At 37.0% G+C, this 72,089-nt stretch overlaps 1 non-coding gene and 1 pseudogene across 1 annotated transcript; one reads left to right on the top strand and one right to left on the bottom strand.

Moving 5' to 3' along the window:
• Positions 1 to 26,278: 26,278 nt before the first annotated feature.
• On the bottom strand, positions 26,279 to 26,385 carry LOC145071578 (small nucleolar RNA R71). Its single transcript, XR_013690584.1, has one exon. It is a non-coding gene; the product is annotated as a small nucleolar RNA R71 (small nucleolar RNA).
• Positions 26,386 to 42,489: 16,104 nt separating this feature from the next.
• LOC145067788 (mitogen-activated protein kinase kinase 9 pseudogene) lies at positions 42,490 to 43,440 on the top strand (annotated as a pseudogene).
• The last annotated feature ends 28,649 nt before the right edge of the window (positions 43,441 to 72,089 follow it).

Genomic DNA, 72,089 nt, shown 5'->3' on the forward strand with positions numbered 1-72,089 from the left:
AACAGACGTTAGATAATGAAATTATGAATTTCTAACGAAATTTTCTTACCGCGACCTTTTAAAAATAAATAATAAAAATAATTTCAAAATTTGCCGACGGAATCTAAACGAAAGTTGTAGAGCGTAGTCTCACCTACGCATGGATATAAAGAACATCGAAAACGGAGTTCGTATGAAGAAGATATGAATTTTTGAAGTTTATTAAATAATTAAAATATAAATTTTATTATTTAACCTTGGTATTATCCGAAGGAGGACTCACCAGGTCGATCAGAGTTACACCCAGCGTACGCTCGTATGCCCAGTGTACTCGAGGACTAGGCCTCGGATCGTCCACATCGCCCCTATGCGAGGCTATGCCCCGTCCCATCCGAAGGTCCGAGGCAGTCGAGGAAGCGGTCACGCACGACGCATGCGTATGCCCAGCGTACTCGCATACGCCCAGCATACCGAGGCAGTTCCCACCCCCTATAAAAGGGATGCGAGGGTTCTGAAGAAAAGCGCCAATTCCTCTCATCTTTCTTGCGTTTTTGCCTTGTTTTCCGTGCACGTACTATCCCGAAGCCCCGGTTTCCTTACTCTAGCCCCAAAGCTCGTTTGTGCTCCCGAGATTCCCGAGATTTCCGAGAATCCCGAGAAAATCTGCTTTGTCGAGTCGAAATTCTACTCGATTTTCATCTCGCCTTTTCCAATCTTTCAAGTGAGTTCATACCCTTATAATCCACACTTTTAATAGTTTTATAAATTCTTTTATATGCTTTTAAGGGGGGGAATACAAGTAAAACACACGATTATTATCGTGTGTTATATAAAGTTTCATTATACACTTTTTATCAACGGAATCACATGTGATTTATAACTATTATAGGGAGACTTTCATATGCAAAATATATCACGATAACATCATATCTTTTGAAATGAAAAATGTAGTTATAAGTATAAATTAAACACTCTGCTTATATTGTATGTATATGTGTCCATCTTAGACATTATAAAAGTTATACGTTTCATAACAAGTGAGCATTTTACTAGGGATTACTATACAAACGAGACACACTTAAAGAAAACTATAATAGGTATAGTTTTACGAGAACATTACGAACTTTTACATACTAGAAACACTATTTTCAAGAAGTCACTTTCACATACAAGAACAAACGAACATTTTTACCCGTAAATCCGTTTTTATACTAAGTTTTGTGAGACATTAACTTCACGTACGTTCGAGTACACATTTCAAGTCCTGTATTATATACCAGAAATCCTTGGAGGGGGAGCATGGTGTTTGTGTATAGATCTATACGGGTTTGACAACCCCGCGCCCTGACTGTTAGCTACAGTACACCATTTGGGGTGACAAACGTCAGAACATTCCAACGCCTGAAGAACGTTGCGTATAGGCATTTCTAGTCAATAGCATGGTTATAAAACTCACATGGGGTATTAAAAATACATTGATTTACGGGGTTTTTCATACGTACTGGAAATTTTATACGTACATACATTATTAGAAACAAACATTGGTCTTGATACAAGGCTACATTTATGCTAGTAGAAAATATGGGATTTTCTAGGAACAAACAAACAAAAACAAAACATTTCATTTCATACAAACGTTGTCATTTAATACTTATGAAACTCACCAGCTTAAATGTTGATCTACTCTTTCAAAACTACTTGTATGTCCCAGGGATTCAGTAATTACAGGTAACAAACAGCTTTTGAAGAAGGGACGTTGCGGCGCCAGTTTAAATTCATATTTTGGCATCATATTGTAATTGGTTTTGAACATGTACCTTTTAACAATGTAAACTTTCAATTATATATATGATGGTTGTATTGCTTTCTTTACTATGTATTCATTTGTTACGCTACCACATGAAGTCATCGGCCCCCAAACGTTTTTCGCCGTTCCGGTTTGGGGGTGTGACAGATTGGTATCAGAGCAATGTTTATAGTGAAGTAAGTATATCGAACCACATAAGATATACAAACTATAAATGCTTAAGGGACTAATACTCTCTGACAAAACATTTTTTTTTGTTTTACGCCTAAGCCGCGTTTCATTTAACTTAAATTGTTAGTTCATTTAAGTACGAATACATGCATACAACAACTTATTTTCATGATTATAACTATACAAGAAGTATTTAGACAAGTTGGACACTACGATTAAGACTCGATATATGTAATCAGATTTTGGACAAATATAGCATGATTAACTATATTTGTCCGAGATCGGACCAATGTATATCGAGGAATGCTCGTACTGAGCAACAAGTCAAAACTTACCAGAACATCATGAGAATCAAACACTCGAATTTAAATACTATAGGAGTATTTATTACATAGAATAGCTTAACATACATGTTTAGTCTTACATGTTCCAAACATTATTCGATTCTTATAACCCTATTCTCGTACAGTCAAATGGCTGGATTTCACCACCCCAGCGACCCCTACTATCCCAACCAAGGCAACGAGGGATGGATCGAAGAGGATCCCGAGGAGAACAAAGAACCCATAGAATTGGATGAAAAGGATGACTCTGGTACCGACTCCGAGCCGGAAGTGATCAACCCACCACCCGCACAACCTCCCGTCTTCGTGAGAAACTTTCAAGGACCGACTCCCGTCTGGGGAAGTGACCTCCACCATTGGAGCCAACAACAAAGTCTACGCCCTCCCTACGGCATGTGTCGAGACTTCTACGATGTCCGCGGCGGAGGTTCAGCCGATCGGGCACTCCCAGTCATGGTGGGCAAACTAGCCAACCAATCCTACCAATCCGGAGTTCAAGCTAGCCGGATTCCGGAAGTCAACGTGGAAGTACAGGTTCACACTTCCGACATCTATAGGCTGGACAGAGCTCAGGACAATGCCCAACTCCAAACCGAGGCATTCCAAGCGCAAATGATTGCAGCCCTCTCCGAATTGAGGGAACAACAAGCCGCCTTCGACAGGCGTCTTATGGAATCAAAGCAATCAGATTCGGAGTCAAGCTCCAAGCGCAACCTACGACGCAAGTAGTGCTTACCAAAATCCCAAATTTTGTTATAAATTAGGACCTCGGCTAAAAGTTTTATTTTCTTTAACTTTGTAACCGGAGACCCTTATAGGGGTCAAATTTTCATGATCGTTGTATCAACTATTATATTAATATAATTGGCACACTATTACTACTACATTGAGTATTTAGTTCAATCCTTAAAATGTTACGGAGAAACCATATGCTTGTTTCATATATTCGGTCTTACGAATAACTTTCATTCTTCTATCTTTGAGACTCATACTATCATCTGTTGTTGAACTGTAACGATTTAGTTCATGAGACACATTCATTTTCTATGCTATGGAATTCTTATCTTTATCTTTTCAACCTATAGTTGAAGGATGCCTCCGCGTAAAAACCCGAGACGAAACAACGGTGGGGAAGCACCTCTACCACCACCACCTCCACCTCCTCAATTTGATGCTGCCATGTTCCAAGCAACAGTCACTGTAGCTGTAGCGGCTGCCATGTCACAGATCAATACCCCTGTTACTACTGGCTCGAGAACTGACACACTTCCTTCCAACCATGGCGAGAGTCATGGGCAACCCCGAGAATGCACCTATAAGGACTTTACGAACGCCAAACCCCAGATGTTTAATGGAACTGATGGTGTGATGATTCTGAGGCTGTGGATCGAAACGAAAGAATCAGTCTTTGAAATCTGCTCCTGTCCCGAGCACACCAAAGTCAAGTTTGCAACCTACACGCTTACCGATAGAGCTTTAACTTGGTGGAATGGCCACGTTAAGGTACTTACTCTGATAGTGGCGAATTCAATAAGCTGAGAGAGCTTCAAAAACTCGAGCACGAACTCTGGACTCTTGAAATGATTGGTACCGACATAGCAACGTATACCAACAGATTCTGTGATCTGGCAATCCTTTGCCCAGATATGATTGCTCCTGAGAGCAAGAAAATAGAGAGATACATTTGGGGACTGTCGCCCCAAATTCAATCGAGCGTGTTAGCTTCAAAACCTGACACTTTTGAAAGTGCCAAAGAGCTGGCACAATCTCTTATTGATCACTAAAGTCATCAGAACTCGACAATTTCTACACCAGAACCACAAAAGGGAAACAACAACAACAATAATAGGAAGAAAGGATGGAATAATGGGAAGGGTGGGTCTTCCCAAGAATCCTCGAAGAAACAACAACTAGTTACAGTGAATGCTGTTATTGTACCTACTACCGTTCCTACAAATCCATACCCAACAAATCCTTATGTGGGTAACCTTCCAAAGTGCACCAAATGCACTTACCACCACAATGGACCTTGTCGGGAAATGCAGTGCTCCAACTGCAACAGAAAGGGACACATTGTCCGTTTCTGCAGAGCCCCCGTAAAGCCGATCACTCAAGTTCCCAACGCTGGTGTAGGCCAAGCTTGCTATAGTTGTGGCGAGGTGGGCCACTACAAGAGAAACTTCCTAAGGCAGCGAATACTGGAGGGGTGGGACGAGTGTTGGCTATGGCCACGAAGAAGCCATAGCTGATCCTACAGTAGTTGCTGGTACGTTTCTTCTCGATAATTCATATGCATGCATACTGTTCGATAGTGGAGCGGAGAGAAGCTTCGTGAGTCAAAACTTTATTCACTTACTTAAACATAAACCTACCATGTTAGAAAAATCATTCACTATAGAAATGGAAAACGAAAAAATGGAAAACACTAACTGCATTTACATGGGTTGTACATTAACTTTAGAAGGTCATTCATTCCCAATCGACCTCATGCCGGTCCAAATTAAAAGTTTTGACGTCATAGTCGGCATGGATTGGTTAAGTCTTCTTCGCACCAACATCTTGTGCTTTGAAAAAGCAGTTCGTCTTAATCTCCCTAACAACGAAACGTTAGTGATTTATGGCGACAAATCCAGTACAAACCTTCGCATCATTTCGTGCATCCAAGCTCGAAAGTGTTTGCGAAAGGATTATCATGCATTTCTTGCACACATCGTCAATACGAGTCAGGAAGTAAAGGACATTAAGAGCATTCCAGAAGTATGCGACTTTCCGAATATCTTTCCAGAAGAACTACCGGGATTACCACCGCAACGTCAAGTCGAGTTTAGAATCGACTTAGTTCCAGGGGCTACCCCAGTAGCAAAATTGCCTTATCGCCTGGCACCAGCAGAGATGCAAGAACTTTCCAATCAGCTTAATGAACTCCACCAAAAGGGATTTATTAGACCAAGCTTCTCACCTTGGGGAGCACCGGTCTTGTTTGTAAAGAAGAAAGACGGATCGTTCCGTATGTGCATTGACTACCGGGAACTGAACAAACTTACTGTAAAAAATCGTTACCCTCTGCCCCGCATTGACGACCTATTTGATCAATTTCAAGGAGCAAACTACTTCTCAAAGATAGGTCTATGATCCAGATATCACCAATTACGCGTACTAGAAGAGGATATTCCCAAGACAGCCTTCCAAACCCGTTATGGACACTACGAATTTGTGGTGATGCCATTCGGATTAACTAATGCACCAGCATTATTCACGGACCTAATGAATAGGGTGTGCCGTCCTTACTTGGATCAGTTTGTCATCGTCTTCATCGATGATATACTTATCTACTCCCGAAGTAAGGAAGAGCATAATCAGCACCTACGAAAAGTCTTAGAAACATTACGATCGGAGAAGCTCTATGCGAAGTTCTCTAAATGCGAATTTTGGATTCAAAGAGTTGAATTTTTGGGCCACGTTGTTAGCGAGAAGGGGATACACGTGAACCCCTCCAAAATTAAGGCCATTGAGAACTGGTCGGCACCAAAGATGCCTACAGAGATTCGTCAGTTTCTAGGTCTCGCTGGCTACTATCATAGATTCATAAAGAACTTCTCTAGCATTGCGAAACCTCTTACTACACTAACCCAGAAAGGCGTGGCCTTTGACTGGGAAGCGAAACAAGAGAAGGCATTCCAAACACTGAAACAGCCCTTGTGCACCGCACCGATACTATCCCTCCCCGAAGGTATAGAAGATTTTGTAGTGTATTGTGATGCATCCAATCAAGGACTTGGTTGTGTTCTTATGCAAAGAGGGAAGGTTATTGCCTATGCCTCCCGTCAGCTTAAGATACATGAAGTAAAATATACAACACACGATCTTGAGTTAGGAGCAGTGGTTTTTGCTCTGAAGATCTGGAGACACTACCTGTACGGAACAAAGAGTACTATCTTCACCGACCACAAGAGCCTTCAACACATTTTTTATCAGAAGGAGCTCAACATACGACAACGACGATGGGTCGAACTACTCAATGACTACGAATGTGAAATTCGTTATCATCCTGGAAAGGCTAATGTGGTAGCTGACGCCCTCAGTTGAAAAGAATACACTGGTCGGAGAGTCAAATCTCTAACTATGACTATAAATTCCCACTTATCCACACAAATTAAGGAGGCTCAACTGGAAGCTTTGCAACCTGAAAATGTGGCGGGTGAATCCCTGAGAGGAATGGAAAAGAATCTAGAAATCAAGGGTGGCGGAGCATATTATCTCATGGACTGTATCTGGACACCGAAACATGGTGGTTTTAGAGACGTAGTCATGGCTGAAGCACACAACACGAGGTATTCCGTTCACCCAGGTTCAGATAAAATGTATCTGGATCTTAAGAAACTGTACTGGTGGCCTAACATGAAAGCGGAAATTGCTACCTTCATAAGTAAATGCCTTACTTGCGCAAAGGTTAAGGTCGAGTATCAGAAACCTTCAGGATTACTACAACAACCGGAGATACCGTAATGGAAATGGGAACGGATTACTATGGACTTCATTACCAAGTTGCCCAAGACAACGGGTGGACTCGATACCATATGGGTCATCGTCGACAGATTGACCAAATCCGCGCATTTTCTACCAATCAAGGAGACTGACAAGATAGAAAGACTTAGAAGAACTTACAGAAGGGAAATAGTGCGACTGCATGGTGTTTCCAGTATCCATTATCTCTGATAGAGATAGTAGATTCACTTCAAGGTTCTGGCAGTCACTACAAAGTTCCCTGGGGACTAGGCTAGACGTGAGTACATCCTACCATCCACAAATAGATGGGCAAAGTGAGAGAACGATACAAACTTTGGAAGATATGCTGAAAGCCTGTGTGATTGACTTTGGAAAGGCATGGGATATCCATTTACCCCTTGTCGAATTTTCATACAACAATAGTTATCATACGAGCATAAGGGCTGCTCCATTTGAAGCCCTCTATGGTCGTAAGTGCAGGTCCCCTCTGTGTTGGGCTGAAGTTGGCGACACACAGGTAGCTAAAGGACGAGTTCCTGAAAGCACTCTCACCAGTCCGGAAATAATACGAGAAACGACTGAGAAGATAGTTCAGATTCGTGAACGATTGAAAACCTCTAGAGACCGACAGAAAAGCTACGTTGACCAAAGGAGGAAACCTTTGAAATTCCAGGTAGGAGACCGTGTTCTATTCAAGGTCTCACCAGGGAAAGGCTTAATACGCTTTGGAAAGCGTGGAAAGCTAAATCCAAGATACGTAGGGCCTTTCGAGATTCTCTCCAGAATCGGCCCAGTAGCTTACAAGCTTAATCTACCACATGAACTTAGTAACATACATCCAACCTTTCACGTCTCGAACTTGAAAAAGTGTCTGTCCGATGAGACTCTTGTTATTCCACTCGACGAGATCGAGATCAACGAGAGCCTCAACTTTGTGGAAGAACCGGTAGAAATCATGAACCGAGAGGTCAAACAAATGAAACAAAGTCGCATACCCATCATGAAGGTTCACTGGAACGCCAAGTGAGGACCTGAATTTACATAGGAACGCGAAGATCAGATGAAACAAAAGTACCCTCATCTTTTTCTTTGATTCACAAGTATCTTTCTTACGTTAAATTTCAGGACGAAATTCCCTCTAACGGGGGGATGATGTGACAACCCGATATTTCAACTCTATGTAATGACCTAAAAAGTCAAGTATTGTAACCACTTTTGATATAGGGAAATAAACTTCGAAAATAAAATGTCCAAAAATCTCAAATTAATTACCTACTATGTTAGATGACATTAAACCGTGATCGTACGTAAAAAGAACGCTCAAATCTGACTTCGTATAAAGAAGTTATGATTTTTCCAAGTTCGGCTTAGCGACAGACAGCAAAAAAAAAAAAAAAAAAAAAAAAAAAAAAAAAAAAAAAAAAAAAACTCAGAACGGAGATCGAGCGACTTTTGGCCGGAATGACCCAAATGAGAATCGAAGGTCTCGACAATGGTTTTGCAACGGTAAAGAGTCTGGCAAAAACAGACGTCAGATAATGAAGTTATGAATTTCTAACGAAATTTTCTTACCGCAACATTTTAAAAATAAATAATAAAAATAATTTCAAAATTTGCCGACGGAATCTAAACGAAAGTTGTAGATGATGAGATTTGTAATCGAGTTTAAAGATGAATTTATGTAAGAATTAAGAAAGAAGAATCACGATGAACAAGAGAGTAAATATAATCTTTGATCAGCTCATATTATGCTTTCTGATTTACAGAGTATAACAAAATTCTCTCTAAAGTGTGTGAAAAGTCCTTTTCTCACATCGTACAGACTCCTATTTATAGGCGTACAAAAGCATAATAAAATACTAAGGACTAGACATTAAAGCTTCGTTAAAATGCCTTAGTAAATATAACGTTACATTCGAAGACACAACTTACGAAGACTAACAACCCTTCGTAACAAAAACAATACTTTGACATATTACAATACAAACCCTAACAATCTCCCCCTTTGGAATAAAGGTCGAAGTCTTCATGAAGTAAGTAGTTGTACAGCATACATCAGCATTCTTCGAATTTCCATGTACCAAGAGATAACTTTCTTTATCTCCTTCTTGTCTCCTTCTGAATTCTTCTTGCAATGATTCATATGAACAATTAAGTTCGTATATTGTGAGTTTGTATATCTTTCCACTTCAGAGGTTTGAAACAAGAATCTCTTGGCCCTTCCAGCTTTGTCTTTTCCAGCAAAGACTATCCCCAATGGCTTTAAACAGATTTCTCCGTCTTCGTATTTCTTCAATTCCACCTGCTTCTTCGTAGGAGCCATTGGAGCAGTGATGTCGATGCCTTTGACAGTAGCAAGCTTGATATCAGTTTAAGCTAGGCATTCGAAATAATTTTCCAAGAAAACTTTTATATGCCTACACCCAAGACTGAAGACATCAGGTTCTGTTTCTTGGAGGTAAGAAAAGGACTTGTCTTTGAGAATCAGTGCAACATTGAGGAGATCGTAAGTGTTTATCAACGGAAAGTCAGCTATAGTGAACTCTTGTATCTTCCCACTTGCCCTTATCACAACATACTTCAAGTTTTGAAACTTTCCTTCGAAAATGACATCCCTTTTTATGGATATCACCTTCTTAATCTTCTCCAAGTACCATACTTCTTCTTGAGCTTTAGATAACACATCATGAAATCGAATTTTCATCTTCTTTCCTTCTTTGACATCCATATTCTTTGACTCTGCTTTAAACTGTGGCATGACAAACATCATTTCATTGATTGGAAAGTCGAGTTGCCCATAATCAGTGTTTGTCACCACATAACTCTTCTTAGGAATCTTCTCAAAAGAGTACATATGGTCAAACATCACCCTTGATTCGATAGTTTCATAGTTGAAAACTTTCGAAGGATCTCCCTTATCGACATTCGAACCTTCAAGAGCTCTTTATCGCATAATGCTCTCCACATGCCTCATTCGTTCCACTTCAGCTGCCACCTCAGCTTTCTTTTCTTTATTTGTCTTCTCAATCAAGACTCCTTTTCCTTTGTCTTTCACATTCGAAGGAGCTGCACCCTTTGATGAAGAAACATTCGAAGAAACAAAATTCCCAATTACAATACCTTTTGTACTAGGTCTTGGAATCGGAACCGTTGTAGTCACAGTCGAAATGACTGGAGCAGCTGAAACAATTGTTGGTTTGACTGGAGTTTTCGAAGGATTAACAACTGTTGGTTTGACTGGAGCCTTCGAATCTTCTGGTTTCATCTCATGCTCCCCAACCTTTGCTTGAACACTCTTTTCTCCCCCTTGCACCCCTGTGACAGCAGGTGGGGCATCTGATACACTTGGCAAAAGGCTTGAGATTCGAAGTAGCGGAGTAAGATGCTTTTGAAGAATGGCTTCGAAATGAAGAAATTTCTGAGATAGAAATTCTTGAGAGATAATCGAAGAAGAGGATTTTGACGAGATTTCTTTGAGTTCCTTCAGTAGATTCACCAACTCTCCGAAATGTTGAACTTCAGTTGCTGAAAGAGAAATCATCTGTGGGTTGAGCTGTTCAAACATCTTGACACACTGAACAACTGCATCACAAATGATGTCAATCTTCTGATGTGCAGAATCATACCCCTGGTGAATAGTTTGAACTTCCTTCGTCATTTCTTCACGAAGTTCTCTAATCTGCATATCCACATCCTCTTTAACCTTCTTCACCTCCTGTACGAAGAGCACATGACGCTCCTTCGTAACCATCTTCAAATCTTTCACTTCCTTCAGGAAATCATTTCTAAGAGAATTGATTCTATTCTCAGTAGAATTATCAGACTGATCAGTCTTCTCTAAAATCCGGCTTTCTGAATCACGAATGAGCCCTGAAGTCTTCGATAGCAGCCTGTTTTCCATCTCTTTCATCAATGAATCAACTTCCAAAAGATTGATTCCAGCACTTCCGACATCTGCTTGAGATTGCAAGATTGAATTCAATTTTGAATTCAAAATCTTGAACTGCTTCATCGTCATTAGCATATGATCCGGAAAATCCTCTTCTGTTTTATCAAAAGAAAGGTCTTCGAAAGTTCCTCCAAACCCTTCGTTGTCGGTTTCTTCATCAATTGCCATTGTTTCAGAAATAGGTGAGGAGGGATTTGGTGGTTCAGTGGATTGTGTTGAGAAGATGGTGGTGAAGGGTTGATCCATGATAGATTGGAATGTAGGAGAATCGGTGGTAGAAGTAACCTGTGGTAGAGTTGTTGATTCTAGAATCTTGACGTCAGCAGGTTTCGAAATCTCAGTAGATTGAAAGATTTCGACTTCTTTTGGAATATCATCTTCAGGGGTTTCAGGCACACGTTCTTCATCTTCGACACGTTTGGTTTTCTTCAAGAACTTAGCCATTTCTTCAGCCCTTCTCTTTTTCGAAGATGGAGACACAGGAGCTGGAACTTCACGAACTGTAACCCCTTGGTGAGTAACCTGTGTTTTCTTCACCAACTGAGACTTTCGCTTGATCTTGATTCTTTGAAAAACCCCCGTCTTTGAAGGAATCGTTTCCTTTGATGGAGAGGCTTCAATTACCGGTGTATCAGCAACTGATGTCAAGACCGGAGACACCTCTTCGACAGTTGTAGAAGTAACAATGAGTGCCTGATTCTGTTCGTCTTTCACCCCTTTTTCTGAAGAGTCCCCTTCCGTCTTCTTGGACTTCTTCGACTTTTTCTTGACTTCATGTTGTAACATCCTAGTCACAACTGTTGTATCAATTGATTGTAAGTATGACACCAACACGTTGTTCGTAGGATCCACCTTCTTTAACATTGCATCTGGAATTCTGGCTATTTAGGTAAAAATTACCGGATCATCATGTACTTCCTTCGGACTCCCGTACATATGGAATACTGCTTTTTCTTCGTAATCCGGTACCTCGATCTTTTCCTTCTGATATACATATTGGACAATCAAACTCCAATATCTGGCACAAGAAATTCCTTGTTTGGCACTCGTCTTCGAAATGCTTGTAATAAACTCTGTCCACAACTGCTCAGAGTAATCCACCTGTAAGTCATAGTATAGCCCTGCAACCATTGCGTATACCTCCATTCTTCCTTTGTCTAACCCCACCGTTCTTCTAGTAAGACATCTGAGGAAGATGCCAAATAAAAAATTCCAAATGGTTGGTAGACCTGACTTCTTGAAATCACTTATACGTGTCAATGGAGGTTGGTGACCCATCTCATTGAACATGTATACTACTTGTGAAGACGTGAGTTCATCGTATGGATCAGAATTTGGAATTCCCAAAATCTTGCAAAACAATCTTTTGGAAACCCTAATTCGCGTATCAGTAACCATGGTGAATTCCACGCACCCGGTTTCTTTGTTGTAGGAAGCTGTAGAACCGGCCTTCGATAACCATGACATTGGTGCAGCAAATGATTGGAACATGGCTTTAGATAGAACAGAGTTCTGTAAAGCAACTACCAGCATCTGTAGTTCTTCCGGATATTTCGACAAATCCGATTCTACTTGATAGTTTGAACCCTGGATCTTCAAGATTGGAACACTGATGACCTCGTCTGTTGTTGATGATGAAGTAGCTGCCATTGTAGATGAGTAGAAGAAAAGAACTTTGTGAAGAAGATGAATTGCTCAGAGAGTTTTTTTTTTCTGAAAGTTTGATCGCGTAAAGGATTATGAAGTTGTAACTTGCCCTTTTATATGTAACCCTAGAATTTTTGAATTTGAAGCGGGATGCATTAAATGCTTGCTGACATGGCACCTTGAAACCCGGAATGCACTCATCAAAAAGTAACAATCGTAACTGTCAATACGCCTTACACGCTTATCCTACATCATGCGTCATCAAGAGATAGGACCGTTTGGTGTTCCCCAAAAGAATTGTAACCGTCGGATGCCTTCGGAATTGAGGTCAGGCACCTTCACTTTGGGGTTTAAAAAGCGAAGTCATTTGCCAGATTTTCGAAATCATCAGTTTAAGTTGGTGTTACTCAAACCTCAAGGATTTCGTGTGTGCTGTGTGGCAAAAGAAATTAGATGAGAAGCAAGAAAAAAAACTTTTGAAAACTTGTGATGTCAACAATTTCTTTGACATAAAAACAATTTTATCCCAGGCAAAGATATCTTCGAAAATTATCAAGAGAGATAATTAACAGCTTGTGTGGTTTCCCGTGAAATACAATCGATAACTTGTAAATAAGTTTCGAAGGGTTTCTTTTATTGGACACATTGGGTGGCTTCGAAAATTTTGTTACATATCAACCTTAAAATAAGGTGAGTAATTGTAAACAAAATTAGTTGTTTGACCAGTGTAGTCAGTGACAACTTGGTTGCGAATGATATTCAAAGTAACAAAGATTTTGAAAATATACTCACACGGAAATCATATTCAAAAAAAAATTTATGCTGAATCTATTTGGGAACAAACATCGTAGTTTTCGAATGTTTGATTAAGATCACTCAAAAGAAATGAATATGATTTGGAGTATAAAAGGTACTGAAGCAAAAGCTTCGTAAGATCTGGAACATTGTTCCCCGTCAATTCCTTAAGGTTTATGAAATTTTGGGTTTCACTTCTATCACGGACTCATGATATTAGATCATAAACACAGAGTTGTGATTTGTCTAGGTTTTGATTGGTTTGATTAAAAACCTCAAGGACAAATCTTTGAGTATTTGGAATGTAAGAATTGTTTGGTTTAAAAAGATTGGTTAAGAATCGAAGTGTACCTCTGTTATATTTGGACAAAACAGAAAACTCTTAACTCATTTGAGAAGAGTAAGGTAGCTTGTTTTGACTTATGCGAATATAAGCCTTTTTGGGATGAAATTTTCTTGAGAGAATTTCATTAAGGCTTTCTTGTCACACATAGAGTCATGTTGAGGCTTTTGGTCTACATACAGCAGCATGCTTCTAGGGACATCCTAACTAGTTTGTAAAAAAAAATTAATACCTTCCCACAGAAACACAAATGTATGACCTCTTCGCATTGTTGCCCTGTATTAAATTCTCAACACTCACAGTTTAAAGAATAAAGAAAACAAAAATATTTTTGTGATTTTTGAATTTTTCAAAATGAAAGAACAAAAAAAATAAAATCTTTTTGTAGTTTTGATTTTTCAAAATAAAATCTTTTTGGATTTTTGATTTTTCAATAAAAGAAAATATTTTTGATTTTTCAGGTTTTTCAAAAAAAATTTAACCTTAGTTGGAATGTGTTAAAAATGTTTCGAATACGAAGCGTTCGAAGCGTTGACCTGAACAGTAACCTCTGATGATTTGTTAAAAACTTTCGAATGTGAAGCGTTCGAAGCGTTGACCATGAACAGTAACCTCTGAACACTTAATCATTCTTTCCACCCATTCACCAAATGATTCAGACTATCACTCTTCGTTTTTAGCGGTCTGAAGAGAATTTCCATCAATCATTCCCAATCCATCTAATATCCGAAGAAACACTTTTCCATCCAAAGCCTTTGTAAAAATATTTGCCAATTGATTCGTTGTTTTCACAAAATGAACTTCAATATTTCCTTCTTCAACATGATCTTTGATGAAATGATATCGAAGAGCAATGTGCTTTGTCTTTGAATGCTGCACAGGATTATGACAAATTCTTATTGCACTTTGTGAGTCACAATATAAAGGAATCTTTTTCATATTAATTGCATAATCTCTTAATTGACTTTGAATCCAAATTATTTGTGATGTACACGCAGCTGCAGCAACATATTCAGCTTCAGCGGTTGATATTGATACACATGTTTGTTTCTTCGATTGCCAGCTGACCAGCTTTCCATCTAGCAATTGACACCCACCAGTTGTGCTTTTACAATCAAGACTACATCCTCCAAGATCCGCATCTGAATAAGCTTGTACAAAGAACCCTGTTTTCGAAGGATACCACAATCCTAACGAAGTGGTGCCTTTCAAGTATCTGAAAATATTCTTTACTGCTGTGAGATGTGGTTCTCGTGGATTTGATTGATACCTAGCACAATTACAAACCGAGTACATAATATCAGGTCTACTTGCAGTTAAATACAATAAAGACCCAATCATGCTTCGATATAAAGTAAGATCAACAGCAGATTTATCTAACGAAGGAGTTAGCTTTATTCCTGTTGCCATTGGCATTCGTAACCTTGTGCTATTTGTCATTCCAAACTTTTCCAACAACTTCTTCGTATATTTCTCTTGATTGATGAATATACCTTCCCTGTTTTGTCTAATATTTAGACCCAAAAAGTTGTTTATTTTGCCCATCATACTCATTTCAAATTTGTTTTTCATCAAATCTTCGAATTCTTTAGATAAAGCAGGGTCAGTTGAGCCAAAAATTATATCATCAACATAAATTTGAACAAGCATCAGATGATTTCCAATTTTCTTTCGAAATAAAGTGGGATCAACTGAACCTTGTTTAAATTTAGATTGTTTCAAAAATGATGTAAGAGTTGCATACCATGCTCTTGGTGCTTGTTTTAACCCATATACAGCTTTATCTAAAATATAAACATGATCAGGATGCTCTGAGTTTACAAAACCTGGAGGTTGTTCAACATATACCATTTCTTCAAGTTCTCCATTTAAGAATGCACATTTGACATCCATTTGATATACATCAAAATCTTTATGAGCTGCAAAAGCCAGAAAAATACGAACAGCCTCGAGTCTTGCGACAGGGGCAAATGTTTCTTCGTAATCAATTCCTTCTTGTTGAGAATATCCTTTTACAACAAGTCTGGCCTTATTTCGAATAATGTTTCCATCTTTGTCAGTTTTTTTTTATAAATCCATTTAAGTCCAACAATTGACACATCATCAGGCTTTGGAATTAATCTCCAAACCTTGTTTCTTTCGAATTCAGACAATTCAGCTTGCATAGCAACAACCCAATCAGAGTGTTCCATTGCAATCTTAACTATCTTTGGTTCAATTTTGAAAATAAAAACATTAAACATGCAATACTCTTGATGATTGTTTAGTACCTCATTTCGTGCATGAAGTTGTGCTCTCGTCATGATTCCTGCTTGTGGATCACCAAGAATCTGATCCTTTGGATGATTTCTTGTCCATTTATCCAATGGTGGATAATTAGGATCAAACTCCAAAAGTGCATCTTCGAACATTACATCTGTTTCTGATCCATTTATAGAAACAGAATCATCAGCATCATCAAAATGTTCTTCTTCAAAAATTGGATCATTCTCTAGTATATGCTCCCCCTCGATGATTGACTCCGTTTCGATATTTTTCTCAGGTTCATTGATCGGTTCTTCTTCAATAATTTGCTCCTCTTCGACACTAACATTTGTTGACATGTTATCTCTTTCACTATAATGCTCCCCCTCAACAAAAGTATTTGATTCCAAGTGCTCCCCCTCCACTGGATCATCAGTTTGTTCATTTGGGTGTTGATTCAAATGGAAAGTTGAATCATTGTTATACTTCGAATTGTCTGATATTTGATTATCAGTTGCATTTCTTTCTGCATCAATTGCTTGATTTGAAATACCAAAAATCGAATCATAATCAACATCATTCATTTCAATTGAATCATTTATATTTGAAGAATTTTGCAAAATAGGATAATTCACAAATTTATGATTTGACTTTTTAATATAATGATCATCAAATGTCAAATTAAAAGTTTCTTCCACTTTGCGAGTTCGCTTATTTAATACTCTATAAGCAACTGAATTGTGTGAATATCACAAGAAAATTCCTTCATCCGCTTTTGTTTGAAACTTCGAAAGATTATCCTTGAGATTCATTATGAAACACCTGCATCCAAAAACATGAAAAAATTTGACATTAGGTTTTCGATTATTGATGATTTCATAAGGAGTAACATTAAACCGTCGATGAATGAATGATCGATTTTGAGTAAAACATGTTGTTGAAACAGCTTCAGCCCAAAGATATTGAGGTAGATTCGAAAAAGCCAACATTGTTCTTGCAGCTTCACATAATGATCGATTTCTTCTTTCAACTACACCATTTTGTTGTGGTGTATAAGGAGATGAAAAATTATACGAAATTCCTTTTTCCATCAGAAATGTATCGAAGACATGATTTTTGAATTCAGTTCCATGATCACTTTTAATTTTTCGAACTGTCTTTCTCAATGAAACTTCCATCTTTTTGATAAAATCAATCATCACTTGTGGAACTTCGGATTTTAACTTGAGAAAATAAACCCACGTGAATCTTGAAAAATCATCTACTATTACCAAAATGTACCTTTTCTTGTTAAGAGTAGCAACTGTTGAAGGACCACATAAATCTATATGTAGGAGTTCAAGGGGTTCAACAATCTTCGAATCTATTGTGATTGGATGACCTTGTTTATGTTGTTTTCCTACTTCGCAAGCTGCACACAAACTGTCATTATCATATTTAAGAATGGGTAATCCTCTTACCAGATCTTGTATGACAAGTTTGTTGAATATTTCGAAAATTGAGATGTGATAATCTCCTGTGCCATAACCAGCTAACATCAGCAGCAACCTTCGAAAGTAGACACACAGCAGGTTTGCCTACAAAAGGAACAATATCCAATGTAAACATGTCACCTTTTCTTTTTGACTTCAGTAACACTTCTTTAGTCTTGATATTCGAAATAACACTTCCTTCTTCATTAAAAAGAACTTGATTGCCAGTACCCACAACAAGTTGTGAAACACTTATCAAGTTGTGTTGCAAACCTTCAACAAATGCAACTCTGTTTATAGTAAAATTTCCATTCGTTATTTTCCCATAACCCTTGACTTTGCACTTGTGATTATTACCAAACTTAACCACTCCTCCATTTTCTAGGCTTCGAAAATCACGTAAGTTTTCCTTCTTCCCAGTCATGTGACGTCAGCAACCGCTATCAATGTACCACTTGTTATCATATTGCTCGTCACAAAGTACCTGCAATCATTGGAAAAATTTAGGTACCCATGCTTTGTTGGGTCCATTCATATTAGGTTTATTATTCAGTTGTAGGTTACAACCATTAACCCAATCATATACTTTGTTTTTGAAACTGTCAATAAATCTAACATTTTCATTCGAAGGGTCAGATATATGAGTTTTTATTATTTTCAAATTTTCACTAACTTCACCCTTCGCATCTTGAGTTTGTGATTCTTTTCTTTTTGCTTTTGTGACTGGCTGCCAAACTTTAACTGATATATTTGACTCTTTGGATGATGAACTTCCATTTGTTGAAGGATTGGCATATTTCTCATATGCTTCTTTTATCTGTTCTTTCGAATATTTGCTTGATTGATACATTTTTCCTTTTCCTTCCAACCAATGATCAATATTTCTCTTTGTTGTTATACCCTTTGCATATGAAACTTTGTCAGCTTGTTTCTTCAGAGGATTATAACATTTTGCTGAATTTGGAACATAATCAACTTTTGGTTTTGAAAGATATGATTCATGACAAGATGTATTGCTTTGAACCTTTGAAATTTTATTTCCAACCTTTTTCTGAAAAAAATTTCTTGGTAATGTAGATTTTATTTCTTTTGAAACTTTTGAATTTTTATTTGAAAATGAAGCACTTTTCTCTTCAAAAATTTGAGATTTTTCTTTAAAAACTTTTCTTCTTTTTGAAAAATTTGTTGATCTCATTTTTTATGGTTCAACAGTTTGCTAAAAAATTGTTTTTCTTGCTTGACGTTTTGAAATATTATTCTCTTTTGAAAAAATTTCAACTTGAGCTTTAAATTCTTTTGAATTTAGTTTTATTTCTTTGTTAATTGTTTTATCATCATTTTTAACATTTTCTTGTTTTGAAAACATATTTGCATTTGAAACAATTTCCTTCTTTTCCACTTTTGATTTTTCAATCCAAACTCTTTTTGGTTTATGATGTTGAAATTTATATGAATTCTTTGTAAGATTATTCTCAACTGTACTTTGATTTGAAAAGAATCCTTCATTTGACGTTTGCTTATTATCTTCTTCCACCATCTTTTTGAATTCAGGTTTTACATTTTCAACATTCCCTGTTGTTACGAAGACTTGATTTGGAAACACAACATCATCAGTGCATTTGAAGATTGGATAAACAACAGTGTTCGATTCAAGAAAATGAGCACCTTTTTCACTAAGAATTTTCTCAAATTCTTGTGTATCCAAATAGACTTGATCAACAACCACTCGAGGAATTTCAATTTCTTTCGTCTTTTGAATTGGCTTCGCATTTGAATTTTCCTCCTCATTGTCACTATCATCCGTTTGACTCTCATGTATTTCCACAAACTCCATATCACAAACTTTCGAAGTTGAGGGTTTATTAGTTTCAATTTTCATTAATAAATCTTCACAATTTTCTTTCCCTTTAAATGAATTTGCAACATTTATGACAGACAACTCTGAACAATCTACATCTTCTAAATCACTAATTTCACTAATATTATCAGAATTATCTTCAATATCAGCAATATTAGTTTCACTATTAGATGTAGAATTCTCAGTCTTTTTCAAAATTCGAAGTTGTTCTGATTTAGTTAAGGTTTCATTTACAATTTTTACTAAATCAGCAGAATCAAGATAATCTTCGACTTTTGCAATTCCATATCTAAATCTATCATCTGGGATTTTGTTAAAATCAGAAATTTCTTTTTCACAATCATATGAAATACTATCAACCTTAGCTCTATCATAAGCTAAAAAAGGTAGTAATTTTCTATGTTGTTCCTTACTAATTTCACATGAATGATGTAACTCAGTTAATTTTCCATAAAGTCTTTTTGCTGAATTACAAAAGATATTTCTCTAGGCTAACAACAAATTTATTTCTTTTCCTAATTTTTCTCTATCCTCCATGATATTTGAAACTTGCAATTCTAAGTAATCAATTCTAGTGACTTTCGAATCCAGCATTTTTCTTGTCTCTAGTAATTGATCACTTAACTTTTTGGCTTCATTGCTAGCAGACACAACGATTGAATCAAAGTAAATAACAGTTTCATCAAAAGATACTAACTCAGAATTATATGCAGAAACTGGAATATTAAAAGATTCAAGAATGTTACGTACCTTAGTAGTCATAGGTGACTTGTCAGTAGACTTCGAAACGAAGCATCGCCCACACACTTCGTCAGTCTGTTCATCATCTGAATCCTCTTCCATTTTTGCATACATGGCTCCATGAGTTGGATTTTTCATCTCTTCATCATCTGAACCCGAAGACCATATTTGATATGTGCCGTCTGATTCAGTTTCTCCATGAGCCACCAATGACAAATTTTTTTCTTTCTTCTTGACTTCCTCCAGTTTCTTTGTGTAGTAAGCTTCATCTTTTGTTTTACTCTTTTTTTCTTCCTTCTTTCTCAACAGACAATCCACAGCCAAATGATTTGCTCCATAACAATAATGACAATTGATCCCTATATCACCTTTCAATAGCATCTTCATTTTCTCCATCTCATTCTTCGAATCTGTCTTCATTTCTATTTTCTTCTCATCTAGTTTGTTTTTGTTCTCAAAGCTACCCTTCGAATATGATGACTTCTTTGGATTAAAAGGTTTCTTAAAAAATTTCTTTACCCTATTGTTTGAGTAAAAAGCAACTGCCTCATCATCAGAATTCATCAAAAAACCTTCTTCTTCATCAGACTTCATTTTATCATTCTCTCTTTCTGAGACCTTTGAAACTAGAGCCAAAGGACCACCAAGACTTGCTACAACTTCTTCAGCTATTTCATTAACTTCATTTTCATGAGATTTCAATTGATTGTACAAGTCATTCAAAGTCGAAGTATCAAAACTTTGTTGATTTTTCACCATCATACTCACACTCCTCCACTCCTTTCGAAGTCCCATAAAAAATTATCAAATTGTACTCCATTGATGACCTGATTATACTATAACGATTACAACGATAGATTAACTTGTTGAACCTATCATAGTATGCTTCAATTGACTCATTTTCTTTTTGTTTAAAGTCTTTGAGTTCCACCAGGCATTGTTTTACAGATGTGATTTTCGTCTTTTCACTTCCTTGAAATTTATCCTTGAGATTGTTCCATATTTCTTTAGCTGTTTTGCAAATTCTGACATAATTGTACACAACAGGAGGTAATGCACCTCTTAATTCCCTCATGCATCTCTTCTCCAGACGTTTTAAATGATCGGTTTGATTATCAACTTCTGAACTACTTGAAGACATGCCGATTGGCTGAACTTGTGCAGGTTGATTAACATCTCCTGTGATACACTTCCATAATTCTTCATCCAAACCGTTCAAGTAATCTTCCATACGATCTGCCCATTGATCATAATATTCTGGAATAAGCATTGGAATTTTTGTGGATGATCCAAGCAAATGAGAAAATGAAGTCATTGAATTAAGATTGAATGACGCCATTGTTGTACGGACAAAAACTTCAAGATGAAACTTGACTTTTGAGAATTTTGAAAATCAAATTGTATAATTCAATTCAGAATTACACAAAGAACACTCGATTAACAAAAAAAAAATTTCAGAATCAAATCCTAGATTCAGATCTAGTTGAAAATTTCAAATTCAAAAAGGACGGAAACTTTTTGAATCAAACAGTGGATTCAAAAACCTTTTTGATTGAATGAAAATCAGATCACAGAAAGGATTCCTGCTCTGATACCAATTGATGAGATTTGTAATCGAGTTTAAAGATCAATTTATGTAAGAATTAAGAAAGAAGAATCACGATGAACAAGAGAGTAAATATAATCTTTGATAAGCTCATATTATGCTTTCTGATTTACAGAGTATAACAGAATTCTCTGTAAAGTGTGTGAAAAGTCCTTTTCTCACATCGTTTAGACTCCTATTTATAGGCGTACAAAAGCATAATAAAATAATAAGGACTAGACATTAAAGCTTCGTTAAAATGCCTTAGTAAATATAACGTTACATTCGAAGACACAACTTACGAAGACTAACAAACCTTCGACATATTACAATACAAACCCTAACAGTAGAGCGTAGTCTCACCTACGCATGGATATAAAGAACGTCGAAAACAGAGTTCGTATGAAGAAGATATGAATTTTTTAAGTTTATTAAATAATTAAAATATAAATTTTATTATTTAACCTTGGTATTATCCGAAGGAGGAGTCACCAGGTCGATCCAAGTTACGCCCTGCGTACTCGAGGACTAGGCCTCGGATCATCCACGTCGCCCCTATGCGAGGCTGTGCCTCGTCCCATCTGAAGGTCCGAGGCAGTCGAGGAAGCGGTCACGCATGACGCACGCGTACGCCCAGCGTACTCGCGTACACCCAGCGTACCAAGGCGGTTCCCACCCCCTATAAAAGGGATGCGAGGGTTCCGAAGAAGAGGGCCAATTCCTCTCATCTTTCTTGCATTTTTTCCTTGTTTTCCGTGCATGTACTATCCCGAAGCCCTGGTTTCCTTGCTCAAGTCCCGAAGGTTGTTTGTGCTCCCGAGATTCCCGAGATTTCCGAGAATCCCGAGAAAATCCGCTTTCTGGAGTCGAAATTCTGCTCGATTTTCATCTCGCCTTTTCCGATCTTTCAATTGAGTTCATACCCTTATAATCCACACTTTTAAATGTTTTATAAATGCTTTTATATGCTTTTAAGGGGGGAAATACAAGTAAAACACACGATTATTATCGTGTGTTATATAAAGTTTCATTATACACTTTTTATCAACGGAATCATATGTGGTTTATAACTATTATAGGGAGACTTTCATATGCAAAATATATCACGATAACATCATATGTTTTGAAATGAAAATGTAGTTATATAAGTATAAATCAAACACTCTGCTTATATTGTATGTATATGTGTCCATCTTAGACACTATAAAAATCATACGTTTCATAACAAGTGAGAATTTTACTAGGGATTACTATACAAATGAGACACACTTAAAGAAAACTATAATAGGTATAGTTTTACGAGAACATTACGAACTTTTACATACTAGAAACACTATTTTCAAGAAGTCACTTTCACATACAAGAACAAACGAACATTTTTACACGTTAATCTGTTTTTATACTAAGTTTTGTGAGACATTAACTTCACGTATGTTCGAGTACACATTTCAAGTCCTGTATTATATACCAGAATTCCTTTGGAGGGGGAGCATGGTGTTTGTTTATAGATCTATACGGGCTTGACAACCCCGCGCCCTGACTGTTAGCTACAGTACACCATTTGGGGTGACAAACGTCAGAACATTCCAACGCCTAAAGAACGTTGCGTCTAGGCCTTTCTAGTCAATAGCATGGTTATAAAACTCACATGGGTACTAAAAATACATTGATTTATGGGGTTTTTCAGACATATTGGAAGTTTTATATGTACATACATTATTAGAAACAAACATTGGTCTTGATAGAAGGCTACATTTATGCTAGTAGAAAATATGGGATTTTCTAGGAACAAACAAACAAAAACAAAACATTTCATTTCATACAAACGTTGTCATTTAATACTTATGAAACTCACCAGCTTAAATGTTGATCTACTCTTTCAAAACTACTTGTATGTCCCAGGGATTCAGTAATTACAGGTAACAAACAGCTTTTGAAGAAGGGACGTTGCGGCGCCAGTTTAAATTCATATTTTGGCATCATATTGTAATTGGTTTTGAACATGTACCTTTTAACAATGTAAACTTTCAATTATATCTATGATGGTTGTATTGCTTTCTTTACTATGTATTCATTTGTTACGCTACCACATGAAGTCATCCGCCCCCGAACGTTTTCCGTTGTTCCTGTTTGGGGGTGTGACACTAAAGGAACTCGACAAGTTGATAAGCGCACTCGACGAGTTGGGTCAACATGGGTTGTTGACCTTGACTATTAACTTTGACTTTGCCCATGGTTGACCAAGCTTGACTTTTGAGGGCATTTTGGGTATTTCAGTGTTTTGATGGAAACGGTCACATGGTGGTTGTCGGCATTTGAGTCAGGATATGAGATTTGAGAGTTAGATCTTATCAATCAGTGTTGCTGCTGAGGTGTGTTTCCTCATTGGACTTGCATGTTGAAGGCACCAATGTCGACCCAGTGAATTGATTTTATGTTATGCATGTTGCTATGTTGTATGATCTGTAAAATCGATATCCTGGTAGATAGGATATTTCTATGTTGTTATGATCTGTTACATAGGTATCCTGGTAGATAGGATGTTGTTATGCTGTTATGAACTGCTAGATCGGTATCCTGGTAGATAGGTGATATTGCCATATTTATACTTATTTTTAGGCAATATTTAAGTACATTTTTATTAATAAATTGATAATATGTTCAAAATAATGATACTTATAATTTTAAATTGTTATTTTCAGTCAATATAACGGATTCTCGAAGAGAGGGACCAAAAGTGCCAAAATGTGGAACATGGGAGGCTTGAAAGACAAGAAAATAATAAATTCACGATAAACACTTAATTCACGACGTGGCGATGAAGCCCACGACGTGGCACGGGTGTTCCAGAAGATAGACATCGCGACGCGGAGGATTTCCTTGGAGGATACGAATTGCTTGAAGCCCACGACGTGGCACATCTGGCTACGACGTGGCACGGGTTTTTGAAGATTATATAAGTGCTCCTGATTATGATGAAAGGAGAAGCTTTTGGTAGAAAAAAAAGAGTTCCAAGAGATGATTCAGAGCGAAAGAACGGTTCTGGAAGAGGGTTTTCAACACCAAAAAGGAGTAAAGGTTTATATTTTAGTTAAATAAGAACATGTCTTTCATTATTTTTAGCTGTGTTGGTCTAGTTGCTATGATGAGCAGCTGAATCTAGCTACTCTTGTTTAGCTAGATGAAGCTTTAAACTTATGAATAGTTATATGCTTATGGATTAAGTTTAGTTGGTAAAAAATTGCTTGTGTTTGATTTGAATAACCTAGCATGCTATTATTTGTTTATCTAATTTCTTGATTGTATGTTCTGTGTAGCTTAGTGACCATTAAACTGCATGAACCTGTTTACCTAACGATTTAGTGAACATTGACTTGTTAGAGCTAGGATTGACCAATCTTAGTTAGTAATTAGAATAAATAAAGCTTAGCTGTGCTAGAGAACGTGTATTATGATCATAATTGCGTTTATACAACAAATCTTACATAGCAGATTTACATTCATAATTAGTTCTGTGTTTAATTATGTGTGAACATACATGGTTTGACATGAATTAGTTAATTATTGGTAAGTTAGAACTAAATTACTAATACAACTAAAAACCAACTCAATAATCTGTAATCATTAGCTAGCCATTAGGGAGAAGTGGATTCAAACTAAACAAGAGTGTGTTTTTATTTATTGAATTTGATTTAAGTTCATCTGATCTTGTAAAACCAGATAAAACCCCTTTTAAACTTGTTAATAAATTACGTTAATTTAATAGTAAGTAAATTAATTAGAACACCGTTCCCTGTGATCGACACCCGACTTACCCAAGCTATACTGTAATCTGACTAGGTACACTGCCTATAAGTGCATAGTTAGTTAAGTTTGTTAGGTTATAAATATTAAAATTAGTGAGTACTTTTGTGCACATCAAGTTTTTGGCGCCGTTGCTGGGGAACGGCTTAGTTTTTAGCTTATTTATTTGCATTAAATTGATCGATCCTTTTTGTGGAATAAAAACCACAAAAAAAGTTAATTTTTTAGCAAAATAAAAATTTTCTGTCAGACACAGAGTCCACGACGTGGCGTAATACTTTCCACGACGTGGACAGATAGAAAACTAAATTTTTAGTTTTTAGTTAGTTTTTCTTATTTTAGTTCGGTTTTACGTTTTTAGTTTAGCAAGTTGCAGGAGTTCATGACCAGAAGCTCAAACACACACTTGGTGCCACCACTTGAAGACCCCGAGTCTGCACTTCACAAGAAAAAGACGTCCTTGCAAGAATTGAAGTCAGCTTTTTCTAGGAAGTCGGGAAAGAGGACAGGAGAGTCAAGTTCATCAGCGAGGCATAAGAGAAATCTTGGGCATTTGGATCATACACCCGTCCAAACCGAGTCCGAAAGCGATACCGAGCCAGAATTTGAAGAACACACGAGCGAACCCGAGAATGAGCCAAGGAACGAGATGGAAAAGATTGAAGAAATGTCCATGGGAGCTTACAAGAAGCGGATCCGAGAAGATGTGGGTCCCGGTTTAGTCCAACCCGCAATACCTGCCACTGCCACATTCGAGCTGAAGGGACACATATTTACCGCACTGAAGGACATCCCATTTTTCGGGAAAGATCATGAGGATGCTTTTAAACATCTAGATGAAGTCAAAGACATTGCGGATTACTTCAATGTCCCAAATGTCAACAGAAACACAGTCTTGCTTAGGATGCTTCCCATCACTTTCAAAGGAGCTGCTAAGGAGTGGTTGAAAGCACTCCCACCGGGTACAATCACCACTTGGGCTCAAATGCGTGAGCAATTCCTGGACCAGTTTTCCCCGCCATCCAAGATAGCCAAACTCAAGAAGGCAAAAGCCAACTTTGAGCAACAACTGGGGGAGTCACTATACGAAGCATGGGAGCAGTACAAGGGCTTGCTTAGAAATTGCCCTCAACATGACCTAAATGTGCAACAAGAGATGCCAATCTTTTATGATGGGGTCAATGTGATGACAAGACAACTCCTTGATTCTCAAGGACCGTTGACAAAGAAAAATCCAAGGGAGGTCAAGGAGCTAATTGAAGAATTCGCGAAGCACTCTTGCGAATACCACAATCCAAGGCAAGATGGAATCAAAGGCGGTGGAGGGGCCCAAACTGACGAAATTGCAGCTGTCATGGCCATGTTGAATAACATGGATCGCAGGATAACACAAATGGACCAGTCGATACATGCCATAAGAGTGGGGTGCGAGAGATGCAGTGGTCCACACTTGACCAAGGACTGCAATGTAGATGAGTTTGGGAATAGAAAAGCTCAAGTGTGCTACTCTAGTGGGGATAAGTTTGATGAGGACTGGAGGAAACCGAAGAAGGAGTGGCTGCCATATGAAGAGTATAAGAAGCAAAAAGAAGAGAAATATAGGCAGACAGGTTGAGGCCTTTATCAAAAGGAGCAGCCGTCGGCCGAGAAGAAACCCGACCTAGAAACCATTTTGATGAAGTTTATTGAGGCTTCGGAAAAGAGACACGATGCCACTGATTCAACCATTTTGGAACAACAAACTTTGATAAAGAACCAGCAAGCCTCCATCCATAACCTTGAAGTACAATTTGGTCAACTAGCCACTCTAGTTCATGAAAAATTGTCCCCGAAGAATCCTGAAGTAATGACCCAATCTCACGTAATGGCCATCGATACTGAAGAAGATGCAATATCTGAGTTCCTGGAGGCATTGGAAGAAGAACCGCAGCAGCCCAAGAAATCAAAGATCGAAAGTGGAAAAATTGCTGAACCAGGCTCGCCACGACGTGGCACTCCTCTGGCCACGACGTGGCACATGTCTGATCAAAAATACTTTGAGCCCGTTCCAGCTTATCATCCACCTTTTCCATTTCCCACCCGAGCTACACTCAGTCAACTGGAGAAGGAGCATTTAGAGTTTGTAAAGCATGTGAAGGGGATCCCAATTAATACCCCCTTTGTCGAGTCGTTATCCAAAACCCCCGAGAACCAGCAATTCCTGCAAGACTTGATAGACACTCGAAGGCAATTAAAGAAGCAGTCTACAGTGATTCTAAGTGAACAAACTTCAAAAGCTGTGTTGGGAGAAACACCAGAAAAGATAGGGGATCCTGGACCGTCATTCTTCCATGTGAGTTTGGGAATAAAATGAGGGTTAATGCTTTAGCCGATTCTGGGGCTAGTATTAATCCGATGCCTTTTTCATTTTATCAAAAATTGGAGATTCAGAAGATGAAAGCTACAAAAATGAAGATTCACATGGCGAATCGTTCGGTGACACAACCCCATGGCATCGTGGAAGATATTTTGGTGAAAATTGGAAAATTTGTTTTTCCAATAGACTTTGTAGTCTTGGACATGAAAGAAGATCCGGATGTTCCAATAATCCTTGGTCGGCCATTGCTTAACACTGCTGGAGCCCTTGTTGATATCCGCGAGTCTAAGCTCACTTTGAGGGTTGGAGATGAACAAGAAGTATTTGGGATAAAAGATGACTTTCAAGAAGATAAAGAAGAGGTATTCACAATTAACGAAGAGAATGAACTGAAAGAACTGGAAAAGCTTATGGAAGAAGAGATAAAGGCAGTTCATCAACTCAAAAGGACAAAACCGAGGGCATCTATTCCGTATTTGATTGAAGTCATAGCTTACAAGAGTCCACCTTCTTCGGTGAGCAAAGAGGAGGAGGAAATGACAAGTGATGAAGAGGAGGTCACTTCAAGAGTAACAAGGCCGGTGGTGAAAGAAGAGGAGGATGCTATGGAGTGCAAGGAACAAACTAAGGGCACAAAACGCAAGCTTGAAGAAGAGGGCAAGGCAAAAAAGGAGAATTCAAATAAGGCATATAAAAGACGAGTTCAAGCTTACAAGCGGCGGTTCAAGGAACAAAAGATCTTAATGGTGGACTCTTCCGAAGATTCAACGTAGAAGGCACGGAGTCCAGCTCAAGACTCCAAGAAAAAGAAGCGCTTCTCGGGAGGCAACCCGAGTTTGGTTTGCATTTTCTTTTCTTTTAATTTTTTTTCTTTCTTTTTTTTTGAAACTAGGAAAGACATCAATTCATCATCTAATAACTGATAATTAGTAAAGAATTAGCTGTAGGGAACTTTAATTAATAATGATATGCAAAGTAGTTAGTTAAAATGCATGATTTTAAAGAATTGTGCAATTTGGCAGTTTCCACGACGTGGGCATATCCAGCCATGTCGTGGGTCGAAACGGAAACACAAGACTATAAAGCAGATTTAAGGTCCACGACGTGGGCATAGCCAGCCACGTCGTGGCCTTTAAAAATTGGGGGGGGGGGGGACCATTTCCTTAAAACCCTTTGACCAATAAGCCCCAATCACACTTGAAGACTGCTGCATGAACGGGAACAGCATAACCCCACAGCCAATTTCTTAATCTACTTCCAATTTCCTTGCAAGATCTTGCCAATTAATCTACTTGGTATGTGTTTTACTCATTATTTTGTAGTTAGTTCTTCCAATTTCAAGTTTTCATGGTTAGGGTTTGTATGGTTCACGAAATTGGTTGAATCTAGTGGTTGATTTTAGATTGAATATCCCTTAAATGTCCATAGGAACAAACCCCAAGCACTAATTTTGGTAGATACGGCATGCACATGGACCGATCTGGAAACTGTGACCGATCGCGGCCCATGACGTGGCGTAGCCTGGCCACGTCGTGACTTCTGTGAAACAGGTTTAAATTGTTTTAATGTGTTGGTTGTTTGCTGCTTTGGTTTTCTTTTGTATGCTGAAATGGGACCACGACGAGCTGTTCCACAAGAGGAAAACCCGATAGATGTAGCAAGCATACATCCCTTATACCAGTTTCCTCAAAACATTCCCCGACCGTTGCTAACTACTTACGAGAATCGGCTTGGATGGCTGTATAATAGGAAGTTTGCAATAGCCCCAATTATCGATTGGGGATGGCTTGGTGGAGTGGGAATGGTAGCTGAGTTGGGACGTTATTGGTCGAAGACTTATGTTGGAGATCAGTTTTCTTTCACTTGTCATGGGTGGAGGAATTTATTCGCCATTCAAGAACCCATGTACCGGGAATTGTCGGTAGAGTTTTTCTCTACCATATGCTTCGAGGAACGCACCCTTGATTTCACCTACAACCGGGCACTTGTGTTTCGTTTGGGTGGTGTGTATAGAGAGTGTAGTCTTCGGGAATTTGCTTGGCGTATGGGGCTCTATACAGAAGTGGAGACGCAATCTCCGTTTTTCATTTCGTTCTTGCTTGGATGTGTTCGGGATTTTGCTCCCGGTACTATGGATGTGCAGTTCTGGCGGGGCATTTCTAACCATGAGTATAACACTCGTGACTCGAGTGAGTCACAAATTCGGAATCCTGTTTTCCGATTTTTGCACCGCCTTATCACTTTTTCAATAAATCACAAGCATCATGGTGATAAAGTCCCCATTCATAATCTTTTTTATTTATGGACTCTTATTACCTCGGGAGTTTGTTGGGATTTACCTTATATGTTGGCGAGGTTCATGGGGAAGAAAGCGGCCAATTCTAGGCCCGGGAGCCCGATTACTGGGGGGCATTTGGTTACTCGCCTGGCTAGGTCATATCATATTTTGACCCATGACTTTGTGAGGAATCTTACTCAATTCCCGGACACAGACTTGACCATTCAAGTCTTGGGTGTTATGCGGGTGGTGGTGAATATCGGGGGTCGTTTTGTTATACCGCCGATAGACGACGAGCAAGAAGAGGTGCAGCCAGGACAGCAACCACCAGCCAGACCGCGGCATCGGAATGTGCGGGCTAGAGGTGAAGTCGAGAGAGAACATGCTGCTTCGCAGTATGTGCAGGGAGTGCCCACCGACCTTTTTCAGAGTCGGGTGGGAACGTATTTGGATAATCTACGGGGGCATGCCATTTACCATACTCAGCTTACTAAGGGTATTTATTCACATTTAGGTGTGACCCGACCACCTTCTATGCTACCACAGTATCCCTATTTTCCGACATGGGAGGAGCTATGGCGTCTGCAGAATGACGGGGCAGGGCCAAGTGGAGCACAAGATCAAGATGATGATTGATTTTATTTCTTTTTCTTTTGTTTTGTTTTTGAGTAGTTTTTTTTGTTTTATGTTTGAATTTGGTGTGTAATGTAAAACATTCTTAAACTATGATGTTACTTTTTATTTCTTTTGGGTTGTTCCGTTTTTCAGATTAGCGTTGGAATGCTAAGGAGCATAAAAGGTTAACTTTCGAGTCATATTTGTCTATTCAAGGAAGCTTAGAGTCGTGAGTTGGAACCCACAATTCAAGATAAGTGTGGGGTATTTTAGTAGGAGAGAGGTTACAGTTGGGAAATATATTCGCATAGAAGCGTCTGAAACCAGTTAGCCATTGGTCAAAGTTGCTAGAGTAAATAAAACAAATAATCCATTTTCTGCTGATGCCCAGTTTCCACGACGTGGAATCCTTACGCCACGCCGTGGCCTTCTTGCAGTTTGAAGAATAGCATTTTGGTGTTCGCGCTTTCATCCCATATCACGACGTGACCAGTCACCTGCTACGACGTGTCCCATTTTATCATTGCCCACATTTTTCCTTACAAATACCCACTTTGAAGAATTGAAGTTTCAAGTCATGTTCGTGGTTTGTTTACGTATTCAACCAGTTCTACACCGAGTTTCTATTTTTGGAAGTCCATATCCAAATGCACGTTTTCCACACTTTTGGGGATGCTCACGCCACTATCCTAGGGGAGTCTGTTCCTTTTTCTCCCTTTTCTTTAATTTTGATTTATTTTTATGCATACAATGAGGGCATTGTATGAAATAAGTGTGGGGTAGGGGTAGAAAAAGTACATTGCTAGAAAATCATAGAATTTGATAGTAAAAATTGAAAATTTTGGAAATTTTGAATTTTTAATAATTGAATCTAGTAATAATAATTTGAGCTATAATTGCTAGTATTATGTGGGATGATCCGATGAAAGTTCAAATGTTTAGTTGAGCCAATATACGTTATAGTGCATTTGTGGCCTCCCTTATTTTAGTGAAATCATGGAACAAAAACATAACCCCGCTTGGTTTGAGGGATGCAATATGTTTAGCAACCTAAACCTGAAATGTATCCAGGAAAATTATTATCATTAACCAATAAAGGTTGAGGTTGAGCGCCTCTACTTAAGCATGTAGGTTTTGAGTGAAAAAAGTGAGGTATATGTTTAAAAAAAAAGAGAATTATGAGAAAAGTGTGAAGAATTTTGGAGCAAATAAAGTGAAGATCAAAAGATCAAAGAAATTCAAAAGTTGAAGATACCAGAAATCAAATCATATAAGGTGGTGAATTCAAAGAAATCAAAGATCAAATGTCAAAGAAATGAAGAATTCCAAAAGAGCTCTATAGTGGTATCAATGATTGTAATTCTAGATTATGTATGCTTAGGTTGCTCAACTAAAAATACCTTGAGGATAAGGAACTTTTCTGGGGATGGATTCGGAGGGTTGCAGAAAATGAGCATTGTTCAGAAAAAGTGGGCGAGTGTTTATGAAGATTGTGAGTATTTAAAGTATGGGGGGGTACTTTAGGAATATTTTAGACACAAAAGCATGCGTTGAGGTCTTGGCATAATGGCTGAACTAGAGGCGGATTGTTCTGTGTGGTGTTAGTAATTAAGAGTTAAGTTTAAATTTGCTTGGGGGCAAGCAAAGCATAAGTGTGGGGTATTTTGATATTGCCATATTTATACTTATTTTTAGGCAATATTTAAGTACATTTTTATTAATAAATTGATCATATGTTCAGAATAATGATACTTATAATTTTAAATTGTTATTTTTAGTCAATATAAAGGATTCTCGAAGAGAGGGACCAAAAGTGCCCAAATGTGGAACATGGGAGGCTTGAAAGACAAGAAAATAATAAATTCACGATAAACACTTAATTCACGACGTGGCGATGAAGCCCACGACGTGGCACGGGTGTTCCAGAAGATAGACATCGCGACGCGGAGGATTTCCTTGGAGGATACGAATTGCTTGAAGCCCACGACGTGGCACATCTGGCTACGACGTGGCACGGGTTTTTGAAGATTATATAAGTGCTCCTGATTATGATGAAAGGAGAAGCTTTTGGTAGAAAAAAAAAGAGTTCCAAGAGATGATTCAGAGCGAAAGAACGGTTCTGGAAGAGGGTTTTCAACACCAAAAAGGAGTAAAGGTTTATATTTTAGTTAAATAAGAACATGTCTTTCATTATTTTTAGCTGTGTTGGTCTAGTTGCTATGATGAGCAGCTGAATCTAGCTACTCTTGTTTAGCTAGATGAAGCTTTAAACTTATGAATAGTTATATGCTTATGGATTAAGTTTAGTTGGTAAAAAATTGCTTGTGTTTGATTTGAATAACCTAGCATGCTATTATTTGTTTATCTAATTTCTTGATTGTATGTTCTGTGTAGCTTAGTGACCATTAAACTGCATGAACCTGTTTACCTAACGATTTAGTGAACATTGACTTGTTAGAGCTAGGATTGACCAATCTTAGTTAGTAATTAGAATAAATAAAGCTTAGCTGTGCTAGAGAACGTGTATTATGATCATAATTGCGTTTATACAACAAATCTTACATAGCAGATTTACATTCATAATTAGTTCTGTGTTTAATTATGTGTGAACATACATGGTTTGACATGAATTAGTTAATTATTGGTAAGTTAGAACTAAATTACTAATACAACTAAAAACCAACTCAATAATCTGTAATCATTAGCTAGCCATTAGGGAGAAGTGGATTCAAACTAAACAAGAGTGTGTTTTTATTTATTGAATTTGATTTAAGTTCATCTGATCTTGTAAAACCAGATAAAACCCCTTTTAAACTTGTTAATAAATTACGTTAATTTAATAGTAAGTAAATTAATTAGAACACCGTTCCCTGTGATCGACACCCGACTTACCCAAGCTATACTGTAATCTGACTAGGTACACTGCCTATAAGTGCATAGTTAGTTAAGTTTGTTAGGTTATAAATATTAAAATTAGTGAGTACTTTTGTGCACATCAATAGGATACTCCAATGTTTAGTGATTGGCTAGATCTATTTGACTGGCTATAGACTATCATATGATTATATGTTATATGTGCATATGGTGGTTGAGGCTTCTCTGCTTTGTGCATAAGCCAACAGGTTGAGGTTATACCAACCTGATGGTTGATTGAACCCATAGTATGTAGGCATTGCAACTAGATGGTTGAGGGTCGAGGGTATTCCAACCCGATGGTTGATTCCACCTATAGTATGTTGGCATTCCAACCCGATGGTTGAGGGCCGAGGGTATTACAACCCGATTATTGATTGGACAATAGTATGTTAGCATTCCAAACCGATAGTTGAGGGCCAAAGGTGTTCCAACCCGATGGTTGATTGGACATATAGTATGTTGGTATTCCAACCAGATTGTTGATTGAACCCATATGTGTTGCTTTGTATATGTGCTATTGTTTGTTTGATGGTACTTTGGGGGAACTCGCTATGCTTCATGCTTATAATTTTGGTGTAACACTCTAAATTTTCAAATGAATTTTTCATTTTTAAAATCACATAAACTGATTATAACTTTTACCAAAAACCACAAAATGTATATGTTGTCAAAACACAAGTCAACATATGTTTGATAAAATCCCAGAATCCTCAAAATCATGATCTCTAACTGGTGTGTACAATCAAGCCAACGCCTTCCCGCAATCTTGAGAAGTACCTGAAACACATATCACACAAAACGGTAAGCATGAAGCTTAGTGAGTTCTCCAAAATACCACATACACAAATAATAAGCCTATCATGGCTATAGCTCGGCATGGAGCCTCCGGTCATGCGTCTCGGTGAGAACCCTCCGGTCTCACGGCTCGGTGTGGACTCTTCAGTCATGTATCTCAGTGAGACCCTCCAGTTTCACAACTCGGGTTGGACCCTCCAGTCCTGTATCTCAGTGAAGACCCTCCGGTCTCACAAATTGGTTTGGACCCTTTAGTCCTAACTCAGTAAGGCACGAAATAATATAGCATAAATCACAAAGACAAAATGCATAATATCACATAACTTAGTATAAGCACATAGGACCCTCCGGTCAATAACTCAAATAAGACCCTCCGGTCACACAATATTACCACTCAGGTAAGTATAGTGAGAAGACTCACCTTGCATAGTAAAGAAATATATCCCACACTCGAACTGTTGGTTTAGACTCCACCCTCCTTAGCCTCCAAAATTCACAGCTTAACCAAAACTCTAAGTCAACGGAAGTCAATCAGTCAATGCTGACCCAACTTGTCGAGTGCAACTCATCTATTTGTCGAGTTCCTCAGTACTTAATAAACCACGAAAACCCAAGTCAACTCGCCGAGTTGCTAGCTAACTCGTCGATTCCATGCAGAGTCTAGAAGATCGGGGAAAACCCTAGCCACTCGTCAAGTTATCCCACCAACTCGTCGAGTTCACTCTGAATCCAAAAACGAGAAAACCCGACTCGACTTGTAGAGTTCTTCATGCATTACACCAGCCGATTTCAATGCTCCAAACTCTAGATCCAACCTCCTAGGATGAAGTTACCATGTAAAGTTGCTAACTTTACGATCATGCAAGGCCTCACAAGGCTAAAACACCCAATACTAAGCTCAAGAAGGAGTTTAGGACATGAAAACGGGACAAAGCTTCATAAAGCTTGAGGCTTTAGGCATAAAGGTCCTAGTAGCGTCCATATATGAGGTCTTACAGCTCCATAGCACGCTCACAACCATTAATGACTCAAGGAGAAGCTAAAAAGGCCCATAAACTCTCTAAAGGAGAGATCTAACAAACAAGAAGTCAAGGTATTAACTTTTTACCTTCAAATGACTGCTACTACTAAGATGATGTCGAATCCAAAGACTACTTCTTGTTCCAAGCTTCTTCTCTTCAAGAAATGCACCAAAACCCACCCTCTATTAGCTCTAAACACTCTCAAATAGAAGGTACTCAGTTAGGGTTTGTCTCAGGGTGGTAAAGTGATGAGGGAGGCGGGGTAAAGCAGTTAAAGACCTTTAAATAGGGTACAAGCCCGAATAATTAGGGTTTCATTAAATAGACTCAACTCGTCAAGTCCAATCCTCTGACTCGACGAGTAGACTTCATATCCCATGTATCCTGCTCAACTCCTACACGACGAGTTGGGACCAACAAACTCGTCGAGTAGGTCCTCTAATGCGAATCAACTTCTCAAATTTCTCATTCAGGAAATCGGAGTGTTACATTTGGTTTATGGTTTCAGGTACTTCAGTAGATCGTGGCAAGGTGAAGGCATGATCATACACATCCTCACATTTTAAGGACTTATGATTTCTGGAATACTCTGATAATGAAAATGTTTTGAAAACTATTTTGTAAATGGCTCTGATTTTGAATATTGTTTTTGGACAAAATGGTTTTGTAAACACTTTTTAGTGGAAGGGTTGTTTTGAAAAAGTTTAAATTTTATTGAAATTTTATGGATGTTACAAAAGACTTACCATGTCATGGTCAAAATAAAATCCTGAAACCACAATCTTGCAAAGCACAAAACTGCTACCTAAAAAACCAGGTGTTACAGTGTCAAAAGAGCTTACAAGTATGAATGTGTCTAGTGGAAATGTGAAACGTAAATCTATTTTAGCTCTTAAATCACCTTCGATCTTATCCTTTTCTTTAGTTGTCAAATCTTTAAATCTCCCACAAATATCAACATAATCACCAAGTGTGTTAACAAATTCGTTCCACTTTGTACATCAATGAGGACCTTTAGCAATTGATTTACAAATGTTTGATCGATGTTTTTTAGTTCCTAAGATGTAATCTTTAAAGTGTGACACCCAAACTTCATAATCTTTAGGACACATACTTGGAATACGAGTATATGATTTGATACTACTCGACAAATTGAAAGAAACAACATGAGAATCTTCTTTTGACATGATTTCAAATGAAAATTTTGAGTAATAATCAATAAGCAAATTTAGAATTAAAATCAAAACGATTAATTCAACAATGAAATTTAGATCAAATTACAATGAGATTGCAAAATGAAGAAAATATTAGAAAACTGAAGTATCAAACCAAGAATCAAAGACCACAAACAAATGTAATGGATTTGAAATAAGCTCATAGAAATCCTTGCTCTGGTACTGTAACACCAAAATTTTCAAAACTAAAATTTTGATTAAATTCGCTTAATTCTTATAACCCTTTTCGTAAAAATCTCACTTTGTTTAAATTAATAAACATAACTCCATAATTAATTAAATAATAATCCAGGATCCTCTAAAACATAACTCCTCCTCTGGTGTGTACAATCGAGCCGGTGCCGTCCCGTGATCCTGAGAAAACCTGAAACACATAACACATAACACGGTAAGCACGAACTTAGTGAGTTCCCCAAAACACCACACATAATACATACTAGCCACTCGAGGCTATAACTATGTGGGCCCTGGAGCCCTAACTCCTGTGGACCCTCTGGTCCTAACTCTGTGAACCTTCCGGTTCTAACTCTGTGGACCTTCCGGTCCTGATTCTGTCAAGCTCTGGAATACACACATCATAAATCACATAGAAATAATGCAGTGCAACACATCACATAAATAGCATACAATAACTCTGTCACATAACTCTAATTACCACTCAAGGTAAAGTATAGTGAGAAGACTCACCTGAAAGCAGCAAGCAGTTATCCTTACACTTGAATCTCGAACTCGCCACCGCCTAACACATAAGGCAAATATCTCTAATTAAACCGAAAATTCCTCTTTCCCTCTCAAATCGGGTAGTGGGTAAAAGACAATTTTACCCCTCTACGATCTCTTTTACTTATGTTGACCAAAACCCCAAAGTCAACAAAAGTCAACTCAAGTCAACGGTCAACTCTGACCAGACTCGTCGAGTGCACTCGAGTGACTCGGCGAGTCCATGCGTGTCCTCTGAATCCTCAAAAGCCTCACTTGACTCGTCGAGTTAACCTTTCACTCGACGGGTTACCACTGGTCACGAATCGCGGGGCAACCCGAATCGACTCGTCGAGTCCCCCAGACTAGTCGAGTTCCCTCCATGGCAACACTGAAAAGACCTTCTAAGGTCAGATCTGTTTCTCTAACTTATAGATCTGACCTTCTTACACTCAATAATCACGTAAAGGTTCAATCTTTAAGCTCATGCAACACTCTTATGCCCTTATATGAAGAGATAGCTCCTAAAATGGCAACCTAGATCCATAACCCCAAAGGGACTTCATAAAGCTGGAAGATTGGGACTCTCTGGACCTCTTAAGGTCCAGATCTAAAGCTTATTCCACATTGGGATCTCGTATGCATCATATAGTATCTAAGAAAGGGTAAAGAAAACCCTAGATTCGAGGATTTTTACACAAAACAGAAGGAAGGGGCGAAATAGTACCTCAAAATAGAGATCCTTGCTTAGATGTCTCAAAATAACAACCTCCATTGTCCTTCAAGCTGAATCCCTTCACTTCATTTGAAAAACCACACCAAGATTACTTAATTTCATCACAAGAACTCTTCCTTAGCTCCAATGGCGATTTTGGGTTTCTTACAGGAGATATGAGGCACACCCAAGGTCATAAGTTCCTTTAAATAGGCTCCAACCCCGAAACTTAGGGTTTTCTCTGCCAGTACCTACTCGGTGAGTCCATCCTCAGACTCGTCGAGTTCACTCATTAAATCCACATGGAAATCTTGACTCGACTCGGCGAGTTGGTCTCTCAACTCGTCGAGTCCCTCTTCAAATCTCAAGATTAACATAAACAATAATGTCCCTGAAAATCCGGTTGTTACAGGTACCACATGTAGGATCGATTAGATTCTGAAAAACATAAATCATGTTTGTAAGATAACATTAGAATGAACATATTCAAGTAAATATGATCTTGAATTTGATTAGAGAGTAAGAACCTCAATTACAATTTGACGTAATAACCTCTCAAAAGATAATCTCTATCTAACTAACATCTGTTATATATATATATATATATATATATATATATATATATATATATAGATATATAGGACATCACAAGGGAATCGTTTAGGAAATGACCAATTAGGTCATGACACATAAGTTAAGACAACTTGTCAAACTAACTAACAAGAACTAAGAAGCCTAGTGTAAGACTACAAGACTAAAAAGACATTCATAGTAAGACATATATTTGTAATTACAAGGAAGACTAAAGACATAAAATATGAAATCTTTCACATACAGACTCAAACACAACACCAACGAACTATGAGAACTAATAATTCTTTCACTAAAAATCTAGAAATTTCTTGGTTTAAATTATGAATAAGAATAAATGCTATTAAACTTAATAAAACTAAGGATCAAAGTCCTTTGTAATAATTAATTGCCACATAACAATGACGTTAGCATCATTTTGAATTCATTATCATCCATATAATCCATTTCCCATACAAATTTATGCTACAAGTATTATAAGATATTCAAATTATGTGTTGAATACCTTATTACAATATACCTACAAGTAGGTTAAAGGAAAACAAACTAATATGTTCATATAAGAAACCATTCACTGATGACAAACCAATTAATAAAATAGTAGGTTAGGTGAGGACGTACAAATTCTAAAGAAAAACATGTGTTTTATCCTTAAATCTTTAGCATATAGAAGAATTCCACCATGGATCAATAACTTCACATGTCAATAAATTTATATTTCGGAGCTCCACAATGCCAAAACTATAAGAACATGTTGTTTGTTATTCTATGGATTCATTTCTATGATTACTTTTGGTTTGACACATGAACGTTTAAAATGAACTTGTATTTTAGATAACATGTAAATATCTAAAATTATGACTTTATATTATACCAAGTGATGCAATGATGGACTTGCTCTCGACCTAGTTTGTATGAAAGACGACAATGTCATTTTCCATTTATATCATAAAGCATAGTCCTGAAAGTGTAACAAATAGTTAGAACAATATAATTTTTTCGAATAAAGAAATTTCCAGATTTATGGTGAAAAAGGAAAAAAAGCTAAACTAAAATAATTTTTTTGGGAAAATGACTTGTCAGACTAATTACATTTTCATCTTTTTCACGTTTAGAAAACTTTTTTTTGTTTTGTATATATTTGACATTCAATTTGTTAAATGGTTAAATGTGCAGGAAAACAAAATTGTGTAAATGTGAACAATTTTTTTGCAAGTTTCTTACATTTTTTATAATTTCTTACAACATTTTTATGATATTTTTTTTCTCTAGATTTTTCTAATACAATATTTTAAACTTTGTTTACAATTTTTTTTAAACATATTTTTATAGTTTCATTTAAATTTAGTACAAGTTCTTTTAAACCAAATATTTTATAAATGTTTTAAATTTTTTCTTACAAGTTTTTTACTTTTTATTTGCATTTTCATACATTTTTTTATAACATTATACAATTGTTTCTAAACTTTCTTTTACAACATTTTTAAAGTTTTTCATAAATTTTGTATGAAATTTTAACACTTTTTTATAGCGTTTTAAAATACTTTCGTTAAAATACTAGTTTAAAAATGTTGTATTAAAAAAATTAAATGTTTATAAAATTCTAATTAAAAAGTATTAAAAGGTTATAATAATTTTAAAATATTTACAATATATAGATTTTTTTTGTTTTTTTATTTGCTACGTAATATATATATATATATATATATATATATATATATATATATATATATATATATATATATATATATATATATATATATTAGAAGACCCACCATGCTTTTTGTTACATACTTAATATATTTACTTTTATCGTTATATATTCTTTACTAAAAATATATTATATATACTTAAAAATATCGGCATCAATTGATTGTGGTTGTAAGAAACGTCGATAAATAAGGTAATTGATTGTGGTTGTAAGAAACGTCGATAAATAAGGTCAGGTAGGATTTTAGTGGATCAAGGTTAATCATTAGTCTCCACAGTAGCCATATGAGATCCATCATATCTCCACTATCGACAACGAATTTGGGGTGAGGGTCACCATTAGTGCTGGTGACACTTAAGGCTTTTATATATATATATATATATATATATATATATATATATATATATATATATATATATATATATATATATATATATATATATATATATATATATATATATATATATATATATAAAAGGAAATTTTTGGTAGGAAGGTAAAAAGTTTTTTTTCTACATATTTTTTTTCGCGAACAAACAAAATGAATCATTAGATGATTCATTTGTAAGATGATTCACAAGAAAAAATTCTCAAAAAAAACATCTCGATGATTCATTTATACAACGATTTTGTTGTTATTTACTAAAATTATTACAAAAGTGAATTTTTTCTTAATTTACTTAAAAATGAATCATAAATATGTTTTTTTGGGAATTTTTTCTTGTGAATCATCTTACAAATGAATCATCTAGTGATTCATTTCTTTTGTTCGTCAAAAAAATATGTAGAAAAAACTTCTTACCTTCCTACCAAAAAAAATTTCTTACCGGATATATATATATATATATATATATATATATAGAGAGAGAGAGAGAGAGAGAGAGAGAGACTATATTTAATTCCTAAATTTTTTAATTAAATAGAAACAAATAAGTTAGAATATTATTTTAGTCTTGTCAAAAAGACTGTCAATCCAAAAAAGTTGAAGTTTTGATCAAAACCCAAAAATAATACATCCTATATGGATCATTTTTGTAGTTTTGTCTATTTATTAATTAAAAGTAAAGTTTATAGTTATTTAATACTTAATATTTATGATATTATGGATACTTTAAAAATAACGGTCGAAAAAAGATAATACAAACAAATCTGAAAAATGAAATCTTTATTAAAAGTGGATAAAATAACTTATCATGGTAATTAACTTTGTTTTGTTATATTTAGACAAATTTTTTTTTATGTACTACATTTGATCATTTAGTTTGTTAAATGTAGTCACATATTACCTTTGTCACCTGGTATAACCGGTGACAATTGTAATATATAAATAAATATAACAAGTTAAATGATCATATATATATATATATATATATATATATATATATATATACGGTAAGAATTTTTTTTTGGTAGGAACGTAAGAAATTTTTTTTCGATTTATTTTTTTGGCGAAAAAACAAATGAATCACCAAACGAATCAATAATAACATGATTCACAAAAACAAGAATCCCGAAAAAACATTTCGATGATTCATTTTTATGATGATTTTGTTGATATTCACTAATATTGTCATAAAAGTGAATTTTTTTTCTTGATTTATCTAAAAATGAATCATAAAGGTGTTTTTTTCGGAATTTTTTTTTCTTATGAATAATCTTACTTTTAAATCATATAATGACTTATTTCATTTTTTGATAAGAAAATATACATATATAATTTTTTTTACCTTCCTACCAAAAATTTCTTTTTTATTATATATATATATATATATATATATATGAACAAAATGACAAAAGATGATTACCTTGATAATAATTTCCCTAAAATTAGGAGTTTTTCATAAACCTATCCAAAACAATGAAATATTTCAATAAAGGTAATCGGGACAAAAATAATTACTTATAAAAAAAAATGGCTAATTTCAATTATTTCTCTGATAATCGAGATTTTTTATTAACAAAATAAAATTTATGACTTTTTTATAAACGAGACAAAAATATTCTTATTTTGCTCAATATTTTTTTTATTTAGATTTCATTTTATTCTGTCCTAAACATGAAAAAAAATGTCAATGTCATCCGATGAACAAATATTAAATTTCAAATAGTTTCTGTCGGGCATAGTAGCAACTAAAGTAAACGAGAATCTGGTTGGACAAACTTGGAACATTTATCATCTATGAACACATGTCATAAACACAATACAATTCAAAAAAACACGTGCCAATAACGCCCTGATCCATTACTTATATATACGGCCTCTCACTTGCCTCCCGGTAACCTCACTTATCTTATCAGCTATCACATGCACATGGCCCTCGTTCGTGAACGACGACGTCAGTCAAAACTCCGCCTCCGTTTACCTGAAATCTCCGAGCGCCTCCCTGGTTTCCCTCTACACCTCCCTCCCACCACCATGTCCCAACAGTCGACAACCACCACCGTCGCCGAATTCGAGACCGTTCAAGTTCTTGGTCAAGGCAACGGCGGCACCGTCTACAAAGTAGTGCATAAGAGAACCTGTAACGTTTTCGCGCTCAAGGTTGTACACGCCGACAGTGATCCGATGATGCGCCGGCAGATATTTAGGGAGATGGAAATTCTTCGAAGAACGGATTCTCCTTTTGTGGTTCATTGTCATGAGATATTCGAGAAGCCTAACGGGGATATAGCGATACTTATGGAATACATGGACGCCGGGTCACTAGACTCGCTACTGAAAAACGGTGGAAGTGGAACGTTCACGGAAAAGTCACTCGCTGACATCGCTCGTCAGATTCTTAACGGACTTAACTACCTCCATGCCCACAAGATCATTCATAGAGATATCAAACCTGCAAATATTCTGGTCAACAAAAACATGGAGGTGAAGATTGCTGATTTCGGAGTGAGCAAGATCATGTGCAGGACGCTCGACTCCTGCAATTCGTTCGTCGGCACTTACGCCTACATGAGCCCAGAACGGTTCGATCTGGACACTCGCGATGCCAACTACAATGCTTACTCCGGCGATATCTGGAGCTTGGGGTTGACGATGTTGGAGCTTTACATGGGTCATTTTCCGTTCTTGCCGGCGGGTCAGAAACCTAACTGGGTGACGCTCATGTGTGCCATATGTTTTGGGGAGCCGCCGAGCCTGCCGGAAGGAGTTTCAGACGAGTTTCGGAGCTTCATTGAGTGTTGTTTGCAGAAAGATTCTAGCAAAAGGTGGACAGCTTCGCAGCTACTTCTGCATCCATTTTGTAGACAACCTGAAAATTAAGATGGACGTCGCCGGAGCCTGGCCGGACCCTATATAGAGTTTTGTTATCTTCATGTAAGTACATGGATGATGAAGTTCAAATATGGAGACATCGTGGTCTTTGTTTTTTCAACTACCATGTATACTATATCAAATTAAAATCCAAATTAATTCATGAGATAATCATTAAATTATGAAATTTATCTTTGATTAGATAAGAATAAAACTTTTTTAAAAAATTATCAATAAACTTTTTTGATTTATCAAGAGTTTCAGTATATAATCGAAAATAACTAGTGTCGCGTCCATCGAGTATCGGGTTGATCGATGTAAAAAAGTGTAATGATTTCATTTTCATTTATAGCATCTTACTATCACTTATTCTCATGTTAGCATTCTACTATGACAAATCTACTGAATTATAATTAAAAAAAGTTCCAAAATGGTCCCCGTGGTTCCAAAATTTTTTTTAGTTAAGTACTCAACTCTTTTATTCCCAAAAAACGTCCATGTGGTTTCAAAACTTTTAATGAATGGTAATTAACACTAACTCTGTTAGTATTTTGTTGTTAAGTCATGTAACACCCGTCCCAGGTTTGAGCCAATTTCTAAATATTAAACATTTGCTTTGGGTGGCTACGGTGTGGTGGAGCTTCACCACGGCATGGTGGTATTGATTTGGGTTGCGGATTTAAATGACCCGTCACGGCGTGACATGTGTTTTTAGAGAAAAAACTATTTGATTTTTAGGCTTTGGGCCTTATTTAAAGAACATTAAGGCTAGAGTTTTGTGCTCATTCATCATCCATCATCCTCTCAAGCTTAGAAACCCTAACCCTAGCCTCAATTGCAAGTGTGAACTCATTTTGGTGTTTTTGGTGATCTTTGAAGGAGAATGACGCCTTTGATGTGGTGATCTACCTTGTAAGCATCCTTCTCAATAGCTAGCTCACCTTCTGGACCTTGGTAATTGTCCAAGACCCAACCTTTTCTTTGCTAAGTTGCTAGATTTATGGATTTTGTCCCTTTTCTTCATGTTTGGATAAGTATGAATGATGGGATCTCATAAAGTCTGCAACTTTATGAATTTATAGGTCATTTGGAGTAATTGGTGCTTTGGATCTGAATTAAAAATGAGTTTTGGTGTCATGTATAGATTTTTGGCCATTAACCCTCATTTTGACCTAATAACAGTGTTGTAAAAATCGCCGAGTTGACCAATTACTCCTCCGAGTACTTGCTACTCCCCCCTTGCCGAGGCGAGTTACATAATCCCCAGTACTCCCCGATTGGCCGCTTACGAACTGAGTAATGTTGTGAAATTCGGTAAACTAGGTGATTAATATGTATAATATACATAATGATTTATTATTTAACAAACACACACATGTGATTATTACTACATATATATCTTAAATTTTCAGTAATTATTTATGACGTGAGACCATTATGTGTTTTTCATTTTTTGTGTATTCACATATATCTAATTTTGTTATATATTTCAATTAACTTATGATTTTATCGTATGATTTTGACATATATAATTTCCTTAAAATATTTCTACACAAATTTCCAAATCCGAGTACTCTCCGAGTAATCCTGAGTACTCGCTACTCGGTAGTCGACCGAACAGGTACCGAGTAACGAGTTCTACAACCTTGCCTAATAAAAGTTCAAGACATGCTTTTGGACATGCATGTCTAAAAAGCATGGATTTTTATGTTAGTTGTAACATCATAAAAATCACAAATTTAAACTTTAAAAATCAACCCAAATTCATAAAAGGTTTACAAATCGTAGTTTTCAAAACATTTCTCAAACATTAGAGTTTCCCAAAACCATAAGCCGTAGACAAGAGGATGTGTACGGTTACACCTTCGCGTTTCCGAGGTTATCCAAAGTACCTGAAACATAACCCAAAATTATAAGCCAACACTTAGTGAATAACCCCAAGTATCGCCACATAAACATAATAACATAAAGCATGCATACAGAGCCTTCAGCGTGACTGGAACGCTGCACCAGCCTACAAACTATCTAGAATGCTCACAAAACCTTCTGCATGACTGGAACACCTCACCGGCCCTTCAACCCATATGGACTATTCTCTGGGCCTTCGACCTGAATGGTACGCCTCTCCAACCTGCAGTCTATCCGGGACGCCCTGCGTCTCTTGGCCTTCAGTCTACATTGGTCCACCTCAACCAAACCACACACAACATGTCGACATATACATAACAAATAAACCTCAACCAAACCACACACAACATGTCGACATATACATAACAAATAACATACATATAACCAGTCAATAGACAATCAGACAGATCATACATATCACTAAGCATAACATCATCCTATATACCATGATACCGATCTAAAAGGTCACTACATCACAATAACATACTATCACATAACAGGATATCTAATCCAACAGGTTGGCCTTAGTGCCTTAGACCCATGAATATAGTGAGGAAAACTCACCTCATAAACTGGACAAAAGCTGATAAGGTCTCGACTCCAAATCACAGCTCTAACCATCACCTATTCCTACCAAATGACCAATCCTAATCAAAATCCTAAAATACCTTTAAGGTCAAACTTGGTCAAAGTAAAAGAAAATTTAGTCAAACCAACTGAGTTAACCCAGTAGTGTCAACCCTGCCGAGTCAACTCAGCCGAATCACCACAGAGTGAGTATGCGGGCATACTCCGAAAGTACACTGGGCGTACTCGCATGTCGACTACCATCGGGGTAGTTGACCTCGTATGTAGAGTGTACTCCAGGTATGCGGGGCATACTCCCAGAAGTTCAAAATCACAATAAGTGCTTAACGACTTAAGCACTCATATCCATTTTTGAGATCCATGTCTAAAATACCCTCAAGATTCATAAAGTTTCCAAGTTTATGACTTTGCATGTCCATTAAGTGCTTATCTTAACTTCTTAATTCATTAAGACCTTCTGAATGATGCATGGAGAAAAACCAACAACTTGGAATCCGTTTTTATGACTCAAGAATGTTCTAAGTGTATGAAAAGACAACTTAATGGGTCAAGAACATTCTATGTTCATGAATCATCATCTTGGGAACAAAAAGTGAGTTAAAAGAGAAAAAACCTAGATCTACAAGATGGAGTGGTAAGGATGCAAGCTTTATACCTTTAAGATGTGCAAACCAAGTAGAAATCAAAGATCCAAGGTGCACTCAAATCCAACATATTCTCACCACCTTCTTCTTTCTTCAAAACCACTCCAAAACTCACTTAAAGGCTCAAAATTTGCTCTCTCTTGCTCCAGGGTTACTTCAGGGTCGATATCACAGATGGAGGTCAGGTAAGAAGAGGATATGAGTCCATAAGGTTGCTTAAATATGAGACAAATTCCTAAAATTAGGGTTTGCATGCATTCCACGTACGCCCTGCATACGAAGGCACACTTTAGTACGCTTAGCGTACACAAACGTACGCACGACGTACTCATCCCATCCCAACTTTCACCAAAATGCCACTTTGGGACCTTTTTCACTCTTTCTTATCATAGGGACCAAAAATGCAACATAATAAAATTATAGAGTCCAAAATTAGAAGTACCTTAACATCAGGATGTTATAATTCTCCCCCAATTGATCTAGACTTCGTCCTCGAAGTCGGATGGGGCGAATAACTCAGGATAATGCTCCCGTATCTCAGCCTCTGGCTCCCAGGTCCACTCACAGCCTATCCGATGCAACCACTATACCTTTACCAAAGATATCTCCTTCTTTCGCAAGAACTTAATCTTCCTTTCCAGGATAGCCACCGGTCTCTCAAAAAAATTTAGGCGCTCATCGACTTGAATATCATCGAATGGAACCACTACCTCCCTGTCCAACACACACTTCAACAACTAAGAGACATGGAAAGTGTTGTGGATCTGACTGAGTTCGCTTAGCAAATCCAACTTGTAAGCCACCTGGCCAACCCTGACAATCACCCAAAAAGGTCCAATAAACCGGGGACCCAATTTCCCCCTCTTCGTGAAGCGTATCACACCCTTCCAGGGCGAGACCTTCAGGAGCACCATGTCGCCGACCTGAAACTCCAACTTTGATTGGCGTCGGTTGGCATAGCTCTTCTGCTGACTCTGAGTGGTCTGCAGTCTCTTCCTGATATGCTGAATAAGCTTCATGGTTTGAAGGACTACTCCAGTCCTTCCCATAACCTTGTGACCAACCTCTCCCTAACAAACCGGGGTGCGACATCTCCAACTATACAAGACCTCAAATGGCGGAGCACCAATGCTGGAGTGATAATTTTTGTTGTAGGAGAACTCCGCAAGAGGTAGGTAGGAATCCCAACTCCCACTAAAATCGATAACATAGGCCCATAACATATCCTTAAGGCTCTGTATAGTCCGCACTCTTCCCATTAGTCTACGGATGATAAGAAGTGCTGAAGTGTAATCTCATGACCAGTTCCTTATGGAACTTCTGCCAAAAATGGGAAGTGAACAGAACATCCTGGTAGGAAATAATAGAGACTGGAACCCCATGACGAGCAATGATCTCCCGGACATACACATCTGCCAACTTTTCAGCTGAAGAGCTCTCCCGGATGGCCAAAAAGTGGGCACTCTTGGTCAATCGATCTATGATGACCCATATAGCATCAAAACCCTTTATCGTCTTTGGAAACTTGGTGATAAATTCCATGGTGATCTGTTCACATTTCCACATGGGAACCTCCAGAGGCTGCATCTTGCCATGCGGCCTCTGATGCTCGGCCTTGACCATCCTGCAGGTCAAGCACCTCTCGACATACCACGATATCTCCCTTTTCATACACGACCACCAATAACTCAAGCTCAAATACCGATAATCTTGCTGGCTCCCGAGTGTATAGAGAAGCGAGACTTATGAGACTCCTCTAACATTGTCTTCTTGATCCCACAAAAAACTGGAACCTAGACCCAACCACATCGAGTCAATAACCCTCGACTATCTGTGACGAACCTGTCGATCTCACCCTGTTCTGTACTTGTTTCTAGTTCTCCTTCCGAACTCCCTCTGCCTGAGCCTTTCTGATCAATCCCAGAAGCAGAGAATCAACGAATATACTCATACACATCTCCCCAACTAAAGACCAAGCTGACTTGAGGCTCAAAACATCCGCTACCGCATTCGCTTTACCGGAAGGTAAAGGATCTCACAGTCATAATCCTAGACCATGTCTAGCCACCTGTGCTACCTCATGTTCAGGTTCGGATGATCCATAAGATATCTCAAACTCTTCTGATCCGTGTAGACAATACTGTTGGATTAGGTGTCAAAGTTCATAGCTATTTGTGGAATGTACTTAACTCCGTTGGCATGGTCCATTTCAGTTGCATGCCATCATGACACTTAGATAGACTAAATGAGAGAAAGGACATTAATTGTTTATTAATATATTATAAGTTCTAATATATTAAGAATATTATGTAATTAGTATTGATCAAGAATTAATTTAGAATTAATTTGGTGATCAAAAGGAGAGTAATGAAATATGTGGGGTTAATTATGTAAATAATCCAACCTTATATAGTGGGCTAGTGATCCATTTGAGTTGCATGGCATCATGCATTTGGATAGACTAAAACGAGAGAAATAACACTTAAGGTTTGTTAATATATTATAAGTTCTAATATATTAATAAGATTATTTAATTAGTATTGATCAAGAATTAATCTAGGATTAATTAAGTGATCAAAAGAAGACTAATTAAATATATGGGTTGATTGTGTAAATCATCCATACTTATATAGTGGGCTACTGCTCCATGGATTGTCAAGTTGGGCTAAAACCCATAAGATGCTCCATGGATGCTCCATGGTGTATTTGTATCCATGGATCATGGAAATGAAAGGCCATGACAATTAGGGTTTACATGGTGTAACGCTAACTATATAATGATCTTATTCTTGGAGAAAATTGGCCACTATAGATAATAGAAAGGGCTAGCCGATTTCATGAAGTGTGTATGTTCTCTCAAGTCATTCCATGTGTATTTGGTGTTGTGTGAACCATTCGAGGTGTCACACTTGGGGCACTAGGCACTTAAGCTTCATGAAGACAATCTACATCAAAGAGGTATGTAATTCTAACTTTATATATTCATTTGAATCAATGTTATTATGCTAGTTAGGATGAATACCTTGGAAAGTTCATATTTGCATGTATAATAGAGAAAACATAGATCCAAGGTATTTAGGGTTGCATGTACACTTAGGAGTGTTAGAATGCTCAAAACCCAACAGTGGTATCAGCGCCTAGGCTTGCTTTCTCTTATACTTGATGCAAATGTGTTTTTTCAAAGTTGAATCTGTCCAGCCCATAAAACTCGACGAGTTCATCATTTTGAGCATGAACTCGATGAGTTTCTCAAGGAACTCGACGAGTTTTGGGTGCTGACAGCTTGCTGTTTGCTGTTTTGGCTGGAATTGGACTAGGAACATTACCCTAAGCTGTTTTTGAACTTATAAACATGTTTTTGATGTGGTAATGTTCATGCTAATCCAATTTCAAAGATAATTGTCAATATATTCATGTTATGTATTAGTTTAAAAGTTATGCTAATTATGTGAAAAAGTTTGATGTGAATTATCTTTGTTCATATGAGTTGTTAGATTAATAGATAAGTTAATTGATTATGTGTTTTCAATCCATTTTAATCTAAGAGATGATTTTAAAATGTGTTTGTGTAACTTGTCCTCAAGTTACATGAAAGGTCACATTCAAGTTTCTTAAAACTCATAAAAGATGGCAAAGGTTACAAAATGAAGAGTCTTGTTCTCATTAAATGGTTTTATGACTTCATAACTTGTCCTCAAGTTATGGAGCTTCAAGAGTCAATTCATTAAGTAATAAAATGTGTAACCTTAATTAATTCTATAAGTTACAAAATTAAGGAAAAGTTACATTCTTTATTAGTTTAACGTCTTCCATAACTTGTCCTCATGTTATGGAACTTGAAGAGTTTTTGGATTAAAACTACTTTAAACACATAAGTTATGGAATTAATTAGTTTTGAATAGTTTCAAAACTTGCCCTCAAGTTTTGGAATTTGAAATGTTTTCACTTATGAATACTTTAATTCCAAGATAGCCCTTAGAATTTTAAAAGTTGAAATTCAACCCTTATACTTTATAATATTATAAGTTAATAATATATATATATATATATATATATACATATATATATATATATATATATATATATATATATATATGTATGTATAAGAGTAATGTCAGTCTTACCGTTAGTAGGCCTCATTCACAAAGCCGGTCTATAAAGGGGGTATAAGGTTACTGCCTATAAAATAGCAGTTTAATGGGTGTCCACTCTCACCCACCGCTTCCTTGACTGGTGGAGGGTCGTTAGCCGAAGGGGTAGGACAAGGACTATAATTCTCCCATCATTAAAAGTATTAATGATAAATACTAATTAACTAAACCTTTTATAAATACCCAATCTTAGTTACTTAGGAAAATATGAATAAGGTGCTAATCCATGAAATTACACTTTGCACTTTGTTTAAGTCGGTTAGTGGAGCGTGTGTGGTTAACCGGCATACTAACTCGTATTTAACAAGGTAGGCAAAGGGTAACTTAATGTTTATCATAATATCGATGGAGCGTGTGTGGTTAACCGACACATCGATTAAGGGGTAAACACTTAAGGGTACCAAGTAATTTGCATGGTTACTTCACACCTTGTTTTGTGATCCTCGGCATCCCAGTCACAAAACCTGAAGGGCACACCCGAGATTGAAACATGCCATTGAAAAGTTCAATGAATCTCAAAAGAATCTAGGAGTTTCAAAACCAATTAAAACCTAATAATACATTTCGTTTATTTTGGTGGAAATTGGTGAATCGTCATTCACCTACCTTCAAATATTTTTTAGCTTGGATTACGGCATCCCTCTTCTAAGTTATAAAAGTATTGTGTTGGGTCCTAGCCTTAATATTTCATATTGGGTGTTATATTAAGGACTTTAAATCAACTATCTTGAATATCCCCCAAAAGATGTCTGGTTTAGACATTTATGATCTTCCCAAATCTCTTGAAATAAGCTTTCCTAAATGAAGATGATGTCTCATGGAAATCATACTTCTTTCAACTCCTCCAATTATTCTCCCTAACCCACAAGTTCTTGAAAAGTTTAAGGTCAATCAAGCCCTATTGGCAAGTAAAGATCTATGTGTGGTGACATCTTGGAGATGTAGTCACATATTGACAAGCCGGGAGAGTTGGGTGTGAAAGTCTTGAGAAAGTTGGTGTCTCAACTACTTTCTAAGTCACATATTCAGTTCCTTTGGGACTCCTATGAAACAAACTATGACAAGACCCTTAATGATTTTATCTATTTGCTAAGATCAACTTCCTACAACTTTATGGACATTGATAATGATGACCTTGGATATCTAGTAAAGCTCTCTCTTCCCAATGGAAAGGGATCGGCCTTAGTCAACTTGGTTGACCAAATGGTAAAGAGAAAGGCTAAGTCTGTGATAGTCCTATGTTCCATTACCAAAGTGTCCATATGTTAAATTGCCAAAGGAAGGGGCATTGGTTGCGAAGCTGCCAATTTTACCTAAGGATGTTAAAGTCAATAAGTTTGACTCTACTTCAGGTAAAGTCCACTATCTAACTCTGCTAAGTTTCTATTATGAGATTCTTGATACATGATGTGACTAGGTAACATGTTGATGTTTTAAGAATCAAAGAAAAAGTGAAGAAACTTAAAGAAAGAATATGCTGAATCTGATTGCGTAGATGGATTTCTATCGCATAGCTTGAAGATCGGATTCTTGAGCTACTTCTTAGGAGTTATGAGATATATCTTAGGAATAGATAACAAAAAGTTTTCATATGGATTGTAAGGATAAGTTTTTACAAAAAGTTTTTAAAAATAAAAGGAAATTTTTGATTTTATTTATTTTATGTATCCTTACAATGGCGTTTGTGAAAAAATTGTTGCTTATATGATTCCATTAATAGCCAGAGTGGAAATATGAAATTGATTCTTTCATTTGTGGTAATGTCTAAATTTACCAAATAAGGAAAGATCTTCATCACCCAAGTTTCAATTGGACCGGAACTTGGAATCATGCAAGCTGTATAGCATGATGAATGAGAATTCTTCATCTTTGGAAAATTAAGACTAGTTCCTTGTTCACATGTATATGTGAGTTAAGTGAAGGACTAAGGGATCGAGTACACATTCTTGTACACTAGTCAAGTTCACCACAAAAGATCGATAATATTATTTGTCATAATTTACTAAAGCTCAGTAAATATGGTTATGTTGGGTTATGAGCATTCTAACACTCCTAAGTGTACATGAAACCCTATATACCTTGGATCTATGTTTTCTCTATTATACATGCAATTATGAACATCCAAGGTATTATCCTAATCTAGCATACAAAATAATGAATATAACAAGATAGAATACATACCTCTTTGATGTAAAATGTCTTCATGAAGCTTGAGTGCCTAGTGCCTCAAGTGTGACACCTCAAATGGTTTACACAACACCAAATACACTTGGAATAACTTGAGAGAAACTTGAACACTCCTAAAATCGGCTAGCCCTTTCTTATTATTCATAGTGGCCGATTTTTCCCAAAGAATATGATCTTATATAGTTGTTACAATTAGGGTAAACCCTAAATGTCATGGCCTTCCATTTCCTTGGATCCATGGGTTCAAATACACCATGGAGCATCCATGGACCATCCTATGGTTTTAGCCCAACTTGATTATCCATGGAGCATTAGCCCACTATACAAGTATGGATGATTTACACAATCAACCCATATATTTAATTAGTCTTCTTTTGATCACTTAATTAATTCTAGATTAATTTTTGATCAATACTAATTAAATAATCCTATTAATATATTAGAACTTATAATATATTAATCCACCTTAAGTGTTATTTCTCTCATTATAGTCTATCCAAGTGCATGATGCCATGCAACCCAAATGGACCATGCCAGGTCGGGTCAAGTCTTACTAATTATAGTTATGGACTTAGACATTAATCCAACAGTCTCCCACTTGGATAAGTCTAAAACTATTATTGTGAATGACTTCAAGAACCGACCGACAATCGTAGCTCTTAAAAGCTTCTGTCGAACTCCTACCTTGTCGATGATCTCTGCACTTTGTCAATGACTTGTCCATTAGATAAGTGATCATACATTCCTCCATTCCAGATATCATATGGACTGAGACATGGATTTTAAATCATTCTCTCTGTCCATCTGCTGTTTCCCGATTACCGATTCATGATGACTGACTGATTGAACAAATCAAATCAGTCCTGGCTTGGCCAAGCACTCACATGTTTCATCATTAAATCATCGAGGGGCCCACATTTATCGCTTTTATCCCGAAGGTAAAAGGAATGGATAAACTTCGACTCATATGACTTGTTCTGCTACTTGTTGAATCATACACAAAGGCACGTTTTATAACATCGAGTTACCAATGCGTTTTCGTGCAATCAAGGTACTATCAACTCATAGTAACAACTCATATCTCTAGGTTTGAAGAATGTAAGATATTATCGTCTCATGATCACTCGTGATAAAATCCATGAAGTGATTCAAATGAGCGCGGGTTGAATCCAATACTCAGAACTTATGAGCACTCATGAGTGTTGTAGCACAACTTTGTTCACCAACTTGGACCTCTACAAGCGAACCCATGACAGTCTTGATTCATATCTACTTCCAACATATGACCGACTGTGGATGGTTTGAATAACTTAGTCATTCCGGAAGAATAACCTAGTTATTATGGAAGTCAAAACATGCAAAGTGAAACACAAGAATAAATGAATCTAATATGGTCTCAGAACTTATGAATATAAATATAACACCTTTTATTTATCACCATATGATTGCACATTATTCATTGTATACTGTTTCAGCTATCAACTTTATTCTTGAATTTAAAACAATAGTTGTCTCATGCTCCAAGCGTGTATACTATGTTTTCTAAACACTAGTCATGCCATACACCAAGTATGCATACTATGTTTGTCTATGGCCCTTACTTTGTGAAATAAACCAATTGACCAAACATTCAATGATTCTAATTTCACACTCCTGAATTCTTATGGCAAATGCAGGAATTCCAAATTCATGCCATTTTACCGAAATCTGTTAGATTCTAAACTTATATGCATCGATCCTCTTGTAATCATTATGCACAAATTCACAAAGACTTGTCAACAATCATTACAGAGTATTCCAAAGGAGATCAACTCGTTGGAAACATCCTTCTTGCATTAAGTTTCCTAATCTTACACAGATTGAATAATTTCTAACTTTGAAACATTTCCATATTCCATTTTGACTATCACTTCTGAACAAGAGTTGCCTCCTTACAGATTATGTCAATATGGTCCTTCCAGAGTTAACATTATACTTCCAACTGTCCTTGAGCAACCAATCTTTGGTAAACCTTAGATTGTCCTCGACACTTGTTTAACCCTTTTAGTCATATCCAATTCTAGTCCTTTTCCCTTCTTAATGCCCCATGCATTTGGAAAATTTTAGAAAGGGTGAATATAGCACATGTAATCGATCCTATATCTGAAGCATATGGGACGCGATTCATGATGTCTCACATAAAGACTAAACCAGTCTTTTGCTATAACATTTCCATTTCTATTTTCCAAGTTCTCACAATTCAGATTATGAAAAGGGATGCCGTAATCATAATCGAATTTTAGAACACAAATAATGGACCCATATACAGATTTTCCTTATGTTGAGCCATTCCAACATGAAATTAATATATATATATATATATATATATATATATATATATATATATATATATATATATATATCCTTGACTAAATGATTAAAACCTCACGATCTAAGCTTATATATTTGAGATGAAGTATAATTTCCTCTCCCTTAATTATAGCAAAACAACTCTTTCCCAATTGAAACTTTTGTTTTGTATAATTAACATTGCTAACTTGCAATACTTATCATAATTACCATGCTCCCACTAACATGATGATTATTAGCATAACACTTATGCTCTCACTAGCTTTGACATGTACTCAGAAATCAGCTGGACTTCTAGAAATCAATACTTTATTGACTTTCTTACCAAAGTTCAGATTTCTGATACTAGATTGTTTTGATAAAACTTTATCAAAATCATACACGTTATCTTAGATAGCTCACAAGTGTGTCTAAACAATTTTAAGAACTATGAAAAGGGATGCTGTAATCATAGTTTTGATTGTTTAGACCTTTGCCACTTCTCACAAGTCCAGGTTAGTGTGCCGGTTAACCACACACGCTCCACTAACGACTTTGAGAATGCAAATATCACAATTGCTATCTAGCTAAAATCTACTTAGTGAAAGTGTTTCCTCACCATCATTTTCATGAATAAGAGAGAAAACTTATGACACTTAGATTTAATGGTGTATGTGTTCTTATCCATGTGAATTGCCAAAACCATAGTCACAAGACAGGATAATGACAAATCCAAACTCATATGGATTGAACTCAATCTTAATCTCTTGCCACCTGGCAGCTCAAGGGCCTACTATTGCTTCCAAGTTGTTGTGCAACCAATTGAGAACTCTAAGAACTCATATGCAAATCCAACTTTAACTGGAATGGGCAAAGAATATGTCAACATGATAGGTTATAAACCTCAAGTCGTGTGCTAGTGAAGAACTTCAGGTTTTATTCTTGATTAGTTTTTGAGACTTTCAAGACATTTAAGACTCCCACTGTCCTCTTGACATATACGACTTTCTTGTCAGATATTCAAGAGATAGTGTGGATTCTAATCAAGACAAACAGTTCACACAATTGGCCTTAGTTGGTCTTAGTTTTATCCAAAACATCACAACTTACCAATTTCAAATGTACAAGAGTAGAAAACTTTTACTCTTACATTTGACAAGTGTTTTAAACCTTATTTAAGACATGTCACTCAAGTTACAATTTTACAGTATAACTCTAAGAATTGTTTTTGGAACAAAGTATGAATCATCTTATTGATTTGACCACTTCAACAATTCATAGCTCCTCTCCTTTCCTATCAGAGTGCACTTAGAGGATGAATTGTGATAAGGTCTCTTAGTCATTAAGATGATTATATACCATGATACTAAAGTACTCTCCCATCTTTTCAGATTTGAGAGACTTTTATCTTTCTGCCTAAGTTGATTCTTCTTATTCGCTCTGCCATACATTGGAACATTGCAATGTTTCAGAATTATACTTTAGCCTGTAAGTATAACCATATTTACTAAGCTTTAGTAAATTATGACGAATAGTCTTATCGATATTTTGTGGTGGACTTAACCAGTGCACAAGAATATGTACTCGATCCCTTAGTCCTTTACTTGACTCACACATCCATGTGAACAAGTAGTTAGTCTTAATTTTTTCCAATGCTTGAAAGTTCTCATCCATCATGCTATACAACTTGCATGATTCCAAAGTTCAGTCCAATTGAAACTTGGGTGATGAGAATCTTTCCTTATTTGGTAAATTTAGACACTACCACAAATGAAAGAATCAAATTCATATTTCCACTCTTGCTATTAATGGAATCTTATAAGCAAAAAAACTTTTCACAAAAGCCACTGTAAGGATATTTTAGAATAAATAAAATCAAAATGTTTTCCTTTTATTTAAAAAAACTTGCGGAAAAACTATCCTTACAGTGCAATAGCACATGAAACTTTGTTGTTATCTATTCCTAAGCAATATATCATAACTCCTAAGAAGTAGCTCAAGAATCCGATCTTCAACCTATGCGATAGAAATCCATCTAAGCGATCAGATTCAACATATTCTTTCTTTAAGTTTCCTTCATTTTCCCTTTGATTCTTAAAACATCAACATGTGACTCAGTCACATCATGTAATAAGAATCTTAGAATAGAAACTTAATAGAGTTTGGTAGTGGACTTTACCTGAAGTAGGGTCAACCTTATTGACATTAACACACTTAGGTAAATTGGCAGCTTCGCAACCAATGCCCCTTCCTTTGACAATTTTAACATATGGACACTTTGGTAATGGAACATGGAACTATCACAGACTTAGCCTTTCTCTTTACCATTTGGTCACCTATTAAACTGCCATTTTATAGGCAGTAACCTTATACCCCCTTATAGACCAGCTTCGTGAATGAGGCCTACTAACGGTAAGACTGACTTTACTCTTATATATATATATATATATATATATATATATATATATATATATATATATATATATATATTATTAACTTAAAATATTATAAAGTATAAGGGTTGAATTTTAACTCTTTAAATTTCTAAGGGCTTAACTTGGAATTAAAGTATTCATAAGAGAAAAGTTTTTCAAATTCCAAAACTTGAGGGCAAGTTTTGAAACTATTCAAAACTAATTAATTCCATAACTTATAAGTTTAAAGTAGTTTTAATTAAAAACTCTTCAAGTTCCATAACTTGAGGACAAGTTATGAAAGACTTTAAACTAATTAATAAAAAAAAATAACTTTTTTTATTGTAACTTATGGAATTAATTAAGGTTACACTTTTTTTATTTATTAATTTAATGAAGAGACTCTTGAACCTCCATAACTTGAGGACAAGTTATGGAGTCATAAAACCATTTAATTAGAACTAGACTCTTCATTTTGTAACCTTTGCCAAATTTTATGAGTTTTATGATTCATAAATGTGACTTTTCATATAACTTGAGGACAAGTTACAAAAACACGCTTTGGAATCACCTCTTAGATTAAAATGGATTGAAATCAACTGTTTCACACAACTTTTCTATTAATATAAGAACAAGATAATTCAAATCATCAATATTCAAGAAATTAGCATGAACATACAAACTAATACAAATCTTGAAATTATGACAATTATCTTAGAAATTTGATTAGCATGAACATTACCATATCAAAAACATGTTTATAAGTCCAAAAACATTTTAGGGTAATGTTCCTAGTTCAATTCCAGCCAAAACAATCGAATATATGTTGTCAGAGGGTCCAACTCGTCGAGTGCACGAACCAACTCGGCGAGTTGGATGCATTTTTCCTTGCACTCGGCGAGTCCATTCATGGACTCGGCGAGTCTGCTGTGCAGACAGCATCAAAACTCGATTTTTTCAGCTACTTTTGCAAGTATAACAAGAAAACAAGCCAAGGCTCTGATACAACTGTTGGATTATGAACATTGTAACACTCCTAAGTGTACATGCAACCCTAAATACCTTGGATCTATGTTTTCTCTATTATACATGCAATTATGAACATCCAAGGTATTATCCTAATCTAGCATACACAATAATGAATATAACAAGATAGAATACATACCTATTTGGTGTAAAATGTCTTCATGAAGCTTGAGTGCCTAGTGCCTCAAGTGTGACACCTCAAATGGTTCACACAACACCAAATACACTTGGAATAACTTGAGAGAAACTTGAACACTCCTAAAATCGGCTAGCCCTTTCTTATTATTCATAGTGGCCGATTTTTCCCAAAGAATATGATCTTATATAGTTGTTACAATTAGGGTAAACCCTAAATGTCATGGCCTTCCATTTCCTTGGATCCATGGGTTCAAATACACCATGGAGCATCCATGGACCATCCTATGGGTTTTAGCCCAACTTGATTATCCATGGAGCATTAGCCCACTATACATGTACGGATGATTTACACAATCAACCCATATATTTAATTAGTCTTCTTTTGCTCATTTAATTAATTCTAGATTAATTCTTGATCAATACTAATTAAATAATCCTATTAATATATTAGAACTTATAATATATTAATCAACCTTAAGTGTTATTTCTCTCATTATAGTCTATCCAAGTGCATGATGCCATGCAACCCAAATGGACCATGCCGGGTCGGGTCAAGTCTTACCAATTATAGTTATGGACTTAGACATTAATCCAATAGGTTATACTTACAAGCTTAAGTGTAATTCTGAGACATTGGAAAAGGTTTCATTGTATGGCAGAGCGAATAAGAAGAATCAAATTAGGCAGAAGGATAAAAGTTTCTCAAATCTTAAAAGATGGGAGAGTACTTTAGTATCATGTTATATGATCATCCTAATGATTTAAAGACCTTATCACTATTCATCCTCTAAGTGGATTCTGATAGTTAAGAAGAGGAGTTATGAATTGTTGAAGTGGTTAAATCAAGAAGACGAGTCATACTTCGTTCCAAAACAAGTCTTAAAGTCATACTCCAAGATTATAACTTGAGTGACATATATTAAAGGAAGGTTTCTTAACACAAGTCAAATGTAAGAGTAAAAGTTTTCTACTCTTGTACATTTGAAATTGGTAAGTTGTGATGTTTTGGATAAAACAAAGACCAACTAAGGCCAACTGTGTGAAGTGTTTGTCTTGATTAGAATCCACACTATCTCTTGAATATTTGTCAAGAAAGTCTTATATGTCAAGAGGACAGTGGGAGTCTTAAAGGTCTTGAAAGTCTCAAGAACTAATCAAGAATAAAACTTGAAGTTCTTCACTAGCACACGACTTGAGGTTCATAACCTATCGTGTTGACATATTATGTGCCCATTCCAATTAAAGTTGGCTTTCCACATAAGTTCTTAGAGTTCTTAATTGGTTGCATAACAACTTGGAAGCAATGACAGACCCTTGAGCTGCCAGGTGGCAAGAAATTAATATTGAGTTTAGTCCATATGAGTTTGGATTTGTCATTATCCTTGTCTTATGACTATGGTTTTGACAATTCACATGGATAAGAACACATACACCATTAAATCTAAGTGTCATAAGGTTTCTCTCCGACTCATGAAAATGATGGTGAGGAAACACTTTCAATAAGTAGATTTTAGATAGATAACAAATGTGATATTTGCATTCTCAAAGTCGTTAGTGGAGCGTGTGTGGTTTACCGGCACAGTAACATGGACTTGTGAGAAGTGGCAAAGGTCTAAACAATCAAAACAATGATTACGGAATCCCTTTCCATAGTTCTTAAAATTGTTTAGACACACCTGTGAGCTATATAAGATAAGGTGTATGATTATGATAAAGTTTTATCAAAGCAATCTAGTATCAGAAATCTGAACTTTGGTAAGAAAGTCAATAAAGTATTGATTTCTAGAAGTCCAGCTAATTTCTGAGTACATGTCAAAGCTAGTGGGAGCATAACTGTTATGCTAATAATCATCATGTTAGTGGGAGCATGATAATTATGATAAAGGTTGCAAGTTAGCAATGTTAATTATAGAAAACAAAAGGGTTCAATTGAGAAAAAGTTGTTTTGCTATAATTAAGGGAGACGAAATTATACTTCGTCTCAAATCGATAAGCTTAGATTGAGGTTTTAATCGTATTTAGTCAAGTATATATATGAATGTTATGTTGGAATGGATCAACAAAGGAAAATTCTATATATGGGTCCATTATTTGCGTTCTAAAATTCGCATATGATTACGATATCCCTTTTCATAATCTAAATTATGAGAACTTGGCTAATTGAAATGGAAATATTATAGAAAAAGACTAGTTTAGTCTTTATGTAAGACATCATGAATCGTGTCCCATATGCTTCGGATATAGGATCGATTACATGTGCTATATTCATCCTTTCTAAAATGTTCCAAATGCCTGGGGCATTAAGAAGGGGAAAGGTCTAGAATTGGATATGACTAAAAGGATTGAGCAATTGTTGAGGACAATCTAAGGTTTACCAAAGATTGGTTGCTCAAGGACAGTTGGAAGTATAATGTTAACTCTGGAAGGACCATATTGACATAATCTGTAAGGAGGCAACTCTTGTTCAGAAGTGATAGTCAAAATAGAATATGGAAATGTTTCAAAGTTAGAAATTATTCAGTCTGTGTAAGATTAGGAAACTTAATGCAAGAAGGATGTTTCCAAGGAGCTGATCTCCTTTGGAATGCTCTGCAATGGTTGTTGCCAAGTCTTTCTGACTTTGTGCATAATCATTACAAGAGGATCAATGCACATAAATTTAGAATCTAACAGATTTTAGTAAATGGCATGAATTTGGAATTCCTACATTTGCAGTAAGGGTTTGGGACTGCGAAAAGAGGATCATTGGAGTTATGTTCAATTGATCTATTTCACAAAGTAAAGATCATAGAAAAACATAGTATGCATACTTGGTGTATGGCATGACTAGTGTTTACAAAATATAGTGTACATGCTTGGAGCATGGGACAACTATTGTTTTAAATTCAAGGATAAAGTTGATAGCTGAAACAGTATACAATGAATAATGTGTAATCATATGGTGATAAATAAAACGTGTTTTATTTATGTGCATAGGTTTTGATACCATATTAGATTCAATAATTCTTGTGTTTCATTTTGCATGTTTTGACTTCCATAATAAACTAGGTTATTCTTCCGGAATGACTAGGTTATTCAAACCATCCACAGTCGGTCAGATGTTGGAAGTAGATATGAATGAAGACTCTCATGGGGTTGGTTGTAGAGGTCTAAGATGTTGGACAAAGGGCTACAACACTCATGAGTGCTCATAACTTCAGAGTATTGGATTCAACCCGCGCTCATTGGAATCACTTCATGGATTTTATCACTAGTGATCATGAGATGATAATATCTTATATTCTTCAAATCTAGAGATATGAGTTGTTACTATGAGTTGGTTGTACATTGATTGCATGAAAACACATTGGTAACTCGATGTTATAAAACGTGCCTTTGTGTATGATTCAACAAGTAGTAGAACAAGCCATATGAGTCGAAGTTTATCCATTCCTTTTACCTTCGGGATAAAAGCGATATCTGTGGTCCCCTCGATGATTTGGTGATGACAAATGAAAGTGCTCAGCCGGGCCTGGACTGATTTGATTTGTTCAATGAGTCATTCGTTATAAATCGAAAATAGAGAAACAACAAATGGACAGAGAAAATGATTATAATCCATGTCTCAATCCTTATTATATCTAGAATGGAGGAATATATATGATCCCTTATCTAATGGACAAGTCATTGACAAAGGTCAGAGTTCATCTACAAGGTCAGAGTTTGACAGAAGCTTTTGAGAGCTACGATTGCCAGTTGGTTCTTGAAGTCATACACAATAATAGTTTTAGAATTATCCAAGTGGGAGACTATTGTATTAATGTCTAAGTCCATAACTATAATTGGTGAGAGTTGACCCGACCCGACATGGTCCATTTGGGTTGTATGGCATCATGCATTTGGATAGACTAAAATAAGAGAAATAACACTTAAGGTTTGTTAATATATTATAAGTTCTAATATATTAATAAGATTATCAAGTTGGGCTAAAACCCATAAGATGCTCTATGGATTGTCAAGTTTGGCTAAAACCCATAAGATGCTCCATGGATGCTCCATGGTGTATTTGTACCCATGGATCATGGAAATGGAAGGCCATGACAATTAGGGTTTAGATGGCGTAACCCTAACTATATAATGATCTTATTCTTGGAGAAAATTGGCCACTATGGATAATCGAAAGGGCTGGCCGATTTCATGAAGTGTGTATGTTCTCTCAAATCATTCCATGTGTATTTGGTGTTGTGTGAACCATTTGAGGTGTCACACTTGGGGCACTAGGCACTCAAGCTTCATGAAGACAATCTACATCAAAGAGGTATGTAATTCTAACTTGATATATTCATCTGAATCAATGTTATTATGCTAGTTAGGATGAATACCTTGGAAAGTTCATATTTGCATGTATAATAGAGAAAACATAGATCCAAGGTATTTAGGGTTGCATGTACACTTAGGAGTGTTAGAATGCTCTAAAGCCAACATAACCCTACTTGTGATACCACTATAAAAGGACCCCATGAGCTTCCAAAATTGGCACTAAGTGAAGAACTAAAGGGCTAGCCAATTTTGAGTGTGTGTGTGTACTTCTCTCAAAGTTATTCCAAGAGTTGTGGTGTTGTGTGAAACACTTGAGGCATCACATTTTGGGTGCTAGGCTCACAAAGTTCTCAAGGAATCCAAGCAACAAGAAAAGGTATGTTCTCCTACAAGCTTTTATGTTTCAAGTTCCCCATGCCATGCTAGTTAGGTTAAGAACCTTGGAAAAACCAAATTTGCATGTATCTTAGTAAAACATAAATCGAAGGTTTCTAGGGTTGCATGTACACCTTAGGAGTGTTAGAATGCTCAAAACCCTTCAGTTGTATCAGAGCCTAGGCTTGTTTTCTTGATACTTGATGCAAATTGTTGAAAAAACTCAAAATTCCGCATTCTGCCTGAGTGAACTCGTTGAGTCCATGGGAGGACTCGACAAGTCCATGTGTATAATCATCCTAATTGTCGAGTAGGTTCATGCACTCGACGGGCAGGAGGCCCAAAGTATAATTTTTCAAGTTTTGCTGCTGGAAATAGACTAGAATCATTACCCTAAACTGTTTTGGACTTATAAAAACATGTTTTTAATGTGGTAATGATTATGCTAATCCATTTACAATGGTTATTATCAAAATTTCAAGTTTTATATGTGTTTTTATGATTCTTGAAATTGTTGATATGAATGTTCATACTCTTATGAGTTTAGTAGATCATAGGAATTATTTGCATATAGTTTTTTAGATTATTTCTTGATCTTGATGTGTTTTAATGGAATCCATAATTTGTCCTCAAGTTATGGATTACCAAAATTCTTTCTTTTAAAGTCCATTTAAGAACACATAAGTTACATAAAACGAAGAGTTTTCGTTTTAATAAACCATTAACTCATAAGTTATGAAGTTGAAAAGTTTTGAAAGTTACAAAACTTGCCCTCAAGTTTTGGAACATGTAAAGTCACTTTAAAAACTTTAGTTCCATCCCCTAGAATTTTAAACGTTAAAATTCAACACTTATACTTTATAATATTATAATTATATATATATATATATATATATATATATATATATATATATATATATATATATATTTTATGTATAAGAAAGTCGTTTTACCGTTTGTAGGCCTCATTCACGAAGCCGGTCTATAAGGGGGTATAAGGTTGTTTCCTATAAAATGGCAACTTAATGGGTGTCCACTCTCACCCACCGCTTCCTTGACTGGTGGAGGGTCGTTAGCCGAACGGGTAGGACAATGACTTTAATCCTCATTAAAAGTATAATGATTATAAAATAACTAAATGTTTTATAAATTCCCAATCTTAGCTACTTTAGGAAAATGTGAATTTGGTGCGAACCCATGAAATTACACTTTGCACCTTGCTTAAGTCGTTAGTGGAGCGTGTGTGGTTAACCGGTACACTAACTTGGATTTAACCAGGTTGGAAAAGGGTGGATTAAGGTTTATCATAGATCGGTGGAGCACGTTTGGTTAACCGACACATTGGTTAGGTCATAAACATTAAGAGTACCAGGTAATTTACATGGTTATTCACACCTTGTTTTGTGATCGTTTGTATCCCGATCACAAAACTTGAAGGCACACTCGAGATTGAAACATGCCATTGAAAAGTTCAATGAATCTCAAAAGAATATAGGATTTTCAAAACCAATTAAAACCTAATAATACATTTCGTTTTTCACGGTGGAAATTGGTGAATCGTCATTCACATACCTTCATACATTTTATAGCTTGGATTACGGCATCCCTCTTCTAAATTATAAAGTATTGTGTTGGGTCCTATCCTTAATATTACATTTTGGTGTCTTATTAAGGACTATTTTTATTTCTAATCTAAACTTGTCCTTCTTCCTTTTCAGATGTCTTCTAACAATGCTGCTTCTGGCTTAAACCCTACCGACTCCTTCTCTCTTATGAACCTTTGTGGGAGAGTCATCTTCGATGGATCCAACTTCAATGACTGGATCATGAACATCAGGATGGTCATGCGCTATGAGGATAAGGAATATGTCCTCGACAAGGAGCTTAAGGAGCTTAATGAGGCGTCTGCTACTCCTCCAAAAGTCCTATGAGCACTTTTATCCTTTTGAGATGCACTAGGATTTGATGGACAGATACCATCAGAGTGCTCGTCAAAAGCGATATGAAATAATCTCCTCCATGATAACAACTCGAATGAAGGATGATGAACCCATCACGGGCCACTTGCAGAAAACGCAAAGATTCATGAACCGTTTGCTGAAATCGAATGGGAACTTCCAGCAGTAGTTGGAAATGGACATCATTTTGCACTCATTACCTTCTTGTTATGATCAATTCTGAATGAGATATCACATGAACAAGGAGGAAGTTACACTCAACAAACTTCAAGGACTTTTGAAGACCGCCGAAAGTGGTCTCTAAGGTAAATCGGTCGTTACTACTCCTACTCCTAACTCCGCACCTATTCTGGCCATCGGGCAAGGAAAAGGAAAGAAGAGGAAGAACCCTTCGAAGGGTACCAAGGGAAAGTCCCTTGATGGCTCCTCTTCAAGTTGAACTAAATGTGGTTCTGTCACTCCTTCTGCCAACCCTAAAGAGGCTGAATGCTTCTATTGCCATGAAAAGGTGCATTGGAAGCAAAACTGCCCAAAGTACCTTCAAGATGTTAAGGATGGGAAAGTAAAACCCAACCATGCAGGTATTTACACCGTATTCTCTAATAATTCACCCCATTCTAATTCTTGGGTCCTTGATACAGGTTATGGTATTCACATATGTTCTGATTTGCAAGGACTAAGACGAAGTGAGAATGTGGATCATGGGAAGATAAACTTGATCATGGGGAATAACAAAGCTTCAACTGTCACCAAGATTGGAGTTTATTCTTTGTTGCTTAGTAGTGGGTTAGTGTTATATTTGAATAAGTGTTGTTACTCGTCTGAAATGGTGAGAAATATTATTTCCTTTCATGGTTTGTACAAACAAGGGTGTACCTTTCGTTTGATAATGAATGTGGTTGTATTAATGCTTTCTTTAATAATGTTCTTTATTTTAAAGCATTACCATGTGATGGTGTATATGAAACTGTGTCGGTTGTTGATAACCTAGGAAATAATGTGTTGTGTATTGATTCTTCCACTAACTTGGATAAAAGCATCATTATGGCATTTTTGTCTTGGACATGTAAGCAAGAAACGCATAGGACAACTTCAAAAGGATGGAGTCTTGGAGTCATTTGACCTAAAGTCAGATGATAGTAGTGAATCTCGTTTGCTTGGGAAGATGACAAAGGTACCCTTCACTGGTTCTTGTGCTAGGGGTGAGGGTTTGTTGGATCTCATACATACTGATGTGTGTGGAGCCTTCAGAACCGCCACACAGGATGTTAACTGCTTCTATGTGACTTTTACTAATGATTATAGTAGATATGGATATGTCTACTTAATCAAGCATAAGTCAGAAACCGTTGAAAAGTTCAAGGAGTTTAAACAAGAAGTGGAGAATCAGTTGGACAGGAACATTAATATGCTTCGATCCAGTCGAGGTGGTGAGTATCTTAGTATAGAGTTCCTTGAATATCTTAAGGAATGTGGGATTGTCTCACAATTGACACCTCCCAGAACACCATAACTTAATGGTGTGGATGAGAGGCGTAATCGAACCTTGCTGGACATGGTTCGTTCCATGATGAGTTGAGCTTCGCTACCAATCTCATTTTCTGGGTATGCCGTAGAGACTGCCGCCCATATTCTTAATCTTGTCCCTACCAACAAGGTTGCCAAAACACCTCACGAGATGTGGACTGGAAAAGTTCCAAATCTGGATCACATCAAGATTTGGAGTTGCGAGGCTTTCATGACGTGCGAGACTCACAATAAGCTTGAACCTCTAAGTGAGAGGTGTATTTTCATCGGCTACCCACATAAATCCTTTGGTTACCTCTTCTACAGACCTAGTGATAATGTAGTCTTTGTATCAAGGAGAGGAGTCGTTCGCGAGAGAGAGTTCATAAGCCAAGGAAACAGTGGGAGGCAAATTGACCTTGAAGAAATTCAAGAGTCAAGTGGTGAAGGAACCTCAAACCCTAGCAGTCAACCTAAGGAGGAAAATCCAGTTGATCCGACTGACGAGTCTATACCTCTGAGGCGTTCCACGAGACTTTGGAATGCACTTGAGCATTACTATGGTTTCCATATTACTGCAGAAGGTGATATACTTATCAGTGATGGCACACTGGTAAGCCTGGATGAACTTAATAGCTACTCAGAAGCCATGGCAGGACCTGAGGCTGCTAAATGGAAAGAGGCTATGGATAGTGAGATACAATCCATGTATGACAATCAAGTTTGCAAATTGGTTGACAATGTACCAGGTCGTAAGACAGTCGGGTCCAAATGGATCTTCATGAAGAAGACCGACATGGATGGTAATGTACACACTTATAAGGCGCGACTGGTTGCAAAGGGCTTTTCTCAAACTCTAGGTGTTGATTATGATGAGACCTTTTCACCAGTAGAAAAGATTAAGTCTATTAGGGTTATGTTAACCATTTCCTTAATGGAAGGTTGGTTGAGGATGTTTACATGAGTCAGCCAGAGGGTTTTGTCAGTACAGAGTACCCTAATAGAGTGTGTAAGCTTGAGAAATCCATCTATGGATTGAAACAAGCACCCCATAGATGGAATCTTCATTTCGATGAGAAATTCAAAGAGTTTGGCTTTTCAAGGAGCGAAGATGAATCTTGTGTATATGTCAAGGCTAGTAGGAGTATAGTTAGCTTTTTGGTATTATATGTGGATGATATACTACTCATAGGAAGTGACATCCCAACTCTGCAGGAAGTGAAGTCCTGGCTTAGGATGTGTTTCGCTATGAAGGAGTTTGGTGAAGCTACCTATATCCTAGGGATAAGGATTTTGAGAGACAGGAGTAAGCGACTAATTGGACTTAGTCAGAGTACCTACTTGGATAAGGTGCTGAATAGGTTCAGTATGCAGGATTCCATGAAAGGTGAGTTACCGATCCAGAGTAATGCCAGATTGAGTAAGAATCAGAGCCCGAGTACATAGGCTGAGATAGCTGAGATGAGTCGAGTACCGTATGCTTCCAATGTAGGATCGACCATGTATGCTATGACTTATACTTACCCTGACGTGGCCTTTGCGTTGAGCATGATCAACAGATATCATGGGAACCGTGGCAAGGCTCACTGGACTATTGTAAAGAACATTCTCAAGTACCTATGGAGGACTAAGGACTGGGTCCTTACCCTCGGCGGGAGTGATGACTTGAGAGTAGTAGGGTATAGTGATGCTAGCTTCCAGACTGATAGGGATAATTTCCACTCTTAGTCAGGGTGGCTATTTACCTTAAACGGAGGAGCAATTACTTGGAAAAGTTCCAAGCAGGAGACAGTGCATGATTCAACTTGCGAATCAGAGTATATAGCAGCAGGCGAGGCAGCAAAGGAGGAAATATCGCTAAAGAACATCATTGGAGACCTTGCAATTGTACCAGCTATAAAGGAGCCTATGGAGATTTTCTGTGATAGTGAAAGTGCAGTTGCCTTAGCCAAGGAACCAAGGGATCACGGAAGATCCGGACACATCGACAGAAAATACATTTCATTAGACATCATATAGAAGAAGGACTCCTCGTGGCAAAGAGGGTATCATTGGATGAGAACCCAATAGATCCCTTAACGAAGGGATTAAGTAGGGTTAAGCATCTTCAGCATGCGAGGCGTATAGGGCTAAAGGATGATATAAGTTTCAGAAATTAGTTAGATTTTGAAATTTGTAAAGTGTAATTGACATTTGAAGATAAATAAAAGTTGTTTATTTATAAGTAAAGTGTTGCTATCTTCTGTCAATCGTTTACTATCATTTCATTTTGCATGTTTTGACTTCCAAAATAATTATGTTATGTTGTACCACCCAGATTCCGGAAGACTTGGAAAGGAAAGAAAACCGTACGTCAAAGGATTCAACTCTTCAATTCTAAGGAGGAACTCGATGAGTCAGAGCGGGTTCTGTGTCGCGGATTAAGTGACCAACTCGGCAAGTCGGCAGTGGACTCGGCGAGTTTGGTCTGGGTTTGGAAACCCTAATTCTGGGACTTGGTGGCCTATTTAACCATCCTATTCTCCTCCCTAGGGTTTCATTTGCGGCCTCTCTAGTCTAGAACTTGAAACCCTAGCCACCCAACTCCATTGTTGAGCTAGTTCTTTCCTTGAGAGTGAATTGAAGCTTGGAGAAGGAAGAAGGACCTTGGTGGTGCAAGACGAAGCTATAGATCCAGAGTTGGGTTAGCATTGCAGATCATTTGGAGGTATAAAGCTTAAACCTTGGCTGTTAATCATCTAGATTCCTTTTCTAGCTTGTATTTTCCCCCTTTTTGGGGTCATTTCCAAGGCCAATCTGAGTATTGAGCCTTTGAGGACGAAAAGGACTATAGATCTTGGCATTTTCGAGCTTGAGGAGCTCTGAGTGGGTAGCTTTATCAAGTTATGGCTCCGTTTAATGTCCTAGACCTTCATTTTAGCTTGGATTAGGAGTTTTCGCTCCATAGCACCTTGCATGCACGTAAAGTTAGAAACTTTACGTGTAATGCTGGCATTAGAAGTCTAGATCTATGGGTTGAAGGTGTTGGAATGGACTGTAATCGGCAAAATAGAGATGTCACAAGGTGGACTCGACGAGTCAGTTCATGGACTCGGCGAGTCGGGTCGCAAATCCAAACCCTTCTGTTTGTGATTCAGATCAATGAGTGGAGTTAGTAAAGGATTCAACTAGTTTAGGTCTGTGATGGACCTGAAGGTCATAGTACTCGATGAGTTGAAGAGGAACTCGGCAAATCCAAGGCAATCTTCTAAATTATGAAGATGAACTCGACGAGTTCACGGATGAACTCGGCGAGTCGGTTGAAGATAGTCCTGAAGTGTTAGATGAAGGAAAACTCATCGAGTTCTCGCTAGACTCAACGAGTGGAGATGAGGTTATTGTGGTACTTGAGGAGCATGGAATCGGTGAGTTGGCAGTACAACTCGACGAGTCGTGTGAACTGGAAGGTTGACTTTGACCAGGACTTTGACCAAAGATGACTTAGTTGGCTTCTTGAGGACAGTTAGGCTAAGTGTTGTTATTTTTGGTATTGGTAGCTTGGGGAGCTAGAGGAGCAGCAGTTCGGAGTTGTGGATAGCAGCCAGAGGGTTATCAACAATCTCAGCAGTTCAAGGTGAGTCTCCTCACTATTTGTATGGGTCTACGGCCAAAATGCCGGCGCATTTAGTTTATGTATGATAGGAAGACTCGAGGATTAGCCCTAGGCATTACGCATGAAAGACCAGGAGTCGGCTCCGGGCATACAATATGTTATTACCTCTGGCAGGAAGACCCGGGGGTTAGCCGTAGGCAATATGTATGAAAGACCAGGAGGTGGCTCCTGGCGCACTATATGCTATTATGTACGAAAGACCAGGAGGTGGCTCCTGGCGCACTATATGATATTATGTTTGAAAGACCGGGAGGTGGCTCCTGGCACACTATATGCTGAGTTGCCTAGTAGAGTAGTATGTATAGTTGTCTTGGTGATGCTTGCATGGAAGACCAGGGGGTGGCCCTTGGCACTTGTCTGTAAGACCGAGGGAGTGGCCCCAGGCTTGACCAGGAAGACCACGTGTGGCCTGTGGCATAACCGGAAGACTATGTTTGGCACATAGAACCTTAGCAAGACTATGTTTGGCACATAGCACCTTACTTGATTATGGATATGTTGGTTATATATGGCTCTTGGTTATGTATGGCATGTATGTACGAGTTGGTATGTATGGTATGTGGTTTCTGGGGAACTCACTAAGCTCCGTGCTTACGGTTTTCAGTTTTGGTTTCAGGTACCTTGTTGAAAAGGAAAGGAGCTGGCTCGATCGCAGTGCATCACACTATGTTTTCCACACATGAGATCTTTGGGATTACACTCTGATATGGTTTTGTGATAATATGTTTTGATTATTGACACTTGGGTTTGACATGAGATATTAATGTGAATGTTTTTATACTGTAGGTTTTATATAATAACTCAATTAAAACGAAATTTTTGGTCTTTAATTTTTGGATATTACAAGTTGGTATCAAAGCCTTGGTTTGAGGGATTCATACATACTCTCAGATGTGTTTGAACTCAAACTAAGGGATTGGTATGCAAATTTTCAAAAGCAAAACCATTTTATAAAAAGGAGTTTGAAAAGAATCTGAAAAGACAAAAGAACTTTGAGAAGAACAAAGTGTGTGATGCGTGCAATCAGCCGAGCTTAAGTAAGTTTTCCCCAAGATACCCGTACAAGTTTATGTCATGATATGATTACGTGATCAACATGCTAGATTTAGGGCTAAGGATCTAGGAGGATGCCTTAGATGCCTGCTATATGGTTTCTGAACTGCATGCTAGTGTCGATTAGACAGCGGTAGGATAACCTGTTTAGGTATGCCTGATTATATGAGCTTAGCATCGCATGCTAATTTCTTGATTATGTTCTGGTTAGATTTCCCTTTTGTCTGAATGCCACTTGCTTTGTGCTTTGTGGGACTCTGAGTGATGAGAGTTAGCTATTAGGTGAATACATCAAGTCACATATGATCAGGGTTGAATAATCTCAGAGTGTTGGATTTGGCCCTATTTCGCAGCTCTCGTTTAAGTCTAATCGTTGTAGGGATGATTCCTTTACCTGAAGGATTATCTGAGCCTCGTCACATGTGATGGTA

This window comes from Lactuca serriola, chromosome 8, assembly GCF_051521515.1.
Source record: "Lactuca serriola cultivar US96UC23 chromosome 8, Lser_US96UC23_V15, whole genome shotgun sequence".
In the NCBI taxonomy this organism is placed as follows: domain Eukaryota; kingdom Viridiplantae; phylum Streptophyta; class Magnoliopsida; order Asterales; family Asteraceae; genus Lactuca; species Lactuca serriola.